General features: G+C 34.8%; 2 protein-coding genes and 1 long non-coding RNA gene across 6 annotated transcripts; 2 read left to right on the top strand and 1 right to left on the bottom strand.

The window, feature by feature from the left end:
• The first annotated feature begins 6,989 nt into the window (after positions 1 to 6,989).
• Positions 6,990 to 13,896, top strand: LOC114292063 (serine/threonine protein phosphatase 2A 57 kDa regulatory subunit B' kappa isoform). Of its 3 annotated transcripts, none has more exons than XM_028235972.2 (4): positions 6,990 to 7,285; positions 7,947 to 8,012; positions 8,827 to 10,020; positions 13,035 to 13,896. In XM_028235972.2, exons 3-4 carry the CDS (start codon positions 8,857 to 8,859, stop codon positions 13,395 to 13,397), a joined length of 1,527 nt encoding a protein of 508 aa, XP_028091773.1. In that variant the 5' UTR covers positions 6,990 to 7,285; positions 7,947 to 8,012; positions 8,827 to 8,856; the 3' UTR covers positions 13,398 to 13,896. The 3 variants fall into 3 exon arrangements, with proteins under 3 accessions (XP_028091773.1, XP_028091779.1, XP_082726442.1); XM_082870316.1 differs by having other exon boundaries at positions 7,194 to 7,287; positions 7,970 to 8,012; XM_028235978.2 differs by lacking the exon at positions 7,947 to 8,012 and having other exon boundaries at positions 7,013 to 7,285.
• A 905-nt stretch (positions 13,897 to 14,801) lies between these two features.
• On the bottom strand, positions 14,802 to 31,370 carry LOC114292084 (integral membrane protein (Protein of unknown function DUF92, transmembrane)). Of its 2 annotated transcripts, none has more exons than XM_082870317.1 (6): positions 30,968 to 31,370; positions 30,749 to 30,862; positions 29,291 to 29,513; positions 28,178 to 28,426; positions 16,189 to 16,351; positions 14,802 to 15,095 (listed from the first exon to the last, which is right to left on the bottom strand). In XM_082870317.1, the coding sequence occupies exons 1-5, from the start codon at positions 31,111 to 31,113 to the stop codon at positions 16,220 to 16,222; spliced, it is 864 nt and encodes a 287-aa protein (XP_082726443.1). In that variant the 5' UTR covers positions 31,114 to 31,370; the 3' UTR covers positions 14,802 to 15,095; positions 16,189 to 16,219. The 2 variants fall into 2 exon arrangements, with proteins under 2 accessions (XP_082726443.1, XP_028091797.2); XM_028235996.2 differs by lacking the exon at positions 14,802 to 15,095 and adding an exon at positions 15,746 to 16,059 and having other exon boundaries at positions 30,968 to 31,339.
• A 9,729-nt stretch (positions 31,371 to 41,099) lies between these two features.
• On the top strand, positions 41,100 to 42,868 carry LOC114291527 (uncharacterized). The gene is made up of 3 exons (XR_003639431.2): positions 41,100 to 41,541; positions 42,087 to 42,125; positions 42,590 to 42,868. It is a non-coding gene; the product is annotated as an uncharacterized LOC114291527 (long non-coding RNA).
• Positions 42,869 to 57,294: the final 14,426 nt, after the last annotated feature.

The raw sequence follows: 57,294 nt of genomic DNA, 5'->3' as shown, positions 1-57,294 counted from the left end.
TAATAGTCCTCCAAGACAACAGCCAAAAAATATATATATATTGAAATTAAGAACTTAAAAAAACTGAAATTCACCATCTAATTTCAATTATCAAGCTTGGATGATCTTTGAATTTCCTTTTATGTCCCGAATGCAACCTTAATTATAACATGCTAAAGAAAGGATAGTTCCAGTGCATGAAATTTGTATTATTGCCGGATGTGAGAAGAATTAGATGTCGGCAAATTTACCCTTCTTGAGATGCTTTTAAGATCTACAAACACAAAATACATTAATCAACTTTTTCTTTATACATACAACTATTTTTCGTAAGATACAAAGTTTACACTGAATGTGGACCGTAATCTCTAAAAGTCATAATTGTCTCCAATCTATTGGAGTGAATTGGATTGTGCAAAGCCACACTTCATGCATCTCACCCATTAATTTTATAAATTTCAATACATGAATCATTCATTCAAAAAAAATAATTAATAATTAATTTAATAATCATAACTATATAATTTTATTCCTGATTAATTATTATTTTGAATCATCTTGACATGAGGCATTACGAGATAAATGACTTCACTTCTGTGGTAACATTATGTCAATTTATGACCGTGTGTATATGGTATACACCACCCTAAGTGGGTGCACACCATAAGGTTTCCTAAGTTAATTCATAACAAATAAAAAAAATGTATATTTTAATAAAATAGAATTTTAGAATAAAAAGTTTAATGGAGTGTGTATATAAAAAAGAGGCCAAGTAAAATATAAAAATAGATTTTAAATTATAATTTAAGGCCAAGTTTGGCAACTTTAATATAATCCATCTTTTTATCTTTTTTCCATCACTTCACCTATTTACTTTTCTGCACATCTTTTCGTAAAAAGATAAAAAGTGCACTTATTTAAATCATCCCAAACAACTAATCAAAATTTGTTAAGAGCGATGTGAGTACTTTTAAAGGTAATTTTTTAGTAAAAAAAAAAAGTCAAATGATATAAGTTTTTTAAGAAAATAATTTTTTTTCAAACAATAAACTAGTTTAGTAGTGGGGGTGTTTGGCTCCAATGAAAAAAAGTAATATTTCTTTTCAAATGTTTTCTGGTCTTAAGTGATTTTTTTTTTTAAATTTAATTTATGTCAAATTTGTTTACTTTTCGTCATCTTATGTAGTAGAATTTAAAAGTAAAAAAAATTTTAAAAATTCAAAAAAAAAAAAAAATACTTGATCCATAAATTTAAATTTAGATTTCTTTTACCCAAAGATCCACACTCTAAAATGTTATATCCATAAAAACAAACTATCATAAAATGATCAAAATATCCACACATATATATATATATATATATATATACCTATCGTCTCTCATCTCATTTCAACCTCCCATTTTTTCAGACTCTCTCTTTCTACTTATCTCTCTCTCTCTCTCCCCATCTATCTCTCTCTGTCTATACATATTTCTCTCTCATCTTCATTATTGAAACCTTAACACTAGATTTGAAGAGCAAGGATCCTCTAAAGTAGGATCCTCTAAAGTGATTTTTTCTTAAAATTTTCTAGAGTGCTACATTGTGGGTTGAGATTTATTGACAAGTCACATCAATTTTTCTGATGTAACTTGCCAGTAAATCTCAACCACTTTAGGGAAATTTCACTCTAGAGGATCCTTAGTGAGATTTGGAAGTTAGGGGGAAAAGAAAATGAATGATTATTTAAATTATAAAAGTTAAGAAAAAAAATAATTGTGATTTCTCTTCTACTTGTTTGGATAAGTAAAAAATAAAATAAAATAAATAATTGTGATTTCTCTATTTCTTATTTGGTTAGATTTCAAAAGAGAGAAAAAAAAAAAAAAAAAACTATTTTATGTATATTACAAAAATAATCTTTTCATATTTTGTCAATTATTTTATTTCTTTTATTTTTATAAAGACAAAATTAATATTTTGAAAATATATGAATATGTTGATTTCTTTTCGCTTCCAATCCTCCACTTTTGAAAAAATTAAAAATAAAAATTATAAAAAAATAAATTACTCTCTGTTTCTTTTCATTTCTCTCCAGTTATCCAAATAAATAAAATAAATACACATCTCTCAATTCTAATTTTTTTCTCTCCAAATCACAAAATCCAAACATAACTCCTCTTTCTCTTTCATCACTCCCCTCTCTTGGTTCCTCTGCAACTCTACTACTGGCGGCAAATCACGATCTAGAGTTTAGTGTGCCATCGGAAGCTCGCTGAAAGCGGCAGTTTCGATATGCTTCAAGATCTTCTCCTGTGTCCTCCGCTACCGTCATGAAGAACGTCGCTCTTGATGAGGACGTCCGCGTTGGCGATGAGGCAGTCGAGGCGGCCGGAGACGGAGGTTTCGCCATGACAAAACAAACTCACTCTCAGAGCCTTCGTCTCTCTGTGTGATCTTAGATTTTGCTTCTTGGTGGTGGTGAGGTAGTTTTTGGATCGGAGAGAGAAGAGATCGCCTGGGGGTGAAGCCCAGCCGTTGGATCTGTTGTGGAGGTTCATAAGTTTGACAGATCCGCCGTTGATCGCTTCGGCTCTCCAGTCAGCGGCGGTGGAATTGCAGGATAAGAACAGATCAAATCCAAATCTGAGATTCTATTCGTTGTTGCTACTGCTGCTGATGATGATATATAGATAACTATATAGATACATATAAGACGTCGTGATGATAATATTTCTCTTTTGAGTTCATTCAAATGATCAAGAGTTTTTGCCTATTTTAATGGCGGGGCAACACTGAAGGCCCTCTCTCAAGGGGCAACTGTTGTTGCAGCCATGATGGGAATACTTTCTCATCTCTGATTTAAACACAAATCTAAGCCTCAATTTTGCTCATCAATATCTTCAACATACATGAATATATATCTAATTAAATACATATTATTATATATATTTACTTTAATAAAATTGTTGATTTAGGTTTTCCTAATGCTTTGTTTGATTGAGTGATTTGAGGAGGGATTTGAAAAGGAAAATATCCAAGTTTGGAAAGACTAAAAAATTGTATTTTTTGTCTTTTTGGACTAAAAAATTGAGGTTGAAAATATGGATGTTTGGGTTAAATTTTTGACTTTTTATTGAAAAATGTGTAATAAAAAATTATAAAAATTGATTTGTAGGGAAAAATTTGAATTGGGAGTTGTGCAGCCGTAATTGTTGACTTTTGGTGAATAGTGTTAATTTTTTAGTTTTTTGAGTAACTTTTTGATTTTTTGGCTTTTTTGGATCTTCCCAAACTTGTCCAAAATGTAGGTGAAATGTGAAAAAAATATACTTACATTTCACGTAATTTTACACATCTTTCTCTTTTCAAATTTCTCTCTAAATTCTCCAACCAAATACAAACACAGCATAAATGATCCCTGTTTGAAAGCCAAATCGGCTTGTTCAAGTTTTTTATTTTTACTTTTTTGATCTGGCCTCTTGTTGAAAATATTGCTTGAAGAATTGAATAGATATTGAGTGTTTTTTTTTTTTTTTTTTTGGTTGAAATTCCGTTTTTTTTTGTTTTTCAGATCTGTTCAAAAACTTAAACAGATAAAAGGCAGATAGGTTCAAAAAATTAAATAGACAAAAAAAGATTTCATTAGATAGAGAAATAAAATTTGGACAAATAAATTTGTACATATAAAATATAGAACAAGAATTAACACATATTTCAACAAGGAAAAATTGAACATATAGGTAAAAAAATTGGGCAGATAATAAAAATGAACACATTTTAACAAATAAGAACAAATATAAACCCACAAAATTTGAACAGATAGACAGAGAAACTCACAAAATTTGAACAGAGAGGGAAAAAGTTGAACAGATAAGTAAAAAAAAGTAAACAGATAGATATAAATTTAAACAAATAGTCAACAAATAGTCAATTAAAAATCAACAAATAAAAAAAAAGTAAACAGATAAATTAAGGGGATAAAATTAAAAATAAAATGTCCTTTAAAATAAACAAAAGGATTTCTCACGAAATTATTTAACAAAAGATGAGTCTCTTACAAATAAAAAATATCTACTAGACTTGATACCTTAGACTTTTTTTGATTGGATTTTTCAACAATTATCATAAAAAAAAAAAAAACTAAAAAAAAATGAAAAAGCCAATATTTTCACTTTTTTGGGTGGTCATTTTTGGACTTTTCTTTTCTAATTTTTATTTAAAAAAAAAAAAAAAAACTTTTCAGTTTGTCTAGTCTAAGTAGAATTTAGAAAAGTAAATTCTTTTTAAAATTAAAAATAAGGTCACTAAAAATAAAAATTTAATAAAAAAATCACAAAAAAAGCAAAGCCCAATTTGATGAAATTCAATAATCCACTTCATTATGTTGTATTGTATTACATAGCCAGTATGGTTAAATAAAATGTCACAAAAGACAAAATAAGTTATTTTAATCGTAACAAAGTCAAAAAGCAAAGTCTAATTTTAGCTTCAACAAAATTAAGCTTTTTAATTCAGGTTAAAATAGTCAAAAAGTCAACTCACTTCTCAAACGAAGGCTGAATCTCTTAAAATTATCCAATTCGTATCAATTCGCCCGCTAATCACATTTTAGTTTGATCTGTGATTTAAAATTTATAATCTGTTTTCGAAGCTATTCTGCCCCATCATACTTAATACATACATTTTTACTTTCGATGAAATATTAAAATAAAAATCAATATAAGAGAGATTTGAGATATAAATTTTGACAAATTAATGCTATATATATAATATTATGTAAAATCAATTAATCTTATAAATTCTGAAAGATATTATATAAATTAATACTATATGTTATAAAAATACTTAAAAATTATTTTTAATTATTTTTAATCAATTAATAAATTAAAATTGCTCAAATTATAATTTGATTACAAATACTAGCAAATTTATTAATGAGCAATGATACAGAGTTCTAAAAATAAAATCTAATATGAGTTTGATGTGACAAAGCAAAAACAAAAAAGGAAAATGTTTGAGGGCCATAAAATTAGTGGCTCAAATGGCTCAAAACTGCCAAAACGACGTCGTTTTGTGTCGTTTTGTGCAAAAAACGACGTCGTTTTGACTGTTTTGAGCCATTTGAGCCACTAATTTTGTGGCCCTTTAGCATTGTTGAACAAAAAATAAATAAATACAAAAGTCAAAACATCACATCACATAATGAAACCTATTATTAAAATCGGTTTCGATTCGTGGCTCGAATTTTCCGTGGCTCGAAATTCCAAAACGACGTCGTTTTAGGATGTTTTTTGATTCTCTTACCGGTAAGATAATATTTTTCGTACCATTCGAGTCTCACTTTCTCGAGCTACGGAGCATTTTCCTATTAAAACTCTCTTTAAAACTCTTCTATCAGAGTTCCTAAACATTTTTCTTTATCAATTCGTCAATCATAAGTTGATTTGGGATGTTTTGAAAAAATGCATAAAAAATACTTTTTAACTTTTTAAAACGTTTTTATGAGAAAAGAAAGTGAGTTAATAGTTAAGAAGTGACTTTTAATCTACTTCTCAATTGTCAATGTCAAAATTATAATCACCGTTGTTACTTTCGATTTTTTTTTTTTTTTTTATCAGGAAAAAAAGGGCTCTGAGGTGTCATCATGGCCCCGTGGGCCCTAACCTTGGGGTAACGGTAACCGGTTGCCAGTCAGGAATTAACCCCCACCATGTAAGGGACCCACCGTCGAGGCACCAGAGGAGCTCAACTATACCCCACAGGCCGCTGAGGGTTCGAACCGAAGTACAGAGGGAAGGTCTCAAAGAGAACGCTTCCGCACTCCCCCCAGGATTCGACCCTGAGTCATGCTTGTGGAGACGAGTTGCTTTCTCCACTAGGCCACCACCGCCGGTGGTGTTGTTACTTTCGGTTGATGACAGACAATATACAATTAACGCAACTAGTACAATGATTTATTTGTTTTCTTCTTTTTCTTTTGTGTTTTTGTTTTTGTTTTTGTTTTTGTTTTTGATAAATTATATTAACTTTCTTTAAAATAAAATATATATATATATATATATACAATAAATCTCATAATTTGTAATATAATTACATTAGGCTCTTTTAAAATTTTGATTCATATAACTTTCATATCTTTTCACCAATAATTTATTAATTACATGGATAAAAAAAATCATATATTTTACTTTATTTATTTTTATACTATTTACATTAATTACGATCCATAATCTTACTTAAAAAATAAATTTAATTATATTAAAACTGTCAAATTTATTATATATATATACTATACTATTATTAAAAGTGAATACTTTACTTGATGTTCATGAATTTTATTATCTTGTTTTATGAAGTGACGTTCTTTTCTTGAGCTAAGTGTTAATTTTTCTATTTAAAAAATATAAAAATAAAAAATAGTAATTAAAAGAAAAATACAAGACTTAACCCTAGAATCACTTATCTAACTTACTAAAAAATATTTTCATTACTTAAATAATATAAAAATATATATTATTAATTTAAAATTAAAATTTATATTTTAAGCACTCGAATGGGCTACCCTAATATATTTTAAAGGTGGGTGTAATTTATTTATTTTTTTAAAGGAAAAAGCAAGTAGTACAAAGAATTATTGCAAAGAAAACTATCTCCATCCGGTGAAAAAGATACCACCTATGTCGCACTTCAATCGAGAAGACTAGTACTACTAATCCATCAATACACTTAGTGTAATCTTAGAAACTTTAAATATTTTATTAAAAATTTTATTAAATATTTTATATTTGTGTGGGATCCACACAATGTGATTCCATGTGAGTCCCACCCCATATGAGATATTTTGTAAAATTTTTAATAGAATTTTTAAAATCTCTAACATTTTTGATACAATTATGAGTCATTTGACATGATTAATATTAATGCATTTATTTAGATGAATATATTTAAATGCATTTATTTAGATGAATATATTTATTTAAATTAAAAAATATATTTATTTAAATCATTAAAAAAATCGATTCATATCAAACAAACAAACAACAGCAACAACCCACATTTTTGTATCACTATCATCGTCGTCATTATCATCATCATCATCATCAATCAATACAAAATACATTCGATGCTATACGTATTTTCTCAAATGGGGCTCCCTCCAAGATTCATCATTACGCCTTCGATCTAAAGCAAACAACGCAATTGATGACTTACCCATTCACATTCTTCACTCCCAATCTCCATCTCTGTAACTTGCTTAAGCTAAGCTAAGCTCAGCTACCCAACAAAAATCTCATCACTCCCACTTCTACCACCAACACGCAGGTACTCTCTCTCTCTCTCTCTCTCTCTCTCTCTAGGTTTTCTTCATACAAATCTGGAGTCAGTTGAGTTTACCCAATTTGATTTTCATCTTCTAAGGGATTATTTGCATTTTCAGAATTGTATACATACTAATGGGGATTAAATTGGCTGTTTTTTGTCTGTTTTGTTTTGATTTGGTATTTTTGCTTCATTAGTGATGTGGGTTTTCTTGATTAGTCTCCACTGGGGACTAAAACTTGGTGTTTTTTTTGTTTTGATTTGGTAATTTTGGTTCACTAGTAATGTGGGTTTTCTTGACTTGTCTCTAATTGGGACTAAACTGAGTGTTTTTTGTTTTAATTTGGTAATTTAGGAACTAATTTTTTTTTCTTTTTCTTTTTTATTTGGTAATTTTGGTTCATTACTAATGTGGGTTTTCTTGATCAGTCTCCAATAGGACTGAACCGGGTGTTTTTTGGTTTTAATTTGGTAATTTTGGTTTACTAGTAATGTGGGTTTTGGTGTTTGTGTTGTTCAAGTGGTAGATCCTTCTTCATTTCTCATCTTCTTCCCATTCTTGTCCCAGATCTGTAGCTTTAACGACCAATTCCTGTGATATCTATATATGTATGTATGGATTACGTAAATTGTATGCTTATTTGTGTATTGAATGACTCTTCAGGTTGTTAAAACTGTGATCTCTGTGTTCTGGTTGCTTGGCGTTGTCAGTACCGAGCCAAATTTGACTGTAGGTTATCTTAATTGTTCCTTTAAATTGTTTTGTTTGTTTTTGAATGAAAATGAAATCTGGAAAAGAAATATTGTTGATGCTGAATGAATGAGGCCAAAAGGGTTGAAATTGATGTGTAAATATGCCAATCTTTGTGTGTCTGTGTTTAGTTAAACATTTTGCAGAACATTAGCTGAACAAATAGTGGCACATGAAGCATTTCATCCTGAAAATGGGTTCGAAAAATAGAAATTGGAATTTATTTTTATCTATTTTTATTTGCTCGCAAAGTTTATTATGTTTGTTTTACTGCAAGAATCCAATGAATAATGTTGGACTCTAATACGATTCCATCACTACTTGACTGTTTTTCGCATCACTTTGTTGTTTTGTTTTTTTTTGGGATTGTGATCATGATTTCCTCTTTAGGTTCTTCTTAGGAAGCATTTAAAAGTACTTTCTTGCTTTTTTGAACAAAAATACACAGAAATTTGCTTTCAAAAGCAATAAAAATTGAAAACCTAAGCAAATAATGGTTATACTGACACTTAATTGTAATATACATACTATTTGTAGCTGCCTGAACTGTCCTTGCTATGGGTTGTTTCAATAATTTCCTTCTCTATCTATGGTTTATTTCTTGAGGATTGATGAACGCGTAAATTGTGCATGCATGTCTTAAAGTACCGTTTTGCATGCTATGATATGAAGAATATATGTATATCCTCTTGCTGGCCATGTACTAATAAAATTCTTGTTTGTATTAATTTATCGCTACATTTCATTATCCCCCTAAATTTTGCATTATAAATTGACTTTCGTATTGGCTTAGGTTTTCTCTTACCTGAAGAGCATTGCTACCATGCTCAAGCAAATTCTGGGAAAACTCCCACGGAAGTCATCAAAAGCAGATTCATTAGATTCCACTGGGAGTAATTCTGGTAACAATACTGCCAACTTGGGAAATGGAATCCAATTTACCAACAGTTGCAATGTTGTGTCGGCTCGATTGAATGTTGTCAAACGAATGTCTTCAGCAATTTTTCCATCAAGCAACGCTGCTGCAGTGGAAATGATGGAGCCCCATGTGTCTTTCAAAGATGTTTCAAATTCAGAGAAGCAAAACCTGTTTGTCAGCAAGTTAAACCTATGTTGTTCAACGTATGATTTCAACAACTCTGATAAGAACTGTGCAGAGAAAGATCTTAAATGTCAAACACTGGTAGAACTTGTTGATTTTGTTGCATCTGGATCTGCAAAATTTACGGAACCCGCAATTGCTTCAATGTGTAAAATGTGTGCGATTAATCTATTTAGAGATTTTCCACCCAAGTGCCGGTCTTATTCTGCTCGTGGCGAAACTGAAGATGACGAACCAACATTCGATCCTGCTTGGTCACATTTACAACTTGTTTATGACCTACTCCTTGGATTTATAAGTTATAATTCTCTTGATGTAAAGGTAGCAAAAAAGTTTATAGACCATTCTTTTATTTCAAGATTACTTGACCTGTTTGACTCGGAGGACCCAAGAGAACGAGATTGTTTGAAAACTATTCTGCATCGAGTGTATGCGAAGTTCATGGTGCACAGGCCTCATATTCGAAAGTCCGTGAGCAATATTATTTACCGTTTTGTTTTTGAAACCGAGCGTCATAATGGAATTGCCGAGTTGTTGGAGATTTTTGGGAGTGTAATTACCGGATTTGCTATACCGTTGAAGGAGGAGCACAAGATGTTTCTATGGAGGGCTCTGATTCCTCTGCACAAACCTAAATCAGTGGGTATTTATCATCAGCAATTAACATATTGCATTGTACAGTTTGTAGAAAAGGAGCCAAGGTTGGCCAGTACGGTGATTAAGGGGTTGTTGAAATACTGGCCAGTAAGAAGTAGCCAGAAGGAGTTGATGTTCTTGAGCGAGTTGGAAGAGATCTTGGAAAAAATTAACACGACCGAGTTCGAAAATATCATGGTCCCATTATTCCGCCGTATAGGATGCTGCCTCAACAGCTCCCATTTCCAGGTAATTCTTGTATTTTCTGTTTACTTTTTACTGTGTAGGTTGCTTGTGACCTTCATAAATTTGAATCATAGGATGTTGGGATATGTATCCAAAAGTTGGATATGGGTATGGAGATGCATTTTGAGCACTTAAATATGTTGCACATTGTATAATATTTTTGGATGAGATGTTATAAATTATGTAAAATGCACTAGAAATTAAATAGAATTTAGGAAAAAATATGGAACTTATATCTCTTATCCATGTGAGGCTATACAAGTTTTTTGGGTAGAAAATGTGAGTTTCTTCTTCTTCTTCTTCTTCAAACATAAAATTTAGAGGACCCAATTGGGTATAGGTGTCAGACACGTATTTCTTACACCCTTACCCTTGTATATATATCCGGTGGACACTGGTGCGTTGGGGAAATATAAGAGTTCATGTAAACACAGATTGGGGTAGCCCTAACTGGGGTAACCCTGCCTTGGAAACTCCATGATTTGAGCCAAAAAGATGCATTAACAAAATTCAACATTTGATATGAATATGTTCGACTTTTTGAGGCATCTAGTTACATTTGTAGAAATGAAATTATATGTTACATTGCTTGATTGGTTTTTATCATGCAACTAATAGGGGAATAATAGTAATAGGAAAACAAGTGGCATGTTGACTGGGAAGCGATTGGTTTTATTGCAGACAATGGAAATGTAACCACACTGCCCCTTCTTAACAAAGATGAGGCCTGAAAGTATCTCTGTTGCTATATATCATGGGATGCACAAATGCAGGACACATGCACGTACATGCAGTGTGTACATACACACAGACAAGCTAATGTAGGATGGCTGGAGAATAGAAATAATGTGACAAAAAATGAATAAACCCGAAAAAGAAAAAGAAATTCGCATTACTCAAAACTAAATTCTCTCAATTCAATTCATATATTCAAAGCTGAATAAACCTAATACATAACGGTCTAATTATAGGCATCCAAAAAACCCTAATTAAGAGTTTCTAAAATATAAAACTCTCCAAATAATTAAATCCGCCCTAATAGTCTAATATTGATATAATTTCTAAAAATCTTAGTTTCCAAATGTGCTTGATTTTTTCCTCATCCGACACCTTTTTTGTCCACATCATAAGCACATACACCAACAAACTTGGTGCAAGAAGAGGATAGAACGTAGGCAGAAGTATTTATTCTTAAATTGAAGCTCCTTGAATATCTTGGTTGGTGTAATAAAAAGTTGTTCATTACCAGACATAAATAGAACTCCGAAAAAAGTATTTATTCTTAAATTGAAATTTACATGTTCTTGTAGTAACTGTGTGCACATACTTCTTACTTTGAATTGCACTGAAAATAGGCAGACAACAATAGTATTGAAGTTGGGCTCCCTTGATGGGGTGGGATGCCATGCCAAGCTCCAATATTGGAATCAATTTTCTTTACATCTGGCATGAACTTTTTTAAGCCAACTATGCTGTTAAATTGGTATCTTCAAGACAGAAGATTCTTCCACTGACATCATTTTTATAAAAGAATCACAAGGAGCTATGAAGCACGATCACCTTTTTGGAGGTCATGTACGTGTTGGACTGGCTCCGGACAAGCTAGAGGAAGTGATGCGCTAGGGACATGTGGTGCCCCATTATTATTATTATTTCCTTGGAGTATCATACCCAAAATTCATGAATTTCAAGAGAATAAATATTTAAAATTTAAATATATGATACATATATAAAATTATATATTTTGCAAGTAACCCTGGCATGTTGTGTCCTGCATTTATTAAAGATTTCCATTTCCGTGTCTGTGTTGTTGTCTGTGTCTGAACTTCTTAGCAATGGAGTGACTTTCCTACATCTTTGGGGTGTGTGATAAGAAGAAAATCAGCAAAAGTCTTATATTGCAACCCTATGGATTGTGTTATAACCTCCTTAATCTGTTATACCATTTGCTTATATCAAGCTGCTTGAAAGGAGAGATTAACTGAAGATCACAGGTTCTTTTTATTCTGGATGGTACGGGGTAAAGATATGACACGTGGGTAGAACACATAGCAGAATAAGACTTTCAAATAGATTATGTAGTTTTATAACATTCCCTCATATTCAGCATATCTTGTTAATGCTGTCAGAGATATCTGAGATTACATGATAAATGGTACAGTAGACCTGCAATTTCTGTTGTGTAAATCATGTTGGTGACACAGCTTGGATGTCATTTTTGGTGCCAATCTAGCATCCAAATACCATCTCTCTCATACTCTAAATGTGTGTGACATACTATGTGACCTAGAATGTGAATTGTTCCAGTACGCAGAACGGGAAGAGTAGACTTGTATAGAGTAAACTATAAGAATTTAAGAAACTTCTGGAATAAATTTTTTTTTAACGATTAGAGATATAATAAAATATAGGTTTTTTCCCCTCTAAATTAGTCATGTAACACCACATTTCTCTGCAAGTATTAGAACTCATTTTTAACATTTGTTATGTCAAATAGATTTTAATTCATTATATTTGATTTTTTATTTCTAAGGAACTCTTTAGGAAAAATATTGGAAAAAAAAATATTTGGAATCGCTTTAGATCGCTAAATATATCGTTTTGGAATAAAAGTACCATGTTTTGGAACGTGCATTCCAAAACATAATTTGCTAGGGTATTAGTGTTTTCTAGTTACAGTAGTCATGTAGTTATGAGCCTGAAAGCACCCTAAAGAGCTCCGCCGTTTCTGAAGTTGTGCTTGTAGAAATGGAGCAGCACTTGCACCGCAAAACAGTAGGGGAATTGTGGACCGTTCTTCCCTACCTGTAATTTCCAGGGACACAAAAACTTTATTTTTTAATTGTTGATCTCTCTCTCTCTCTCTCTCTCTCTCTCTCTCATCATATCTTGATCAAGTCAGGTATTGAGTATGCTCAAGGCTGGCATCGCACGTGTCAGGCGTCTCGTGTCAGGCTGGTTTGGTGTATTGACTGAAAATCATGTGCTTATTATCCTCTTTTTCCAATCATTTTCAGGTAGCTGAACGAGCACACTTCTTATGGAACAACGACCACATCCTCAATCTCATCATGCCTCACCGGCAAGTGATTTTCCCTATCATCTTCTCAGCTCTGGAGCGGAACACCCAAAACCACTGGAACCAAGCGGTTCTCAACCTGACACAAAATGTGCGGAAAATGTTCTATGAGATGGACGAAGAGCTCGTGCTCGCCTGCCAAGGCAAGTTTGCCGAAGAAGATTCGAAGTCCAGGGTCGCAGCTGAGAGGCGACGATTGACATGGGAGCGCCTTGAAACCGCTGCTGATTTTCAATTTTCCGTTGCCCGTAGTAACGTTTCGGGTCTGATAAAACCTGCAGCCTGTGCTGTTACCTGCTGATAACTTGACTAGAAGCTTTTCATTGCGAGCCTGTGACAACGGTATTGATATTGAATGTGAAAAATCATAGAGGTTGCAGCTTTTATTGCAATTTATGATCTTGTTATTGAAATATGGATATATTTAGGATGTCAATTAGGGTGGGTATTATTTGATGTATGGGGTTCAATAGAAGCTTGGTTGAGCAGTGGCGGCGCTGCTGCCTTGAGGGTTTGTATTGGCTTTTTATAGGGAAGAATGGCCGGCCCATTCATGGGGCAATCCCACATCGATGCCATCGAAATCCTTATTTGAAGGCTGTTTGTTTATGCAGTCTTTTTTCTTGTTTGTATGCTTTAATAGTCTGCAACAAGTCAAGCAGGTATGAAGATGGTGATAGTCTGCAACAGTTTTTTTTTTTCTTGTCTGTTGGGTTTGTATCTGTGTTGAGCAAAATGATGTTTTTTTCTTGACTTGGTATGGTTGTGAATTGTACCTCAACTGTTGCTTGTTTGGATCACATAGTTTGTGTTTGGATTGTTTGGACCTTGAATTTGATGAAAGATTTGTAAAGAGTAAGTTAATGAAGTAGAAGTGACATTTTTTGTTCACTTTTTTCTTCTTATTTTCTCTTGCTTCTACAAATTCAACATACAAACACCGCATTGGTGGCTTTTTGCGACGGTCCTCAATACTCCTTATAATTTTTCTATTCTATATAAATTTTATTTTTGTTCGTCATTTTTAATTTAAATTATGAATAAAATAATAATTTTAGAAATTTAGAGGAGCTACGGTAACTCTCTGCATATAGGGATAAATTGTATCAACACCTTAAGTGGGGAGTTGAAAGAACCTGTTGTAGATGATTTTGTTGTAATTGCCTCCATAAATTAGCTAAAACACAAATATCAGGTTCTGTTAAGGAATAAGATTGTGACACGTTGGCATTATTGACAAACAAAAATTCTAATTTTGGCTATGTATTTGTGCAAGTGTATGTCCAAAATTGAATTTTTTATTTGTCATTAATATAGGTGTGTCACAATCTTCCTGTCCAGACTGTTCAATGAATTTGAAAATCAATTCAGCGATGAGCCAATTTTTTTCAAGAATTGTCTGAGTTACCACACTTTTTCTTATGCAAAACGGCAGCACTGTCATTACTCTCTTTGCAAACATGTAAAAATTTAATAATGTTTGACAATCAAATTTTAAATACCATTTGAAGAAAAATTTATAAATTCATAGCTCTCTGACATGTCAGAAAAGGTAAATTCCACCTGTGTGATAGAGGACACAATCTTTATTAGTGTTCAACTAACAAAGTTGAATTCAAATAGTGTTCAACTCATCAAGTAAACAAGTCATATTTTGAAACTTTCTGAGCTTTATATGCACTCTACAAAAACAAGCTACTGGAACTTAATTAAAACTCATTTGAAATTAGCTCAAAAGATAAATACACCCACCTCAAACACATTTTTGAAATTTTGAAATCAAATTTGAACTATTTATTACTCAACTCAATTTTACTCATTTACACTCCTATCTAGAATTCAGAGACCTACTACTTGCCTCTTTAAAGTATGGATGCACATACCATCAAGAAAGTGAGCACAAAATGGTTTACAAATAAACTGGTGAATGACTGCACCTAAAATCATCCAAACAACTTGTCACCACATTTGGAGCATAGATTGCCCAGATGGGAACCATCTACAAGATCAATAATATGGTTCAGACTCAAAAATGTTTGAAATAGCAAAGAAGAAATAGAAGTGCAGTGCGAGCTTTCTAAGCATTTTCCTATTAACCAGACTGTTGGAAGTGCATTCCTACAAATGGAAATAAAGGTAACTGACAAATTGCCCAGACTTCTATGAATCATACATGCAGCTTAAGACCCTAGCGGTCTCATAATATGGCTTTAATTTAAGTATTCTTAAGATTATAGTTTTGACCATGCAATAGTTGAACAAGATCGAACCTTTTTTGTTCAACCAAAGTGAAGGATATGACTCTGCCAATGAGCCAAACCGAGCTTTGGACTGTTCAAGCTCAGTTCGCGGAAAATTTGTCAAGCTTCAGAAATTGAACTAGAGCTTGGCTCATCAACTATTTGAGGAAGTTGAGCTCAGCTCGAGTCAACTCAACTACATAAATGAGCTAAGTTTGAAAGGGAAAAACCATAAAGTAATATGCACATTAAGAGGGGGAAAAGAGAGATAAGATTATGAACAAAATATAAAATAATAATGATATTATTAATGAATTCCATTAATCAAATATGTAACTAAATTTGTACAAACACCAATAATAGATAAAAGAATAGAATAAACTAATAAAAATATATTTGACATATCATAAAGACTAAACATTATTTTATATATAATTATGTTCACAAGCTTATTCGAGCGGAGCTTAGGTCTACTTGAGCTCAACTTGATTACTAAATGAGCATAAAAATTTAAATTGAACTCGTTTCTTTAGCAAGCTAGCCAAGCTCAAACTAGCTTTAAACAAGCTAAGCCCAAACTATTTATGAACAACTCGGTTCGCTTGCAATCCTATTGAAGGAGTTTCAGAGCATGAGGGAATGGACTTTGCAAGAACAAGGGGCTGCTCTCCTTTGTCAACTCCATCCAGAAGGGCTTATTTTATCTAACCATACCACCTAATCCTTCACATAGTACTTCGTTGAGAAATAGGTTAGAATCACCAAAACTGTCAAACTTACGAGAATAAAAGTATACAACGTAGTACACATTGCTTGCAAAAATGCAAATAATCCAACTATATGATCTCTTACTTGGAAGATCATTCAGTAAAATGAATGTGTTTCAGAACACATATAAACAGGCAACCGAAGTCAACACAGTGGTCAGCAATATCGACACGAGGTTCACACCATTGTTGTCTAGTATGCTAAGACCTGAAATCCTCTTTACTGTTGGCCCCGGTTTTCCAACAACCTGCAAAAGATAGATAATGTAAGGCGGCACGTTTCATTTCTCTTATGACTTCATTAAGTTTATATTTTTGCAGAAAGTTATTTATATATCTTGCACTTAACCGGTTCATATTGTTGAGTTGGTGTAGGCCACCTAATAGGTTTGCCCTTTTTGAGTAGAAGAAATACAATCACATTAGGATTGTTATATTTTGAGAGTAAATCCAATGATATGTGCAGCATCCATACAAGACTCAGCATATGTATACATTTATACCCAAAAACATACATGTGCAAAGGAGTATTTTGTTAAATGGAAAGAGCTTCCCTATGATGAATGTTATTGGGAATTTGAGTAAGACATTTCTTCATTTCAACAAGAAATTGAAAGATTTAATAAAATTCAATCTAGGCGTCGTAAACTATCTTCAAGTAAGCAGAAGAGCAACAATCGTGATAATGTTCCCAGTAAGGAAAGAAGTTGGGCCACGCCGGCGGATTTTGTTTCTTGGTGGCCGGTAGTTTGAGTTTGAGGAGGAGTCGGACGGAGCGGATGGTAAGTGCCGGCTATCGATTGTTGAGAGGGGGAAGGGGTTACGACGGGCGGTGGTGCTGAATGGTTCGGAAGTTCGATGGATGGTGGGCAGGATGAGGTTAGCATCTAAGGAACCCAGTAGCCTAAAGTTTTGGGGCCGTCTTAGTGGGGGTAGTCGGACTACAGCGGTCTGGGTACGAGGTGAGGAAGGTGGGGGGACATCTTTTCAAATTGTGGTTACCACAGGGCAGCGACGCGAACAAGTCTACATACCTGTGTCTGTGTTCGGTGATGGCTGGGAAGGGGTGGCGTTGGTTCTCGATGGCTTTGGGTTATGCGTTGCGAAGGCCTCACAACCCATTGGAGTCAGGAAGCTTTCATCCACTTCCGTCGCCGAATGTGAGTCCGTAGGGGTTGCTTGCTCTGAGGTGGAGGTGGATTGGTTCCGAATCTTGGATAGGTCGCTAGTGGGTGAGATGGGGGGTTTGGGGGGCAAGGGTTTGAGTTTCGCAACCATCTCTGATTGGGTTGGACGATGGTGAAAGCATTCGGGGAAGGTGGACGTACGACCTTTGGGGGATAAAGCCTTCTTGTTCGTTTTGTCCAGCAGAAGTGAGGTGGAAACGCTATTGCGACGGCGGTGGATAGTGAAGGGGTGATTTATTATTGGAGTGGTGGTCACCACTAGCTCTCTGTACTTCGGAAAAGACTTCGCGGCCTGAGAAGAGTGTGTGGATTCGGTTGATGGGTCTGCCTATTCATCTCCGTGGGGAGGCAGTGTTTCGTTTCATCGGCGATCGTTATGGTGGCTTCATCGAGGCGGATGAGTCGTCGGTGGATCTAGGTTCCATTCGGATTCGTGTTTGATGCTCAGAGTTTACGCCTTCGCGATTCTCTTTCCGGTGGGGGATGTGACAATTTTCACTGCCAGTTTGGGTTGAAGCTGATCCGGGGGTGGAACTGTGGGCGCCGGCGACCGAGAAAGATGGGGATTCTGGGCCGAATATGGAAACGACGAATTTTGGGCAACTAGGGCAGGATTTTCAGCCGAGATTGGGGTAAATGAATATCTGCAAAGATTTAGGAGAGAGGCGAGACCTATGGGTTTTCAAGGTAATATTACCCAGCATGTGGGGGCATCGGTGGGTCATCCAAGGTGGTCTAAGAGAGGGCAGTTGGGCTGGAGACAAGCCCAGGTACTTGGTAATGGAGAGGTGGGCCAACGTAGGTGGGTTGTGTCCAAAAATAAGGGGACTCATCAGGGGGCCCAAGTGGTTAAGGGGGTGAGGTCTGTGGCTTATCAGTCAAGCCCACAAGGGGGTGGCTTTTCAAGTCTAATAGGGGGTGGTGATTTGGACTTCTCTGAGCAGCCCAATAGTCTTGCAAACCCTGTTGTGGGTCAGTTTGAGGGTGGGATAGGTTGTAGGGCTTCCTGTCACCTACATCCAAGTGAGTCGAGTCGGGTCGGGTCGGGTGCCTTCGTTAGAGGCAGGGGGTCATCGGCTAGGATCTGTGTCGTCGTCCGGACTGGAGTTAGTGGTCCACCGTGTCACATCTACTGATGAACAAGGATCGCGACTGGTAGAGGCGTCGGAGAGTGGCACATCACAGTCGGTGGCCTCAGAGTTAGATGATCGACAGTCCCAATCGGAGCTAGAGATGCCTCGCGATGCACCATCTGCGGATGAACAAGGGTCGCGACTGCTAGTGGCGTCGAAAAGAGATACTTCTCAGTTGGCGGCCTCAGAGTCGGTTGAGCGATAGTCCCAGTTGGTGTTAGAGATGTCTTGCGATGTCCCAGTTGGTGGGGAAGGGCACGAGAGTGCGGGACAGTCGCAGGCCTTGGAGCTGCAGCCCTTAGCAGTGTTGGATAGTGAATTGGTCACTTGTTTCAAACAAAAACTGAGGTTTGAGGATATTGGGGGATTATCGGGGGAAGAAGTCCCTTCGGCTGAAGTTGTGTCCCAGTGGGTGTTGGATCGGATTAGTGAAGTTAGTTGTTGTTTGGGCTTCTCATTTGAAGGCCACGAAGATGAGGCAATGCGACTTTTTGCGGTAGTGGAGGCTTTATGGAGGCAAGAGACTCCTAGTCTAGGGGTGTCTTGGTCATTGGTGACCCCCCTTCTAAAGGAAATCAGGAGCTTAAAAATTTGGAATGTTTTGTGAAATATGATCATGGTGTGAGGAATGTAGAACGGGGTGTAAGGAGGGATCGGAGGGGCCCATTGTTATTGAAATGAAGTTAAAAATTGTATCGTGGAATGTACGGGGGTTGAATGATAAGGATAAGAGAGTGGCGATGAAGGTAGTGTTGCGGAGTGCCAAACCGGACATTGTATGTTTACAAGAGACAAAGATGGAAGTGGTGGGAGTGGAGCTGATTCGCGAGGTGTTGGGGGGGAGGTTTGTGGAGTGGACCTTTTTGCCCTCGTTAGGTACGGTAGGTGGGGTTCTTCTCTGTTGGGATAAAAGGGTAGTGGCGAGGGAGGAGGAGGAGATAGGAGGATTTTCTGTCTCATGTTTGTTCCGTTGTGTGGATGATAATTTTCGGTGGGGTTTTACTGGGGTATATGAGCCTTTGCAGGATTCAGAGCGGGGTTTGTTTTTGGAGGAGATGAAGAACATAGCCTTTCGCTGGGATGTCCCCTGGTGTGTAGGGGTTGATTTTAATGTTGTTCGTTGGCCATCGGAGAAGGCGGGGAATGCGAGGAGTTCGGGGGCAATACGGGTTTTCTATTCTTTCATTGATGATTTACAGTTGGTTAATTTACCTATCTAGGAGGGTAGCCTCACATGGTCAAATGGCCAGAGTTTGTCTCGAATTGATCGGTTCTTGGTTACTGTGGGCTGGGAGGAGCACTTTTCTGAGGTGGTTCAGCTTCGTTTACCTCGACCTGTGTCTGATCATTGGCCCATTTTGTTGGATAGTGGGGGGATCCGACGTGGTCCTACGCCATTTCGTTTTGAGAATATGTGGTTGCAACAAGAGAGTTTTCTAGAGTTGATTCGTGGTTGGTGGAATAGCTACGTGGTTCGTGGTTCTCCTAGTTGTGTGTTGGCTCAAAAATTGAAGATGTTGAAGGCTGCCTTAAAAAATTGGAATAAGGAAGTGTTTGGTCGGCTAGAGGGCCAAAAAGTTGCGGTGGTGTCTTTACTTCAATCCTTGGATGATTTGGAGGCACAAGATGGGCTGTCTACTGAGGCCGGTATTCATAAGGAGGCGGCTAGACAGGATTTTGTTTGTTTATCCCGTATGGAGGAGGTTTGTTTTCATCAAAAGTCTAGATGTTTGTGGTTAAAGGATGGGGATCGAAATACAAAATTCTTTCACCGTATGGCTAATGCTCATCGAAGAGTTAATCAGATTAGCAGGTTGTGGGTGGATGGTCGGGAGTTGCACACAGATGGAGATATTAGGGAGGGGGTTGTGGGCTTCTATCAGCATTTATTCCGGCCACAAGAGGGGGTTTGGCGGCCAGGCCTGGAAGGTGTTCAGTTTGATACGATTCTGGGAGAAGATCGGGAGAAGTTGGAGCGAGCTTTTACAGAAGAGGAGGTGTTTGGAGCTTTGCGGGCTATGAGCAGGAATAAAGCCCCAAGTCCGGATGGTTTTACTATGGCTTTTTTCCAACATTGTTTGAGCGTGGTTAAGGGTGATATCATGGCAACTTTGGGGGATTTCCTGCTGTTTGGGCATTTTGAGAAGAGTTTCAATGCAACGTTTTTGGCTTTGATTCCTAAGAAAGGAGGGGCTGACGATATTCGGGATTTTAGGCCTATTAGTTTATTAGGGAGTGTGTATAAGCTATTGGCTAAAGTGTTGGCAAATCGTCTTCGAGGATTTTTATCAACTGTAGTGTTAGAGTCTCAGAATGCGTTTGTTGGAGGGAGGCAGATCTTAGATGCAGTATTGGTTGCCAATGAATGTGAGGATTCTTGGATTCGTCAGGGGCGTCCTGGTTTGATTTGCAAATTAGATATTGAGAAGGCGTATGATAATGTTAATTGGGAGTTCCTCTTGTATGTACTGGATCGTATGGGCTTCGGGGCGACTTGGTGTCAGTGGATCAAATTCTGTATCTCGACTATGCGGATGTCGGTGTTGATTAATGGGACTCCGGCGGGTTTCTTTCAAACATATCAAGGTCTTCGGCAAGGGGATCCTTTGTCCCCCCTGCTATTTATCTTAGTGATGGAGGCATTGAGTAGATTGTTGGATAAAGCTGTGCGCGAAGGTTTATTGGAAGGTTTCGTTGTGGGTTCATTGGCGGGGGCTCCTTTGGGGGTTTCGCATTTGTTATATGCGGATGATGCTTTGATCTTTTGTGATGCGAAAGCAGTGCAGGTTTGTTATCTGCAATGTGTTTTGCTTTGTTTTGAGGTGGTTTCGGGCCTTCGTGTTAACTTGCGGAAGTCGGAGCTTATTCCAGTGGGGGCGGTTACTAGGTTACCTGTTATGGCTGCAGTATTGGGGTGCAAGGTTTCGGTTTTGCTAGTGTCTTATTTGGGTTTGCCTTTAAGGGCTTCTTTTAAGGCCAAGAGGGTGTGGAATGGAGTTGTGGATTGGGTCCAACGTCGTCTGGCAAGTTGGAAGTGCCATTATCTTTCAAAAGGCGGCCGGTTGACTTTCCTTAAGAGTGTGTTGAGTAGTATCCCCACTTATTTCATGTCGGTCTATGTTATTCCAGTGTCAGTGGCGCATCGGTTAGAAAAACTTCAGAGGGATTTCTTGTGGGGGACTGGTGGTTATGATTTTAAGTATCATTTGGTTGATTGGGGTTAGGTTTGTCAACCCAAGCAAGCTGGAGGGCTAGGGGTACGGCGGTTGGTGACTTTTAATCGAGCCATGTTAGGGAAGTGGCTCTGGTGTTTTGCTTTGGAGCCTCACAGATTGTGGCGGCAGGTGGTGGCGTCTAAATATGGGCTGGGAAGAGGGGGCTGGGTTTCTGGATCTGTGACCTGTACTTATAGGTGTGGGTTATGAAAAGGGATTTGGTTGGGAAGGGTAGAGTTTTGGAAGTGGATAGGGTTTAAGGTGAGGGAGGGGAGTAGGGTGCGGTTTGGAAAGATATGTGGTGTGGGGGGTTTGTGTTGGAGACCCGTTTCCCTTTGATTTTTAATATTGCGTTAGATCAAGATGCATTGGTGGCTTCCTATTTGGATGGTGGAGGTGTGGTGGTTTGGGATATTAAGTTACGGCGGGAGGTTCATGATTGGGAAGTTGCTCAGCTGGTGGAGTTGTGGGGTTGTTTATATGGTTTGGGAACGGTTGGGGTGGGCCCCGATATATTGGTGTGGATTAGGTTGGGGGCAAAGGGGCGGTTCACACTAGCATCATTTTATCAGGGGTTGATGGGAGATGCTGGTTGGGTCTTCCCTTAGGCAAGTGTTTGGGTTCTAGGGGTTCCGACTAAGGTTGCCTTTTTCATGTGGACGGTAGCTTTAGGTCGGAATCTTACTGTTAAATGTATAGATGAGAAGAAGAAGAAGAAGAAGAAGAAGAAGGAGGAATAGAACAAGAGAAAGCTGCTGTAGATTATTGATTCAAAACTTAGGGTTTCCCCCTTACACACAACTACTTATACTAATAAGAATAATACATAAAGACCAAACTACCCCTAACACTTAACACTCCCCCTCAAGTTGGTGCAAAGATGTTTCTCATGCCCAACTTGCAACAAATAGAGTGAAAGACTTTACTACTAAGACCCTTAGTAAAAACATCCGCCAGTTGATCTTCAGACTTAACAAAAGGCATACAAATCACACCCTTATTCAATTTCTCCTTAATGAAATGTCTGTCAATCTCAATATGCTTAGTCCGGTCATGTTGAACAGGATTGTGTGCAATACTAATAGCAGCCTTGTTGTCGCAATACAAAGTCATGGGACCACTCCAATCAAGCCCTATATCACTCAACAAAGATTGAAGCCACATTAGTTCACATGTTCCATGTGCCATAGCCCTGTATTCAGCTTCAGCACTAGATCTAGAAACGACCCCCTGCTTCTTACTACGCCATGTAACTAGATTTCCCCCTACAAAAGCACAATAACCAGATGTAGAGCGTCGGTCATCTATAGAGCCTGCCCAATCTGCATCGGTGAATGCTTCCAACCTCAAGTGACCATGATTAGAGAACAAAATTCCTTTTCCAGGGGCAGATTTAAGGTACCTCAAAATGCGATAGACTGCATCCAAATGAGGTACACGAGGATCATGCATAAACTGACTCACTATTCCAACTGCATAGGCAATATCTGGACGAGTATGAGAGAGATATATCAGTCTTCCCACAAGTCTTTGGTACCTTTCCTTCTCCACAAGCTCACCAATTCCACTACAAAGATGATGATTAGTCTCAATTGGTGAATCAGTTGGTCTGCAGCCCAACATGCCCGTTTCTTCAAGAAGATCTAGAATGTACTTCCTTTGAGAAATAAAGATGCCTTTGTCAGATCTAGCAACTTCAATCCCAAGGAAGTATCTCAATGGACCAAGTTCTTTTATCTCAAACTCCTTGGCTAACTGCATCTTGAGATGGGTCACCTCCTCCTCATCATTACCTGTCACAACTATGTCATCCACGTATACAATAAGCACTGTTACCTTATGTACATTGCGTTTGACAAACAAGGTGTGATCCGCATTGCTTTGCTGATATCCAAATCCCACCATTGCCTTGAGGAATCTACCAAACCAGGTTCTAGGAGATTGTTTCAAACCGTACAAAGCCTTCTTTAATCTACAAACCTTTCCAACTGTAGACTGAGATGAGAATCTTGAAGGTACATCCATATATACCTCCTCCTCCAAATCCCCATGAAGAAAAGCATTCTTCACATCTAGTTGTTGTAGAGACCATCCCAAATTAGCCGCACATGACAGAATAGTTCGAATGGAATTCATCTTTGCTACCGGGGCAAAAGTTTCTTGATAATCTATTCCATATGTTTGGGTACAAATAACAGCCCGTTGAGGAGGAAGGAAAAAAGACAACTCATGCTGATATGATGCCGTCTCATCCGCAATCTCATCGATACCACGCTCCCCCTGAGGAGATGGCGGAGGACCAGGAAAAAAAGACTCAGATTCACGGAAGGTGACATCCATACTAACATACAACCTATGAGAGTGAGGGTCATAGCATTTGTAGCCTTTCTGAGTAGCAGAATAACCAAGAAAGACACACCGGACAGCCTTAGGATCAAGCTTCCCACGAGGCCGAGGGTGAAGATGAACAAAACAGACACTACCAAAAACTCGAGGCGGAAGAGAAGAAGTGGGATACGTCACAGGAAGAAGCTCAAGAGGAATTTGGAAGTGGAGGACACTAGAGGGCATACGGTTAATAAGATAAGCCGCGGTAAGAACCGCATCCCCCCAAAAGGACTTAGGAACGTTCATGGTAAACAAGAGAGAGCGAGCAACCTCAAGTAGATGGCCATTCTTACGTTCAGCAACTCCATTCTGTTCAGGAGTGCCAACACAACTAGTCTGATAAAGAATGCCATGGTCGTCGAGGTATGCCCGGAAAGCGCCATCAACATACTCAGTCCCATTGTCACTCCTAAGAATTTTGATAGTAGCATTGAAGAGATTGGATACCATTTTATGAAAACTTTTGAAGCATGAGAAAACTTCATTTTTTGTGCGAAGTAAATAAAGCCAAGTCACACGGGAATAACAATCAATGAATGTGACAAACCATCGATAACCAGAGGTAGAAACAACAGGGGAAGGACCCCACACATCGGTATGAATAAGCATAAAAGGAAAAGTACTTCTTTTATTAATTGAAGGATAACAAGTACGTTTATGCTTAGCAAGCTCACAAGCATCACAAACAAAGTTATTCCTAGGACAATCACGAACTAATAAAGGAAAAAGTTTCTCTAAAATGCTAAAGGAAGGATGCCCCAAACGGCGATGCCACTGATGAAGGAGACGAAGGGAGGAGCCAGAAGAGCATTGCAGAGCCTGAGAGGACAAAGGTGAGGCAGGCATGGCATCCAGAAAGTACAGACCACTTTGTGCTCTACCACTGCCAATCATTTTCCCCGTAGCCAGTTCCTGAAAGACACAATGAGTCGGAAAAAAGGTTACAGAGCAATTGAGAGCAGTAGTAAGGCTACTAACAGAAAGTAAGTTAGTTGAAAAATTAGGAACATGAAGAACAGATGAAAGCGAAAGTAAAGAGGTGCAACGAACAGAACCCTTGCCGGAGATAGAAGATAAAGTGCCATCAGCCACTCTAACCTTATCTCGCCCAGAACTAGGTGAATAAGAATGGAAAAAACTAGAAGTACCCGTCATGTGATCGGTAGCACCGGAATCAATGATCCAAGGAGACGACGAAGAAACACTGAGGGCACTAGCAGAAATACCTGTGTGAGCAAAGTTGGAAGAGGCAGAAGAGGAAGGAGCTAAGGCAGATGAAGAATCAAGTCGAGCCATCAAACGTCTGAGAGTGTGAAGCTCATCCGGGGAAAGAGAACTAGCATCATTCGAGGCACTAGCAGTAGTCTCAGAAACATGTGCTTGAGGACGAACACCACCACCACGACCACGGCCTCGAGTAGGGCGGCCATGCAACTTCCAACAGTGTTCTTTATCATGTCTATCTTTCCCACAATACTCACACTTCAACCGGTCCCGATCAACCAATGGACCCTTACCACCACCTGGAGGCAGAAAAGGTGGAGTATCACGTGACTTGGGGCCGACAACCATCGCTGACCGATCCAGAACAGGAGCATGCACCATAGCACTGCGACGACTCTCCTCCTGCTGAACCAGGGCATAAGCCTCACGCAATGTAGGAAACGGAGAGCGACCCAACACCTGAACCCGTATCTGATCATACTCCAAATTCAGACCAGCAAGAAAGTCATACACCCGCTCCTTCTCCACAGCCTGCTGAAACATAGTGGCATCCTTGGAGCAAACTGGCTGGAAACTCTGGTAGAAATCTAGCTCTTGCCACAAACCACTCAACTCAGCATAGTAGACTGCCAGAGAGCGATCCTTCTAATCCAAACCCCTAATCGTCTTACGCAATTCATAGGCCTGTGCATCATTCCCTTGTTGAGAATACATTTGAGAGGCAGCTATCCAGATCTTGTGAGCAGTATCCATCAAGAGAAAAGTCCGACTAATGGTAGGCTCCATAGAATTGATGAGCCAGGTCATAACTAAAGCATTCTCAGAAATCCATTGAGCAGATAAAGTACTATCCTCAGTAGGTGGCTGGGTACTACTACCAGTAATATAGCCAGTCAAACGCCGGGCGGCAATCGCAAGACTACAGGAGCGGGACCAAATCAAGTAATTAAGACCATTAAGTTTGACCGGACTAATCTGGAGAGAAGGACTATCACCAAGAGTCAGACCACGACTCAGTCCACTCTCCTCCTTGCCCTTAGAGTCCTGACCCAAGCTGTCAGCCATGAGATGAGAAAAGAGGGTGCAAAAAACACAAGCCGGATATCAAACAAATTCACAAATCACCCAACCAGCACACCAAACACCTTTTAAGGCTAAAACAGTCCAAAAGAAGCCCAGAACAGAGCAACCAGATCAACTACAAGTCAGAAAACCGAAGCAAAGCATCTAAACAGCGATAAAAATCCAAGATAGGGCCAAAATACATCAAACCAGGGACAACAAACCCCCCTAGGGTTCCAGTCGGCTCCCAAGGATAGGAGAAGAAGGGACAAAACCAGAAAAAAGAGGGTCAAACAGTGATTTTCGAAAAATCACCCAATTTTGACGAAAAATAAAAAAAATTAGAAAATTCAATCAATAATGACCAAACAATCAAAATGAGATTATAGGGTGATTACCCATTAAATTTCGAGCATACTGTAAAAAATTTTTTTTTTTTTTTTTTTTAATTTTTTTTTTTTTTTATTTATTTTATTTTTTTTCTGGCTATAACAGACGTACCAGGAACAATATGGGGCTCTAAGGAACAATCTTCAAGGAGGAAGATAGTGCTCTGATACCATGTTAAATGTATAGATGAGAAGAAGAAGAAGAAGAAGAAGAAGAAGGAGGAATAGAACAAGAGAAAGCTGCTGTAGATTATTGATTCAAAACTTAGGGTTTCCCCCTTACACACAACTACTTATACTAATAAGAATAATACATAAAGACCAAACTACCCCTAACACTTAACACTTACTTTGGATAATTTGATGCGGCGGGGGCACATCCTTGTGAATCGGTGTTGTATGTGTTGCGAGGATGCGGAGTTAGTGAACCATTTGTTTCTTCATTACTCAGTGGCTTCGTGTTTGTGAAGCTTCGTTTGTTCACTTTTTGGTCTTGCTTGGGTTCAACCATAAGGGGTGTTTGAATTCCTTTGGGCTTGGCGGGGCGTTCGTCTTGGCCAGCGGCAGCGCCAAGCTTGGTTGTTGGCTCCGTTTTGCGTGATGTGATTGCTTTGGTTGGAAAGGAATAGACGTACCTTCTTAGAGGTTTCTCATAGCGTCTCTTAGTTACAAAGTCGTCTTTTTCTAATTTTGTATAGTTGGTTAGAGGGTAGGATAGATCCGGATTTATTTGTGTTTTTAGATTTTTTAGATGCAGTGATTGGTTAGCCCTTGTTTTATTGGTTCCCCTTTCTGGGTGGTTTTCTTGTATTGGTTGCATTGTCTTAATGCTTTCTTAATAATATTTGCTTACTTATCACAAAAAAAATGAAAAACAAGAACTGTGTAGCATTTCTAACTTCTTCAGTTTGCAGCCAAGTTTTTTATTTTCTAAGGTTTGCATATGAATTGAAGGTGTAAAAAGCATAAGAATTAATCAAATCATTCATTAATGCATTTCAATTTCTTACAAGTTTTTCAAAGCAATTATCATAAGAATATTCTCCAAAGAAACCAGAGTATTTTCAAGCATTCTTTACCAATAATGACCAAATAGCTGAGTTCAAAGGTAGAAATTAGCACCTTACTTGGTTGAGTTTTCAAAATCTGTTTGCCATTTGCTTTTTCAAAAATAGAAACTAGTGCGTAAATATTTTTTGAAAATTTGAAACTATTTTTTTGGTATTTATTTTCGTCTAACTAGTTATTTTTAAAGGAAGAATAAAAATAAAAATAAAGAAACAAGGAAAAGAAACAGACAAGAGTTTTGAAAACTCAACCAAACAGGATGTGTTCATAGATATTCAAAAGTTAAAGGGGAATGTTGGTTGGAATTGGAAAAGCCAAGGCATAAGAAGCAAAAGAGCCAGGTAAAGATCAATCAATTTGTAAAAGCTCATCTGGTCATAATTATCTCAAATAATATGTGAAACTTACTTTGTTACGGACACTGCAGAATCCACTGAACTGCAGTGTTGCTCCCAACAGAGAGTCTATGACACTTCCACAAAGCCCCGCCAAAGCAGAAATAGGTATTACTAGTAGCTGCTTCAGAGCCACGTCATAAGCGCATCTTGTTGTGAAAAAGCCTATGAGAACGAATGTCAGTCCAATGATGCTGCCTGCTGCAGCAGCTGCTAGGAGTCCTGCTTTTGTCACACCACCATTTGTACCCCGCCGAACTGGCTGATAACAAGGAAGAAAACAAATAGAATCCACACACATGGCATTGAGCTTGTAAGTGAAATACCAAAATGGATGATTAGTTAATTGTTTTAAGAATAAAAGAAAAGGGAAAGAGAGAAGCTCTGGACAACATGGGAAGAGGTTAAGAGGGTGAATGCAAGAGAGTTAGTAAAACATTATGAGAGGCAACTTTTCAAAAAAAAAGAAGAAGAAGAAGAAGAAATTATGAGATGCCATTCAGCAGTAGTAAGATTTTTGAAAAGGTATTTATGCAGTATGCAACAAACATAATGGAAAACTCATATAAAAGGTACAAACATCCTTCTCTCTATTGAGATATATGAAATATTTAATATTTACTACATTTAATCATATTCTGACTCATGCTGTAGCTAAACTGTGAGGTTGAGTAGAATGCATCAAAAGCTCAGGAGAGTGAAACAGTAAGGGTTGGTTTGGGATGTTCTAAAAAAGTGTACTTTTTGACTTATTGGTTTATATGGGTTGGGTTTGGGTTGGGTTTGATGTGATGTGTTAAAGAGGTGATATGATTTAAATAAGATAATGTGACTTAAATATGATAGTGACTTTTTAACTTTTTATATTATTTAGTAGATGCCAAACTTGGCCTAAGTTAATGCTTCAACATAGTAGTTAGATAAGATTAGATTACAGGAAAAACAAGCCTAAAAATATACGGCACCAGGAGAGAGCAGAACTAATGCAGCTACGTCCTGGCCCCATTCATTAAATTAAAAATCACTCTAGAATATCCTAAAAGGCAAGTGTTTTTCTCATGTCAACTGGATGTGAATTTGGAGTGACCAAGAATAGAAAACAATATAAAGAGAAGGAATTAACCACCTTTAAGGTTGTGATTAATTGAGGCTGCGCATCACTAAGTATCCCAAGCTCTGACGACCATGTGTCCCCATTGCAGCAGGAATAGTGACCAATGACACCACCAATTAGAGATGTTAGAAGTTGAGATTCTTTGGAGTCCAAACACTTGTCTTGCGATCTTGTCATCATCCAAACAATCAAGACCAGAAGGGTAGCAATGCCACTGTTGGAGAGAACTTGTATCCTGAAAAGAAAGAATATGGAACAATTCACCAAAGGTCAGCAACAATACTTGAATACAACTTTGCCAAAAGCTCCAGAGCATAGCTATTATAGTATGCATGCTGGTCAATTCTGATTTAGGTTGACTACAATAGTCTGCCAGCAGCAAGGAAAGGCAGAGAAGGTTTGGAAAATGGATATATGTTTATAGCAAGGTGATGCCTGGATTATCTATAATTTTCCATGGCCACAACCACAAGCATAAGCAATCCAAATTGCCACTAGAATCTTCTCAACAACTTTATCCATGGAATACAGAATAAATATTACCCAATTATGTATGATTAAATGCACTATTATGATTTTCGGATTTGCATTGCATGTATTCCAAGTTTCAGCTCGTATAGTGTAAGAATTTAACAGAAGTATGAGTCATAAAATTTATAACATGGTGCAACTGCTTAAGGCTATGTAATTTTTATTAGAATACATACTCTAATTTTATTCAAAGCATAGTGTGTTGAGCTTTGGTTTCTGCTCAGTAAGATCAACCAAGAAAAACTTGAAAACTTATAGCTGATTATGTTCGCTGCCTATTTTATTTGACAAGACAAACAATACTAATATACAACATCTCCTTAGGATTTCAGAAAGACCGCCCTATAATTTCAGGTTGTGAGATTTTTTATTTATTTTTTAAAAAATTTTTATTTGTTTTGTGAGATTTTTTATTTATTTTTTAAAATTTTTTTTATTTGTTTATTATGAAACCAAAGTTTCACAAAACGCTTGAATCACAGTGTGTGAAAAACTCTAAAAACTATTTTACAAAATTAAGCTAGTATAAGAACTCTATACACCAATCCTTCCACGACAAAAATGCTTGAATCATAGATTACGAGTGCATCTATAAGCATTTTACAAAATTAAGGCAGAATAAGAACCCTAGATACCAATTCTCCCACAATCTCGAAGATACTAGTGCTTTAACACATATTTTTAAGACTCTTCTTACAAGCTTTAGCAATTTTTCAAAAAATTAACAACCTGGCTCAAGCTCTGCCTGCTATATTACAAACTTAAATTTTTATTTTTATTTTTCTTTATCTGCACTTTGAATTCTCAAGAAAATCGCATCGTTTCGTCTGTAACACATACATGGATAGAGAGATACACATATATAAACACACAGAAACACAAACACACGTGATAATCAATTAATTGAAACTTTAATCCACATATCAATCAAAAAATTACCAATTGCGTTGACCTCCCTCTTTGAAATCAGCGTCGATGCTTCGTTTTCTCTCCACCCCGACCTTCGTGAGCTTCGACGAAGTGAAGAAGAAAACTAGCAACATCGCTCCCAACCTAAAAATTCAATTAATTTGAGCTTTGGTCATTCTTCACACATTCACAAATGCATATATACATACGAGAATCCATATATATATATATAGAGAGAGAGAGAGAGACCTGTAATTGACTGCGATGTGAATGAACATGACGATAAACCCTAGAAAAGCGCCAGAGAGGTTAAGAGAGTTCCTTTTGAAAGCTCTGATGGCGATTGCAGATGAAAGCAACACAGCGATTGCAGGTTGGACCAGAGTTGTTTCCATGTTCAACTATCACGCTCACACACACTCTCTACTCTCTGCTCTGAACACTGAACAGTCAGTGATCGGAAGCTGAAGACCGCAATGCTGAATTTTTTGCCACACATATGTCAACACGAGCAAGGATTCTTGTTCTCTGCTTAACTCCTCATCTAAAAATAATCTAACGGCCCAAATCACTTGATTAAAAAAAATTAAAAATTAAAAATTAATTTTTTTGGAATGATCTGGACCATCAAATTTTAAGGGAAGAGAGAAATAGAGAAAGAAAGGTGAGGATCCTCCCTTATGTGAACACACCCATGTTACACATCTGTCTGTCACGTGAGTTGGCTATTGTAATATTTGTACTTTTACCATTCACTTTCTAAATTTAATAATGTAGGGTCATGTGGTGTAATTTTTAGATTCTATTTTAATTATTTATATTTTAATTTTTATTGAGGATGTTATTCTTTTAAAAAATTAAATTAATCGGATAACGAAAATTATATGTTTAGATAAATTTTGTATGAAAATAAAATGAATGGTAAGAAAATAAAATATTTATACAAAATTGATTCAGACACATGGGGTTGTGTGGGATGTGTTATATAAGTGTACTATTTGACTTTTTGATTAAAAAAGTATAGAAAAAAATATGTATATTTAGGATAATTTTTTAACTTTTTATGAAAATATATGTAATAAAATCAAAATAACCATTGTACCTTTGTTGACTTTTTGACTTTGGGATAGTTGAATTCTTATTATTTTGCCCTCTAGACTTCCCCCACAAGCTTCGCCCAAATAGTATGGATTTTTTAACTTTTTTTAATAACTTTTTGACTTTTTAACTTTTATAGATTATGTCAAACCAAGCCACTTAGGGTTTGTTCGGGAAGGTTGACTTTTTTTCTTTTTAATTATTTTAACCTTGGGTTAAAAAGTTTCGTTTGAAAATGATTTTTTTGACTTTTTGTGAAAAAAATAATGTAATGATTATGAGTTTGATGTGATGTTTTGTCTTATTGAGTTAAAAATCCTACTTTGTCTTTTTATAGCTAAAATAGCCTCAAACCCAACCAAAATCTTCTTCCCAAACGAAGTCTTATTCAATCGACTCGCTTTTTTCCATATATGATGTACTCGATGAACCTTAAAATGTGAACGATTCGAATTATCAAAACGGAATTCAAAAGTGGCCCTATTGAGCTGGATTGGACCATCCAGTCCGATTACAGACCAGAGATAGTCCAATCCCTACCTTTAATATCGTACTTGATTGTCATATCATTGGGTTTAAAAAGTAATTTAATTTTTAATCTTTAATAACAATTTTTATTTTTTTCATTTAAAATTAAGAAAAAAAAAATAGATAAGGGAAGGGTATGGAATTTTAATATCGAATTTTTAGAGAGAATTACGCAGATATGATGTTAGTAAAATATATTTATAAAATATTATAAATATTAATTAGTAAAATATATTTATAAAATAATATAAGATATTACAAATATTAATAATTAATATTATAAAATTTTCATTCATATTTAATAAATTTTCAAAAATTATTCTAAATAGTAATTTCTCCAACTTTTTATTTGCTAAACAAGATTGTTACTACTCAACAACACATTGGGGTGTTTGGTGGGGCTTTTTTGAGTCAACTTATGACTTTTGGCTTTTAAAAAGTTATTTTGGACTGTTTGGTTAAACTTATTTCAAACAGTTTCTGATTCTAATAACTTATTTTAAGTTAAAAAAGTTGATTCTAAGAAGTTGCTCACCCCTTACTTCTGATTATTAGTTTCTGCTGTGGACATGTTAATTCACGGTTATACTCTTAAATTTTTTTATTTTTTATTTTTTTAAAAATAGAAAAAGACCCAAATGGACTATAAAATATTATTATTATTTTTTATGAGAAATGTAGACAGATAGTGAATAACAAAAAATAAAAATTAATTGAAAAAATTACTTCACAGCTTATTTAACAAATATTACTCAGCAACTTAAATATATAATCCAACAGTTATACCAAACAGATTAACAGCTTCTGATTAAAGTCATAATCTATAATCTGTTAAGGTATAATCTATAATATGTTTTAACAGTACCAAACAGTACCATTGTGGTGTTTGGGAACTTGGGTTTGGGATTTTATTTTTATTTTTTTTCGCTAAAAGACAAGCCTTTTATAAAACAAAAAAAAATACATCCAAACAAAATATTACATTCAACCTCATAATCATTTCACTTTTTTCTCTCACAAATATCACATTCAAACACAAAAAAATCCAACTATCTTTCCAAATACCAAAATTTTTTTTATCTAATAATATCTTACAACTAAAAAAATTTATATAAAAATTCACTTCCCAAATACCCACTATTTGTATTTATTTAAATTACACACAACACGTATATATATTTCTTATATATGAGGGGTGTGCCCCTCGTGTGGGCAGTAGTTAGATCATGCCAGTTATTAAGGGTTGGTTTGGCAACCCTTAAAAAAGTTAAAAAGTCAAAAAATTATAAAAAAAGTTAAAAAATTATCACTATTCATAAAAAAAAATATTAAAAAAAAATACAAATATTAATTTAAATGGTAAATTAATATAAAGTTCAATCCGACCAACCCATCAACGTACGCACATGTCAGCCACATGCAATGAAAGGAAAAACAAAAAGAAAAATGCTTGGGAGCACTAATTAGTGCTCTCACTAATTAGGTGGCAGTGGGTCCCGCTATTAATGATGTGATGTTTTGGTCTTGGAGTTGTATTTTTATTTTTATTTTTATTTTTTTTTTTTAATGCATTAGTGCTATTAGTGATGATGTTTTTAGTGGGATGAATCATTGTTGAAACAAAAAATAATAACATGTGTACGTTCACTTATTTGCATGGTAAAGTTGGGCCTGTAGAGGCCTATCATGAGTCTTGTTTTGATAATTCGAACCGTTAAATATGTAGAACTCTTCTAGTACTATAAGCCTGTAAACAATCACGTCTATCGAATATCGCTAACTATATGATCAAATCAATTTTATATAAAAACTGGATAGTATTATAGTTAACAGTCGACAAAAGAAAACTAACACGATCAGATAGTTATCGATATCCAATCAACGTGATTTTTTATAAACATGTCGTACTCGATGAGTTCTACACATTGAACAATTCCGATTAGAAAAACGGAACCTGTGGTGGGCCCCAACGGGCCAAACAATACCATCCAATCAAAGCCCGATAAGTAGATAATATTTTTTCATCTACTCACCCAGCCAATCACCACTGCCATTCCGTACGGCTCCTACCCTATCTTTTCCTCCACACTTATTTATACAAATTTTTAATACATATTTTTTCATAAAAAATCAAAAATTTAACCCAAACATCCATATTTTTTTCCTCAACCTAAAAATACAAAAAGTACACTTATTTAAGACACTCCAAACAACCTCTAAATAATAAATAAAAAAAAACTATGTGCTTTATATTTAATCCCTCACAAATTATTGTAGTTTTTTATTTTTATTTTTTGGGCGTACGTTTGTCACTATAATTGAGTCAACAAATAATATGATTTTATAATAAAAAAAATCACAAACTTAAATTTTTTAAAATTGTATATAAAATATATAAATTGAGAAGGACAAAATATTATAAACCTTTAATAAGATTTGAATATGAGCCTTGAGTGCATTTAAATGGACCCCAATAAATTTGTTGGCCATCTTAACTCTTTGCGCACCCCATCCTCTTTGAAAAAAAAAAAAAAAAAAAACCATCCTCCAATTAATTTTAAAAAATGCTATAGGTTCTAAATTTTTTACTAAATAAATGATCAAATGTCTGGTGTGAGGTTCATAAAAGTGTGAATCTCGCACCCTTTTGAGACATTTGATCATTTATTTAGTAAAAAAATTTAATATTCTTAACATTATCTATTAATTTTTGTTTTCTCTTTTTTTTTTTTATTTTTTAAACAACTCAATTAATTCCTATTTAATCTTTTTTGTCACCCACAATCCCTTCTTCTTTCCTGTCCGGCCCATCTATACCTTTCTGCCACCTTTTACAATCCCTCCTTGCTGCCCCTCTATAACCCTTTGAGTGATAATTTAGAGTTTTAAAAGTAAAGTTATAAACAAAGGGGTGTTTTGGGAAGTTGGTAAAAAATTGATTTTTTGGCTTTTTGACTTTTTTAGTGGCTTTTTTGGCAAAAAGTTGGGTTGTTTTGGGTAAAAAAGTTGACTTTTTTTGTTAAAAAAAGCTAAAAAGCCAATTTTTTGGCTTTTTACCATTGTTCCCAAAAGAGCCCAAAGTCTACTGAGTTGACAGCTTTAAAAAAAAAAAAAAATTCAAACCAAAACATTGCATCAAGATGGGTCTCACACATGGGTCTCACACAACTGTCACGTCAATAGAGCAAATTGTAGAACTCTTGCGGTAGAGCTTTGAAACATTTTTCTAATCCTTTACCATTTTCTCTTTTTCCGGTCACTCCCTCGCTTTGAATCTTTAACCTAAAGAAAAGTGCATCATAGGATGTAAGCTACAATGGGAATAAGATCGCTGATGAACGATATGAATTGGGTGGTGTTTTGAGAAGTTAGTAAAAAGTTAATTTTTTAATTTTTTTTTTTATGACTTTTTAACATTTTTTGTGTTAAAAAAATTAATTTTTTTACGACTTTTTTAATTAAAAAAATTAAAAAATTGACATTTACTATGTACCTAAAACACTCCTGGGAAAGGGGCTTGCCAATGGAAAAGGAGTGGCTAACCGAAAGTGGAGAATTATGTGGCTACAATGGTGGACTGGGTTGGTTAGATTTAAACTTTTGTCCATTTTTAATAATTTAATTTAGGAAAAATTATAAACACTCCATTAAGATTTATTTAAAATATAAATTGATCCATGTAGTTTTATAAATTACATTCATTTCCATGATGTTTCTAATAACTCATTTTATTAATAAATTATCAAGTTAATTAACAATTTTTAGTGACATTAAAAATTTATTTCAATTAATAATTCAAATAATTTTATTATTATATAGGAGAGTAGTTAGAAATTTTATTTTTTAATTAATTTTGTTAAATAAAAAATTCTGATAAAAAAGTATTTATAATTTTATAAACTATATGGGATAATCCGTATTTTAAACAAATATCAAGAGGTGCATTTGTAATTTATTCAAAATTAATTAAACTTTTGTCCACTCATGCCTCCTTTGGGAACATATTATTTTAGTAATTTTTTGATTTTTTACAAAAAATATACAAAAAAGTAAAGAGAGTGATATGACAACTTATAATAACATTTTAACTAAAATATATAATTGACAAACAACGCCTCAAATTATAAAAAGAGTTAAACTAGATTGAACCGCGATTGAGTTTGATTTAGAATCACAATTTTAAGAAAACATGTTATCATTACCAAGATACTCACATAATATTACTGATATCCTATTCAAATATCTAGAAATATGCTATCATTTTTCAAATAGAATTTGTTTATATGATTATTTAAAATTGGTTTTACCACAATCCATCAACAGTTGCAAGTACAAGTTCATCATATATATATTTCTTTTTAAAATTAAATGATCTAAGTAATAGAATTTATATATATACCATAACTATAACTATAAAATCATAGATTGAATTGTAAAGTATTAAGAAAAGAATCCATGCATGAAGAGTTTGAATCGGACTGAGTTATGATTTTTAATTTTTAATTTTTTTTTTACGTTTATTATTTGCAGTCCAACCCAAAAGTGACCTACTCTTTGTTCGTTTTTGTCCTTCCCTGAATTTTGGTGCTGGTTTCAATATAGATTTGGTTTCGGGAAAAATTGCAAGTTTGTGGTGTGTTGAAAAGATATTTATAAATTTATGAAAAAATATGTAATTTTAATTATTAAAATTAATAAAATTTATTATTGATTTATAATTTTTTTGAAAATATGTACTCAAGTGCAATTTGCACTTGGTTTCGGCTAATAATAGGCCATAGGTTGCACTACAAGAAAAGTGGGTTTATAAGACGGAACTATTTGCGACGGCATACTTGCTGTCTCAAAAAGTCATTTTTTGCGACGGCAGAAAATACCGTCTCAAAAAAGGAGGGTATTTGCGACGGTAAAAAATACTATCACAAATACTCTGTTTTTTTGAGACGGTATTTTCTGCCGTCAAAAATACCCTCCTTTTTTTAAGAAAAGAATCCATGCATGCAGAGTTTGAATCGGACTGAGTTATGATTTTTCATTATTTTATTTTATTTTATTTGCAGTCCAACCCCAAAGTGACCCACTCTTTGTTCGTTTTTGCCCTTCCCTGAATTTTGGTGCTGGTTTCAATCTAGATTTGGTTTGCGGTAAAATTGCAAGTTTGTGGTGTGTTGAAAAAATATTTATAAATTTATGAAAAAATATATAATTTTAATTATTAAAATTGATAAAATTTATCATTAGTTTATAATTTTTTTGAAAATATGTACTGAAGTGCAATTTGCCCTTGGTTTCGGCTAATAATAGGCCATAGGTTGGGGGCAACCTGTGTCATCAATGGGGAGGGGACTAGGAAGGGCGTGTGGTCCATCTAGAAAGCTCTTGAAATCTCATAAGTTGGTTAGGTAAATTACATAGATGTAAAAAAAATATAATAAATTTATAAGTTTGGTACAATTATATTAAAATTCTTTTGAGATTTTAATTTATATGACATTTGATCCATTTTTTTATTAAAAACTAGTTGTATAAATAAAAAAATGGAATTATTATATATTTTACATTAAAATATATATTTTATATTGTGTATTGTCGTGTTCTCATATTATCTATATTATTTTTAGTTTGTTTAACCATACTAAAATGGAGGTCTATGTGATTATGTCAAAATTATGAAGTTTATTGTATTTTTTCTAAATCTCAAAGGAGATCACTATAATGTACCCTTATTTTTATGTTTGATTATGAAAACTTTAAGTAAAATTAAGAAAAATTGAACATACGTAAAAAATCAAGATCTTTGATTTAATGTGTATTATTTTTTAATTTGAGGTTGTGGGTTCAACTATTATGAAGAGAAGTTTGATATTAATTGTGATATTTAATTCTCTAAAAAAATTAGATTTTATTTTCATTATTTAAATGGGACTCACCTTACTCATTAATTTCTTTTAGCCAACGAAAATTGGTGATTTTGTTCCCTCGTGACAAAATTATTTTGGTATAGCAAGGGTTAAATAAATGACAAAGTAACTTTAGTGTTTTATTAATTTATTTTTTATAGATAGAGAAACTTTAGTTTGATCAAGGAAAAAATACATGCTGGCCCAAGAGATAAAGACAACAAAGCCTTATGAAGGTTCTGAATGCAAAAACAAAATCTAAAAATAAATTAAAATGTGGTCATGGGTCATGATCATGGTTAAACCTTAATACAAGTTTTGAGACACTTATTTTGTAATGCATCACATGTGCCAATAAATTAACGCTGTGTTTGGTTAGAGGATTTGAAGAGGGATTTGGAAAGAGAAAGGGAAAAGTTTGGTGAAATGTGAATAAAATAAACCTATATTTCACATAGTTTCACACACCTTTTCCCTTTCCTTTTCCAAATCTCTCTCCAAATCCGTCAACCAAACACAGCATAAGGGATTTTTTTTTTATCATTTCTCCAACAATCAAAAAGGAAAGAAATGTTATTATAAGTAAATTTACTATTTTTTGAGCATTTTTGTAATTCATGGATCGTGGTGAATTTAAAATAAATGAAAATTATTGGGGGAAAATACACAGACAATCTGGGCTAACTATAGGAACAGCCCAATGGGATTCAAGCCCATATCCCACTAGGCCTAGACAGCAGGAGGCAAGGTCAAGCCCAATGACCCATTATGGAAGAAACGTGATTCCATAACTAAAACCTTATTATTTTATGGGAATTAAGGTGATAAAAGAAATGTGATTGGTATCATTTTCTGCTTTTGTTCTAAAAAATGGAAAAAAATAAAATAAAATTGTTCAATAAAATGTTTTCAAAGATTACAAAAGTTTTTTGAAATTCCCTATTTAGGAAACACGGTTAAATAGTTTATGAATTTACAAAAATGAAAACGATGAATGTTTTTGATTTTTTTTTTTTCATTGTTTTTATTTTTGAAAACATGAAAAGCAATAATTTAAAATGAAAACGATACCAAATAGGAAAAACATTACATGCACCAAACTTTACATAAGCTTCATGCTAGACTAAATTAGTGAACATGACACAGCTTTGCCAAATGTACCTAATATGAATATCAATCACTACACAAAAAATACACTCCTATATTTGGCCAAAACAAAACCAACCTCATTATCAAGTTCATTCTTATTTTTATAAAGTATTTAATATACCTAAAAGTAAAATTCTTACTAAGTTAATCAACGATTTTGGGTTTCTTTGATGAAAAAAATATATTGTTTTAGTTTAGTGGATTCATCTTGCATATTAAAAGTTGGTCCAAATTATTAGACCTCCCACTTACTGTGATAAGATTTTTTATTTATTTATTATATATATAATTTTTAATTTGTGGATTGTGTTATGATTATTAATTGGGATATTGGGATTTTGAGATTTTTTACTCGGGATGGGAATAATATTATTGGTAATTAAAAAAATGATAATGCAATATTTTCTCATAAGTATTATAGTTATGGGTAGGGCAATTGGTTCAGTGGTCCATGTAATTATTCTTTAAGATAATGAGAAAGACGGAGATTCAAGTTGATGGGATGACTATAGTTATTTTGTAATAATTTAATTTATTAATCCATTAATATTCTGTAATTTGTCAATATATATATATATATAATATCAAGTATAGTAAGATGATCACTATTTAATAAAATAATAATTTCAAAGATTTATTAAAATATCATCATGGCAGTAAATTAACTCAAATAAGGTATACGATTGCATGACAAATGTCTTAATAGCATATATTTTTTGATCATGACTCAATTTTTTGAAACATAGTTTTAAATAGTAAATCTAAACTAAAATATTTTGATCTTCATAATAATTTCTATTATGAAATGTATGCTACCTGTAATATATATATATATATATATATATAAATATAACTATTTAAAAAAAAAATTCATTATACATTTAAAATCATTCTTAACAGAAATCTGATATACTAAGTTGAGCTTCTTACATATGGGGTTTATAGAGCCATCATGTGAGCATAAAATTAGGTTGAGACTCCTTTTTTCTTGACCTCCATCATCCTCAATGTATTGGGATTGACTAATTTTTATTTTTTATTTTTTTTTCTTTCTATCACTCACTGACATATGTCTGTGAAGATTATGAGAATAAAAGAAAAAGAGAGTCTCTATCATTTTTGTTTATATTAATCCCTCACAAGCTATTGTAGTTTTTTTTTTTGGACGTACGTTTGTCACTTTAATTGAGTCAACAAATAGTAAGATTTTATAATAAAAAAAATCACAGACTTAAAATTTTCAATATTGTATATAAAATATATAAATTAAGAAGGACAAAATAAACATTTAATAAGATTTGAATATGAGCCTTGAGTGCATTTAAATGGACCCCAATAAATTTGTTGGCCATCTTAACTTTTGAACACCCCATTCTCTTTGAATCCAAAAAAAAAAAAAAAAACCATCCTCCAATTAATTTTGGAAAATATTATAGATTCTAAATTTTCTACTAAATAAATAATTAAATATCTCACATTGATGTATGGTCCATAAAAGTGTAGACATTTGATCATTTATTTAGTAAAAAATTTAATATTCGTAACATTATCCATTAATTTTTGTTCTCTTTTTTTTTTTTTTTAACAACTCAATTAATTCCTATTTAATCTTTTTTGTCACCCACAATCCCTTCTTCTTTTCTGTTCAGCCCATCTATATCTTTCTGTCACCTTTTACAATCCCTCTAATAACCCGACCCTCTTATGTGCTTTACATCTCTAGTTATATGAGTAATTACATGCTTAATGTGAAATTTCATGTGGAGTTGTGCTTACATATACGAATTATTTAATTATGTCATTCTATCTGTGGGTTGTTGGAGAAATTCTGTTAAAATTAGGATGTTTAAACTTGAAATTGGAAGTCTTAGAGGTGCGATAACCCAAAATTGATTTTACATTTATGATTAGCGTAATTTTTAGGAGATAATATTAAATTTTGTAAAAATTTGATTCGTAACGAATTAATTGGAAAAATTGGGATTTCACCCTCTTAAGACTTATACTAGATGGATATAAAATAAATGGATGACTTAATATCTCCTCAAAAAGGGGGAGAATGTGCTAGAGAAGAAGAGGGAAGAAGGGAGGCTCAACAAGAGTGAGGATTGAAGGAATTGAAAAAGGGCTTTGAGACTAGAGTTCAAGGTATGTATAATTTAACTAGAACATCCTAATCTCTCCCTCTATTTGATTTGAGAAGGAAAGCTTTCCATTCATGTAAGTTATCAACCAAGCATGGAAGAAATATAAAGAAATTGGGATGTATATATAAATTTAAGGGGAAAATGGACTTATTATGCTTGTGATTCATGTTCATTATGATGATATACCATGATATTGAGCTAATTTTTCTCTATCTTATACCTTGGAATGAGTTTGGTTAGTTGAGTTTTTATCTAAGTTTCGAACTACCAAAACAGGGTATAGGACCGCACGTGCAGGAGGCATAGCCGCACGTGCGGAAAACAAGGGTGAAGGATTGGGCTACACTGCAATAAAAGCATGTGCGGCCCAAGCTGAAAAATTCTATAATTTTCTTTCGCTCTTTTCGACCCGCTGAATGTGATATTATGCTCGTTCGGTGTTCCTATAATGCATTTAATTACATGAAACTTAACGAATCGGATAATTGCGAAATAAGAAGAAACTAAGAAAATGTGATATGCTTATGAATTGTATGCTATGTGTAGGACACATACAAGAGAGGACCATCGTTCAACCGCATCACTGTGAGTGATAGTAGAGTAACGTCATGTTTCGTTAATGTTTTATGTCTTTATGTGTTGTTCGTTACCTTATTTACTCTTTTAGCAAGTGACTTATGATATATGAGATATGCTCGATGTGTTTGCACTTGGCACATGAGATATGGACCCGAGGTTGTTTTGTTTGCTGTTATGATGGGCCTATGGCCGTTTTGCTAAAATAATGGACGTAAGGTCGTTTTGTAATTTGTTGGGCCCAAGGCTATTTTGCTATTATGATAGGCCTGAGGTTGTTCTGTATTACGTTGGGTCTAAGGTCGTTCTGTCTTATGTGAGCCTGAAGCCGTTCAGAAAAGGAAATATGAATAAGACCAAGCCGTGATTTATGAATATGCACTGTTAAAATTATGCTCGTACCCTTCATCTGTTGTATTGCTATCATTCACTGAGCCCTACTCACTTCATTTCTCTTTATGGATGTTTTGTAGGTGATCAGCCCATGGGACAACTGTAAGTTAGCCCATGAGTCTTTTACTGAACCATTTTGCTGAGCCATCCGAAGTGACTCTTTGTTTAATTTTGGAAAATCGGTGTGTTAGCATGTTTTGTTGAAATTAGGAGGAATAGACATATGTATATATACATTGGCACTACCTAACTTTTGGGTTGTTACTTTTTGTACATAACAGTAATGTAAATGACGCATAGAATGTTATGTACTGATGTATGGTACTACGTTAAGATCCTGGCATGTAGTCATAGCTCAATGAATGTTTATTATATTATTTTGCTTCCGTTTTGGCCCTAATCATGAGTAAAATTTATTATAACAAAGTTGAGGCCTTAGGTTAGGCCGGTCATGTCCAAACTTTTAGGAGCAGATTTGGGTCGTGACAATCTCTCTCTGCCACCCCTCTATAACCCTTTCAATGATGATTTAAAGCCCTAAAAGTAGAGCTCTAAATAGAGCTCTACTGAGCTGACAGCTTTCAAAAAAAAAAAATTCAAGCCAAAACATTGCATCAAGATGGACTCCACACAACTACCACATCATTAGAGCAAGTTCTAGAGCTCTTGCTCTAAAGTTTTGAAATATTTTTCTAATCCTTTACCATCTTCTCTTTTTTCCAGTCACTCCCTTACTTCGAATCTTTAACTTAAAGAAAAGCGGGTCGTAGGATGTAGGCTATAGTGGGAGCAAGATCGCTGATGAAGGACTGAGAGGGAAAGGGGCTTGCCAATGGAAAAGGAGTGGCTAACCGAAAGTGGAGAATTATGTGGCTACAATGGTGGACTGGGTTGGTTGGATTTAAACTTTTGTCCATTTTGAAAATTTAATTTTGGAAAAATTATAAACACTCCATTGAGATTTATTTAAAATATAAATTGATCTATATGTAGTTTTATAAATTACATTCATTTCCATGATGTTTCTAATAACTCATTTTATTAATAAATTATCAAATTAATTAATAATTTTTAATGATGTTAAAAATTTATTTTAATTAATAATTTAAGCAATTTTATTATGTAAGAGAGCAATTAGGAATTTCATTTTTTAGTTAATTTGTTAAATAAAAAATTCTAACAAGAAAAAATTTATAATTTTTTAAACTATATGGGACAATCCGCATTTTAAACAAGTATCAAAAGATGCATTTATAATTTATTCAAAATTTAATTAAACTTTTGTGCACTCAAATTATAAAAAAAAGTTGGCACCAAACTAGAATGAACCACGGTTCAATTTGATTTAGAACCACAATTTCTAGAAAACATGTTATCATTACCAAGATACTCACATAATATTACTGATATCCGATTCAAATATCTAGAAATATGCTATCATTTTTCAAATAGAATTTGTTTGTATGATTATTTAAAATTAGTTTTACCACAATCCATCAACAGTTGCAGGTGCAAGTTCACCATGTATATATATATTTTTTTAAATTAAATGATTTAAGTAATAAAAGTTATATATATACCATAACTATTGAGAGGGGAGATTTGCGCCATTAGTACGGCCGAGCAGAGATTGGACGGATCTGTTTTGCTCGGTCTAAAAGACCGGCTGACTGGGCGTGAACTAAGCCTGGCCGAGCTGCGAGGCAGTGCACACAGCCAAGCGGCGAGACCAGGTTACGGGTAGCTCGGGCTAGACTTTGGACAAGGGAGGGATGGCACGTCTTTGACCGATGAGCCGAGATGGGCAGATTCCAGATAACCTCGGATGAGGGTAGAACGGACAGGGGCCAGCATGCCTCGCGACCGGTATGCCATGACAAACCGGTCAACTCCAGCCCGGCCCATGAGCATCACCCCACCACCCCTTTGCCAAGGGGCAGTCCGGTGGGGCATAGCGCGGTTGAGCGCTTGTAGTGATAGTTCTTCGTGGGAGATAGGCCGGTCGTGGTACTACGGTCAGGTGTGCCACCTGGGCCAATGGCACGAGGGAAGGGGCATCTGCCCCACGCATGCCTCAATACCGTTAGGCAGTTCTGCGTGTACTGATGGGAGGACTAAGCCTTTACACGCGTAAGGTGGTGAGAGGCGAGCATTGCCACCTGTCTTGGGAAGGACAGTAGAGGTAGTGCGCGCATAATCTTGAGGCTGCATGGCCAGCCTTGAAATAGGGAGGAGGATGACGAACGTTAGAGGTATGCAACTTCTTCCCCAAAAAGAATACTCTCTCTCAGTCTTCTTCTTCTTCCTCAAGTGGATTGACTTGATCGTCGGAGGGTCTATCCGGCACACCACCGCCGGGCAGCTCACCGTTTCTGTGTTGCCAGGTAGACGTCGTCAAGAGAAGCTCAGAGTACAAGGAGTACGGAAAGCAGAGGATATTTCGCCCCCGTACAACTATAACTATAAAATCATAGATTGAATTTAAGAAAAGAATCCATGCATGAAGAGTTTGAATCGGACTGAGTTATGATTTTTAATTTTTAATTTTTTTTTTTTTTACGTTTATTATTTGCAGTCCAACCCCAAAGTGACCCACTCTTTGTTGCTTTTTGTCCTTCCTTGAATTTTGGTGCTGGTTTCAATATAGATTTGGTTTCGGGAAAAATTGCAAGTTTGTGGTGTGTTGAAAAAATATTTATAAATTTATAAAAAAATATATAATTTTAAATATTAAAATTGATAAAATTTACCATTAATTTATAATTTTTTTGAAAATATGTAATGAAGTGCAATTTGCCCTTGCATTCGGCAAATAATAGGCCATAGGTTGGGGGCAACCTGCCTCATCAATGGGGAGGGGACTACTAGGAAGGGCTTGTGGTCCATCTAGAAAGTTCTTGAAATCTCATAAGTTGTTTAGGTAAACTGTATAGATATAAAAAAAAATATATATAGCAAAGTTTACAAGGTTGGCACAATTATGTTAAAATTCTTTTGAAATTTTAATTTATATGACATTTGATTCATTTTTCATCAAAAATTAGTCGTATAAAAAAAAATAGAGTTATTATATATTTTACATTAAATATACATTTTTATATTGTGTATTGTGGTATCTTCATATTTTTTACATTAATTTTAGTCTCTTTAAGTAGATTAAAAGGGAAGTCTATGTAATTATGTCAAAATTATGAAGTTTACTGTATTTTTTCTAAACCTCAAAAGAGATCACTATAATTTACACTTATTTTTATGTTTGATTATGAAAATTTTAAGTAAAATTAAGATACATTGAACATATGAGAAAAATCAAGATCTTTGATTTAATGGTTATATTGTATTATTTTTTAATTTGAGGTTGTGGGTTCAACTATTATGAAAACAAGTTTGATATTATTTGTGATATTTAATTCTCTAAAAAAATTAGATTTTATTTTCATTATTTAAATGGGACTCACCTTGCTCATTCATTTATTTTAGCCAATGAAAATTGGTGATTTTGTTCCCTCATGACAAAATTGTTTTGCTATAGCAAGGGTTAAATAAATGACAAAGTAACTTTAGTGTTTTATTAATTTATTTTTTTATAGATAGAGAAACTTTAGTTTGATCAAGGAAAAAATACATGCTGGCCCAAGAGACAAAGACAACAAAGCCTTATGAAGGGTCTGAATGCAAAAACAAATTTTGGTCATGCGTCATGATCATGGTTAAACCTTATTACAAGTTTTAAGACACTTGTTTTGTAATGCATCACATGTGCCAATGAATTAAGGGATTTTTTTTATCACAAATTTTATTTTATCATTTCTCCAACAATCAAAAAGGAAAGAAATATTGTAAGCTAAAAAAAAAAAGCAAAGAAATATTATTATAAGTAATTTTATTAATTTTTGAGCATTTTTGTAATTCATGGATTATGGTGAATTTAAAATAAATGAAAATGATTGGGGGAATACAATCTGGGCCAACTATTGGGACAGCCCAATGGGATGCAAGCCCATATCCCACTAGGCCTACAGCAAGAGGCAAGGTCAGGCCCAATGATCCATTATGGAAGAAATGTGATTGGTGAACTTTTACCACAATTAGAACCTTATTATTTTATGGGAATTAAGGAGATAAAAGAAATGTGATTGGTATCATTTTCTGCTTTTGTTCTAAAAAGTAGAAAGAAAAAAAAAATTGTTCAATAAACTGCTTTCAAAGATTATTTTCAAAAGGTTTTTGAAATTCCCTATTTCGGAGACACAGTTAAATAGTTTATGAATTTAAAAAAATGAAAACGATGAATGTTATTGATTTTTTTTTCATTGTTTTTATTTTTGAAAACATGAAATGCAATAATTTAAAATGAAAACGAAACCAAATAGGAAAAACATTACATGCACCATACTTTACATAAGCTTCATGCTACTAAGACTAGATGGCTTTGCCAAATGTACCTAATATGAATACCAATCACTTCACACAAAATACACTCCTATATTTGGCCCAAACAAAACCAACCTCATTATCAAGTTCATTCTTATTACTATAAAGTATTTAACATACCTAAAATTAAAAATCTTACTAAGTTAATCAACGATTTTGGGTTTCTTTGATGAAAAAAAAAATGAATTGCTTTAGCTTAGTGGATTCATCTTGCATAAAAAGTTGGTCCAAATTATTAGGCCTCTCATGTTAGGATTTTTTTTTATTATATATAATTTTTAATTTGTGGATTGTATTGTAATTATTTATTGGGATTTTGAGATTTTTTACTCAGGATGGGAATAATACTATTGGAAACTAAAAAAGATAATAATGCCATATTTTCTCATAAGTATTATATATATATATATATATAGGACAGTTGGTCCAGTGGTCCATATAATTATTCTTTAGGATAATGAGAAAGTTGGAGGTTCAAGTTGATGGAGCAACTATAGTTATTTTGTAATAATTTAACTTATTAATCCACTAATATTCTGTAGTTTGTCAATATATATATATATATATATAATATCAAGTAGAGAAAGATGATCACTATTTAATAAATTAATAATTTCAAAGATTTACTAAAATATGATCATGGCAGTAAATTAACTCAAATAAAGGTATACACGATTGCATGACAAATGTCTTAATAACATATATTTGTTGATCATGACTATCTAATTTTTTGAAACATAGCTTTAAATAGTAAATCTAAACTAAAATATTTTGATCTTCATAATAATTTCTATAATGAAATGCATGCGACCTGTAATATATATATATATATATATATGATTGTTTTAAAAAAAATTCATTATACATTTAAAATCATTCTTAACAAAAATCTCATTTACTAAGTCGAGCTTCTTACATATGGGGTTTATAGAGCCGTGTGAGCATAAAACTAGGCCAATCACAAAATATTTATCGATTAAGAGATCCAAAGGAATGAAGTTTATTTACCAACAAACCGTGTTTGATATCACATTATACCCAATATAACAGATATTATTGTTAGGGCCAGTGTGGAGTTAGGGTTAAAAAGGTCTATTCGACTTCGGGGTTGGACCAACCATAAGAAACCATTGGAGTACTATGAAGGTGTATACATAGAAGAATACCCTCCCAGGGGTATTTATACCTTTGGATTGGAGCCTATATTTGAAAAGTGGAGACCAAAGTATTGGAGATCCTCTATTTGGTCTTAACGTAGGACCGTTTACTTTTTAACATTTATTTAGTAAAATATTTATGTATAAAAATTAATATGATTAAACGTTGATAGTTATATATTTGAATCATATTTATTTTATAAAATAGACGATAAATATAATTTTAAAAATAATTATTCATTTTTCGTAATACAAATGTGATTCAAACCTATAATTATCAATATTCAATAATATTGATTTTTTACATGCATATTCTACTCAACAAATTATAAAAGATAAATGATTTGAATTATTGTAATAGGCCTCAAAATGAGTCCATCAAGCCCAAACTATTCCCTCAAGTTAGATTACTAATTTTTTTTTTTTTTTTTTTTGAGGTGAATAAGTCATAAAATAAAAACAAAAGCTTACACAAAATACAAGGGGCATGCCCTAGGCCCTAACAGAACTATACAATAACCAATAAAAATTAGACAGCAACAATGCAGACCTATCCCAGAAAGGATAAGAGCCCACAAGGACCAAAACAAACAACCTCCTAGAACATCAAAAACTTCAACCAAAACCTAATAGAAATATGTGCAGAAGCAACAAACAACACCCTAAGCAAAAGAGAATTAGTTGATGCAAGGAGAATGTTCATGGGCCCCATAGACAAAATATGTGGGCCATGAACATATCTATCAGCAAAGACACCTAAATGAAATAACATCCCTTGCACATCCCGCAAGGGAAGGCTCAAAAGGAGGTTAGAGAATTTGATACAAATTCGGAAAATATAAATATACAAAACAACAAAAACAACTTTCTTCGTCACAAAAGACGAAAACATGGCCTTCACTTTGCTATTACACTTGCTAGAAGTAGCGAAAATGTACACGCCCCAGCAGCTTTTATGTAAGCACATCTTATAACCAGCATTCTTTACAAGTGCTTCTTCTATCTTCAAGCTAGGAAGGTTAGTGAAATCCAAAACAGCTATACAGACGTAACACCAGCAGCAAAATAGCCGTAAACCTGCCATCATCCTCAACAGCCGCAACCCAAATCTTAAAGTTTGGAGATTTAATAAAACCTGTCCAACCATATAGATAATGAGAGAGCAGCCAAACAGAAACCTGAATATGTAAAGGACAAATGGTATAATGCATATAATGTAGGGGTTCATAACACTCAACCCACAATATATAGCCTCACACCACTCGGCAGATAACGAATAACACTCAATATATAGTCTCTCAACACTCAACCCACAAGAGAAGGTCCCATTATACAACTTCAGCCCCGTCAAACACCTGCAAAAAAGAGTAACATCAATATATATATTTGTCACCATTAGAAAACACTCTGTGGACAGTGGAATGGAAGGTATATTTGGCTACCAAAACTCAACCCTCAATTTATGGTAAATAGCAACACTCAATCCAGCTTGTAAGCACTGCAAAATTAGCAAACAGTTATATAACCCACAGTTTGCGCTCACAAGCCACTCAACCCACATTATCTGATCTTACATCACTCAAAGTTCTTCTGCTACCATCACTACATCTCTCTTTCAAGATAGAAGTAGGTAGCCTCCGCTTGTTTAGAAACCAGCTGTCATTAGAATGATTTTTCAAGTTGGTTATGGACAACATTCTAAACCTAATCATATCCACAATCCGCTTTATAACAACATCTTCAGGGTAAGCATCATTGTTAAACATTTTGTTATTTCTAGCAAGCCACAATTGGTAAACAGTGCAAGTGAACCCAAGTTTGGAAATGATAGCACCCACAGAATTACCCTTAACAAGTTTAGAAATATGATTGACCAATTCAAGCCATTCAAGACAGGACCAGGATTCAGTAATCCTAGACTGAAGCTCATTCCAAACATTATCCGAAAAAGGACAGTAGAAAAAAAGATGGTTGTGATCCTCATAATGGTTATGACAGAAACCACAATTACCAGTATGCGTATAACCAAAACGAGATAACATGTCCCCAGTGTAAAGACGACCATGAATAGCCATCCAAGTCACAAAACTGGCTTTCGGGATATTATGATTACCCCAAAGTAGACCTGCCCAAGAGACCTTGGCGAAAGACTTTCTCCAGGAATTCTAAGTGGAATTAATAGAAAACTTGTCATCAGTAGCAGGGAGCCAAACAATTCTGTCAGGGGCATGGCTAGGAACCAGAGAAGGGGGAGTGGAGTCAATTAACTCCTTTAATACCCGAGAAGCAGCACGAGGCCATTTCCAGGAATTATTTTCAACAATAACATTGACCTTAGAATTATCAGGAAGGGTATGGATAATCCTAGCCACAAACCTGTCATACAAAGAACCTAATGGATGCCAATTGTCATGCCACAGAAAAACATTGCCCCCATCCCCAATGTTGTGTTTAATAAGGGGGAAAGCAAGCGGCCTAAGTGACAAGATTTTCCTCCAAACCCAGGAAGGGTCGTTAGGAACAGTCACTCTCCAAAAGCTGCTACCTTTAAGAAGATAGGAATGGACCCAATGACACCACATAGATTACACACCACCCAAGAATAAAAACCAAACATGATTAGCCACAGCGGCTTTGTTCCAAACATCCAGAGATTTAAATCCCAAACCGCCTTCATTCTTAGGAGCACAAACCTGATCCCAGGACACTTTAGCCCCAAACTTACTAAGCACACTGCCAGACCAAAAGAAAGAGCTTAAGAGACTCTCAATCTCCTTAATAATCTTCTTTGGAAGAATAAACAAGGAAGTCCAGTACACTTGCATAGAGAAGAGAATAGATTGAATCAATTGACTCCTACCAGCATAGGAAAGACATTTACTAGTCCAGCTCTTAATTTTCTTGGTGATCCTCTCCACCAATTGGTGACAATCCGAGGCCTTCAGCTTAGTTGTGATAAGAGGGACACCTAAGTATCTAACGGGGAAGACACCCTCAGCGAAATTAACAATGTTGATGATATTCTCCCTAAGCTGACTGTTACAACCAGAGAAAAATATGTGGCTTTTACTGGGACTAGGAGAGAGCCCCAAGAGGGACTGAAATTCATCCAGACCTTGTTTAATGACTCTAACAGTGGAGACATCACCTCTACAAAAAATCATAAGATCATCGGCAAACAAAGATTGATGATCTTCGTTTTCTCACACCGCCAATGAAATCTAAAATCCGGGAGGTTAGACTTCTCAGCAAGAATTCTAGCAAGGATCTCCATCACAATCACAAATAAATAGGGGGATATAGGATCCCCTTGCCGAAGACCCTTAACCCCTTTAAAGTATCCATAGAGACTACCATTGAGACAAATGGAGAAAGAAGGGCTTGTCATACAAGCCTTAATCCAATGGATAAAGACAGGAGAAAAGCCCATAGCTCTAAGAACATCCAGAACAAAGTCCCATCTAACATTATCATAAGTTTCATAATATCCACTTTCATGGTGCATTTAGGGATGAAAGGGGTCGAAGAATTCTTATGATAGCCTCTCATTAATTCCTGCGAAAGGAAGATATTATCGGAAATACGCCGCCCTTGAACAAAAGCCGATTGCACAGGGTCGACCAAATCAGGTAACACAACCTTAATCCTGTTAGCAATAATTTTGGAAATGCATTTATACACCGTATTGCAACAAGATATGGGTCTAAAATCCTCAACTTTCTCAGCATTAGGGATCTTAGGAATGAGAGCTATAGTAGTACTATTCAGCTCTTGAAGAAGCTCACCAGATCTGAAGAAAGATCTAATGGCTTCAATGACCTCCTTGCCAACCATCTCCCAAGATTTCTTAAAGAAACCAGCAGAGTAACCATCTGGGCCAGGAGCTTTATTGGATTTAAGAGACCAAAAAACATCATAAATCTCTTTATCAGTAACCTCACTGGATAACATCTCAGACTGATAACTAGAAACTCTATCCTTAATGATTCTCTCGTACCCATGATACTCAGCAGAGAAAGGCTTACCAAAAAGGTCGGTAAAAGCATTGACAAAGGTAGCCTGAACATCATCACAATTAGTAATCTTAACACCATTGTTTAATACAACACTGTTAATTCTACCTCTATTGATATTACCTTTGATGCTTCTAAAAAAGAATTTAGAATTCCTATCACGAAGACCCAACCATTGCACTCTGGATTTTTGTTGGGCCAAACTTTCCTCAACATTACTAAGATCAACATATTTAGTGTAGGCAATTCTCTCCAAAGATTGGAGAGTCAGGTTCAAAGGATCTCTATCCAGCTTGATTTGGGAAATCTCAAGGTTAGCTTTGGCATTAAGGACTCTAGTGGAGATATCACTGAAGTCCTTTTTGTTAAGGCTCTTCAAGATAGGCTTAAGCGTACGAAGTTTTTGACAAACCCGAAACATAGGGGGGCCCTTAACATACTTACACCACACCCCAGACACTTTAGGGATGAACTCCTCATGACTAGCCCAAAAATCAAAAAATTTGAAAGGCTTTTTAGCACTTGGAATTTTAGGGTCCATAATAACAATAGCAGGAGAGTGATCCGACACCCCCGAAGGCAAAAAGGTGGCAGTAGAATTAGGACAGAGATTGAGCCAATGTTCATTGACTAAAACCCTATCAATCTTAGAAGCAATGAAATCACCATCACCTCTTTTGTTAGCCCAAGTAAATTGACATCCAGTGTAAGATAAATCAACAAGATCCGATGCCAGGATGGAATTGTTAAAAGCCATTTTGGCATTAGACCAGTTAGTATTACCCCCAATTTTTTCGTGAACATAACGAGTAGCATTGAAATCCCCCATGCAGATAAAAGGAGACTGAGAGTATAAGCCAGCCAATTCAAATAATTCAGCAAAAAAAGGAACCCGTAATTCATGTGTATTCTCAGCATAAACAAAGAAAGCAAAGAAAATAGTATCCTTATCCAAAATATGAACTGATTAGTCATTTTAAGCTCAAGGATATCACAAAAATTGGGGTCCCAGCAGACCCATATTCTAGCCTTGCCACCAGATTGTGAGTTAGTCAAAAGTTTCCAATTTTTAAAGCATTTTTCAAAAAACTTAGATTCATTATTGGCTTTAATTTTGGTTTCCAAAACACCCATGATGTTAATATTCTCTTTTTCTACAAAAGCCCTGATTTCTTTTTGTTTAGAGGGGTTATTAAGCCCTCTGATATTCCAAGAAGCTAAATTAGTCATCATGAGGAACAAAACAAAAATAACTCACAATCAAGCACAAATTTACCTCTTCTTTTTCTTCTGGCTGCCTGTCTTGCCAGAAGCCTTTTTACCTTGAAGTGGAGTTTCCACACCTTTGTATTTTTGTTGTGGACCAAAATCTTCAATCTCATTACTACCCGAAGGTTTCAAAGGAGTAACTACCTGCATATCTGCTTCCACTTCCTCCAAATTTTCGGATGTTGCTGAACTAACCAAACTAGCAATTTGATGTACCATTGAGTGGGAGGTACTCACAGGGTCAGGAGCATGCAAACTCACTTTAAGCTCTACTTCAGCTAGATTTTCATTTACTTCAGATTGGGTAGCCACAACAGGAGTTAAGTTTTCCCCAGCCTTTCTCTTCCCTTTGTCCTTCACTGTTTTCCAACCTTCATCTTCCCCTAAGTTAGTCTCTGTGGCTTTCTGAAGTTCAATAAGATGAGAGACCTGGGCTGATACACAGGCTTTTGTTTCATGCCCAAATACCCCACAATGAGAACAACTAACAGGAACATCTTGATATTCCACTCGAATTTCCACCTTAACGCCCTCGCATTGAATAAAAAAGCTGTCTGGTAATGGGGATTCTGCTTTGATATCCACACATACCCTAGCAAAAGAAACCCTTGTACCAAAAGAGGTGAGCTGATCCATAAACCGAGGAACCCCTATCGCACCTGCTATTCTGCTACGACCATTAGTGCTCCAAAATTCCATAGGCACGTTATAAAATTTTAACCATACTGGGATTTCAGTAAGAGCTTCTTTGGTGATCTTCATCATTCTGTGCCACTGTTTCACAATCAACAGTATACCCTCAACATACCAAGGGCCTCCATCAATAACCTTTTTACAACTATCAATGTGGTCAAAAATAAAAAATATGAACCCCTCTTCATTCATTCAAACTTCCTCAAGACCCAAGTTCTTCCACATATTGAAGGCATTATTTTTTATAAAAGTGAAAGACAAACTTCTATCGATAAAATATCCAACCAAACACGATTCCCAAATAGGCAAAACAGATGGAACTGGGAGATCAATCAAGATCGAATCAGAAGAGAATGAAGGTTGGACAAAATGAAGCTTTACCTCAGAGTGAACTGGAGTATAAGCGACATTAGCCCAAGATCGGGCCCCCCGTGACATTTTGTTGACGATTGACCCACACGTTGCCCCTACCACCTCGACCTCCATGGAAACTACGGTTAGCGCCACCCCTACTAACATGAGAGAATCCAAACCCTTATTGTAAAAATAAATAAATAAATTATTTGTCTTTTTTGTTTTTTATTTTATTTTTTGAAATACTCATAAAATTTTATTGACAAAAATATTCATTTGGAAACAAGCAATTTTAACACATATAATTTGGTATGAGGTTATAGTTATTCAATCAATTTAACTTTTATATAAATGATATATTTGAGAATTCTATAAAATAGACAATTTTGATGATCGAATTAAATATCGTGGTTAGTCTACCAAGGAGCAATGTTAAGGATCCTAAAAAAACTATTTAAATTTTTACATGATATTTATATGAATGTAAAATTCCCACCATACAAAACTCACACCCATGTGAATATTGTGTAAAAGTTTTAATAAATTTTTTGGTATCTTTTTCATTTCTGGATCTAACAAGACCCTTCAGGTGGAAATTTCCTCAACCCTTTTTTTTTTTCGTGGTATGTGAAAGAGAGATACCACATTCATGAATGGGGAGGAAAATTAACACCTGCGAGATTTAAATTGTTTGATGTAGTTTGTCTCATTTTTTTATATAAAAAAAAAAAATGTGTTAATACTGTGTTTGGTTGGGAGATTTGAGGAGAGATTTGAAAAGAGAAATGAAAAAGGTAGGTGAAATGAGAATAAAATATACCTAAATTTCACATAATTTCACATACCTTTTCTCTTTCCCTTTTTAAATTCCTCCTCAAATTTTCCAACCAAACAGAGCATAAAAGTGTTTATTGTTGTAACATCCTATCCCACACAGGTTAGGCAAAAAAAAAATATCAAATACATAAGTGATTTCACATCACTTTCTAACAATAATATGTTTCAAAACATGTTTCAAAATTGTGAGGCGTTTGAGATGCGAACATTGCAGTCGTGTTTTTTTTTTTTTTAACTTTTTAAGGATTAACTTGTCTATAAATAAACTAAGGCCATGTTTGTTTGGGCGGACTGGATTAACATTCCCATGACTAATATAGTCAAGTTTAAAATAATTAGTCCGTACTTCAATTGTTTAACCAAACATTAGATTAATAATTTTATTGGACTATTAGTCCAATCCCAAGCTCATGTCCACCTAAACAAACATGGCCTAAACGTTTTAGATCATGAAAGTGATTTGTGCCTGACAAACCGACTACTACTTTTTATATTTTGTTTTTTGAACAAATTATTTTATATATCAATTTCTAACTTGTCAAAAACTGCACCAAACATTGCACATAAGGTTTCCCTATTAAGAGGGATGTTGGTGCATGGCTAGCTTGGTGACAACTCACCACTAGCACTCATTGAATGAAACTCTTAGGCGGTTTGGTAAGTTCTAAAAAAAATTTAAAAAGTTAAACAGTTACACAAAAAATAAAAAAGTTATTATTATTTATAAATAAAAAATATTAAAAAAATATTTTATATATTTTTGTAATACAAAAGTTTAAATTACACTGTCAGCTGTACTGTCCCAGTAGGAAGGCGAAGTACACTTTTTAGAGAAAAAAAAAAATTACATATGTAAAGCCACAAAATTTGATGGTAATGTTGGGTCCTTGGAGGCCCACTAAGGGTTTCATTTGATAATCCGAACCGTTCAATATGTAGAACTCGTCGAATACTATATATTTATAAAAAATCACGTTAATCGGATATCGTTAACTATATGATCAAATTAGTTTTGTATAAACAAAACAGATGGTGTGATAGTTAACTGTTGAAAAAAAAAACTAATCCGATCATATAGTTATCGATATCCGATCAACGTGATTTTTTACAGGCATATAATACTCGACGAGTTCTACATATTGAACGGTTCGGATTATCAAAACGAAACCCTATACACTTTTATTTATATAATTTTTTATTACATTTTTTCGTAAAAAGACAAAAAGTTAACCTAAATATTCATATTTTTTTCTCAACTTTTTAGTTCAAAAAAATAAAAAGTGTACTTATTTAAGACACCACAAACAACTCCGCCAAATATCAATAATGGCTTCTTAAATTAAAAAAAACCTCACCGTCATGCTTTCAAAAAGGGTCTGGCTTTGGTCCAGTTCACGATCGAATTGGACAGTGCTGTTGGGTCAGTGGAGACTCATCACGGGTCCCATTTTGAATATATGAACCGTTATATGTGTAGAACTCGTTGAGTACTATATGCTTATCAAAAATCACGTTGATCGGATATCGATAGCTATGCGATCAATTCAGTTTGTATAAAAAAAATAGACGGTGAATAAATTAATGGTTGACAAAAAACTATTTTGATCACAGAGCTATCGATATCCGATTAACGTAATTTTTTACAGATATATAGTACTCGACGAATTCTATATATTCAACGGTTTAGATTTTCAAAACAGGACCTATGGTGAGCCCCCACGAACTCAACAGCACAATTCAATCCGAACGTAGACTGGACCAGACCCTTTCAAAAAATTCTCAGTGTTTAATTAATTTAGCACTTGGTGTGTCAGTGATATATACAGATCAAGATGTCTATATTCATTAGCATTAGTAAGGTACTTTGAATTTATTGTTAAAGGTACAGCAAATTCAACCAGAAAAATATATATATATATATATATATCGGTGATGCTACATACATCAATTAGTGTATATATTAGTGTACCAATTAGTGTTATAATATTATTATTGACTATTATACAAATTACACATACCTAAAATTAT

The sequence above is a fragment of the Camellia sinensis genome, chromosome 5 (assembly GCF_055761805.1).
Source record: "Camellia sinensis isolate YWXY chromosome 5, ASM5576180v1, whole genome shotgun sequence".
Taxonomy (NCBI): domain Eukaryota; kingdom Viridiplantae; phylum Streptophyta; class Magnoliopsida; order Ericales; family Theaceae; genus Camellia; species Camellia sinensis.
Note: the sequence above shows the minus strand (reverse complement) of the source record. Positions and strands in the feature narration are given on the sequence as shown.

Bases quoted from the DNA above. Each gene is read 5' to 3' on its own strand.
- LOC114292063 (XM_028235972.2), top strand. From the start codon at position 8,857: ATGCTCAAGCAAATTCTGGGAAAACTCCCACGGAAGTCATCAAAAGCA. The intron at 10,021-13,034 runs GTAATTCTTGTA...AATCATTTTCAG, and splicing joins TCAACAGCTCCCATTTCCAG to GTAGCTGAACGAGCACACTT.
- LOC114292084 (XM_082870317.1), bottom strand. From the start codon at position 31,113: ATGGAAACAACTCTGGTCCAACCTGCAATCGCTGTGTTGCTTTCATCT. The intron at 30,863-30,967 runs GTCTCTCTCTCT...TTGAATTTTTAG, and splicing joins CACATCGCAGTCAATTACAG to GTTGGGAGCGATGTTGCTAG. The intron at 29,514-30,748 runs GTAATTTTTTGA...CTTTCTTTTCAG, and splicing joins GAGGGAGGTCAACGCAATTG to GATACAAGTTCTCTCCAACA.